Consider the following 52,255-nt stretch of genomic DNA (forward strand, 5'->3'; position numbering starts at 1 on the left):
TACCCGGAGGAAACCCACGCATGCATGGGGAGAACACGCAACTCTACGCAGAAAGGCCGCAGCCGACTTTCGAACCTGCAACCTTCGTGCCGCGAGGCAACAGTGCTAAAAACCGCGCCACCATGCAGCCCATCATGCATTTTCACGCTAACATCAGTGCTATATTCAGTTCATGTGCAATGTCCAGATGCGCATTTGTGTATCTGTATCCCTGATGCAGTTTCTTCTTAGAAATTCAATTTTCAGTTTTTATTAATTTTTAATCGCTGAAGATTACAATAATAGCCTACTGCCTTTGTGTAATTACCCGTGTTAGTTGTTTTTCCTATTCTACAAGTGTATGTGCTGCTTTAACAAGTGAATTTCCCCACTGTGGGATTAGTAAATTCTATTCTATTCTATTCTATTGTTTATTAATTTAGCAATTTACTGTTATCCAACATTGATTAGTTATATTAGATGTGTCATTATGTGTTTCCTTTTACTTTTTGGGATATTTGGGTGGCTGATACATCCACTGTGAAGAGGATGAATTGAATCATTAAAGCTGGATGTTTTGGAGTCTCTTTCTCGGTTTTAAACGATCACTTGGCTTGCTATAAACAAACAGAGGGGAGGGGAAAGCGAAGCACAAACGAAAGAAGGTTATCCAGCAGCGAGCGAAGAAAATGGCGATCACGCAGGATGTATGCCTCCCCTCGTAGATGCTGCAAACGCGTTGAATTTCTTTAGCCTTACGACCGGCTTTCCTTTCCACTCTGTTGCACTTTATTCTTCAATGAGGTGAGGTTGCTTTTTGGTGTTTGCTGCTGTGTTTCTGTCGAAATAAAGCACACAAGGATAGCAAGGCAGCAATGAGATTGGGGGTCGCTGTTGTTTAGTTAGCTATGCTAGCTACGGTGTGAACACTTGACACAGCGGCTCAGATGCGCGGCAGCTTACAGACGCATCAGTAAAAAATAAACACGATTGTGTACTAAAATCTAATCATTTATCATGTCTAGCTGGTGAACACGTATGCTTGGAGACTGTTTATGCTTACACTGACCACCTAGCAGTAAGACCTAACTGCTTGTAGCTATGCGCACCAGTGTAAATTATTTTATTTATAGGAATGTATAAATAATTGTGAAACTTCTTTACAAATATTTTATTGATTTAAGTATTAGGAAATATTTGCTTTAGTTTTAAAACCGGACTAGCCAGCAAGCTGCTTCGTAGAACTAGCAAGTAGCATTAGCTGGCATGCTAATTTGACGACGCATATTCCTCGATGGCCACAGCGGTCTTTTGTTTGATATTTAAGGAGTTGGACGTAACAAACTTTTGTGTAAGTGTCGATAATCCCTTCTAATTCATCTTTTCACCTTTTCAAAAGTTTTTATTTGGGGATTTTAAGCTGCAGAGGGGTTTTATTTGAGCGATTAACGCCCCCTATCGTTGGTTATAGTGTTAGCATCGGAGCAGTGAAGCACTAGATCCGCTTATGTGCATTTGCATTCTCAGTATCCTCTCACTGAACTAACACTGTCAACGCTACGCAGCTACATTTTAATTTAATTGGCCCGGAGCTAAAAATGTCGCGCGAAGGCCACGTTTGTTTTATTTTGCACGAAAAACCTCGAGCTCGAGAGAAGCCATGTTGGTTCAGCTGTAAGCCTGGCAACAGCTGAGATAATGGCCGATCAGGACCCGATCTGTAACTTTGACCTACACAAACACACACTAAAGCGTTTTATTTCTCTCTCTCTCACACACACGCACTCGTCCTTCACTTTGTACATTTATGAAGCGTGGTTATGCGTTTAGTCGTCAATCAGTTCAACCTGTATTTCCACTACTTGTAACATTTCTCACGCAAAATTAACTCAGTGGATTTGTATTCACGTTTTTCTGCAGCACATGTTCTAGGTTTGACTCATTTCTGGGTAATCTGCTGGTCCAAGTGACATTTACCTACAGTAAATACGTAAATGTTTGCCCATTCAAACATTATAGACTTGGTGATTAATGTGTAAGATTTGCTTTCTGATGGTTTCCGTCACATTCATTTGCACTTTGTTTCTTTCTTTCAGAGATTTGGAATTGAAAGCTGTTGCCACCAAAGAAACTGAAGCATCTTAACAGGTTAGTGCGCTACCATAAACAAATACACACAGTTGCACACTCTATTATCAAATCACAAGTGTATTAACCTAAAACCTGCTTAGTAAAATGCAGCTAATTATTTCTTCATGCATTTTAATAAATACAAGAATTAAAATGTTTCATTGGACCAGCTTTAGCTTTGATTACCGCGCACATTCGCTGCAGCATTGTTTTGAAAAGCTTCTGCAATCTCACAAGATTTATTTCCATCCAGTGTTGCATTAATGTTTCACCTAGATCTTGCATTGATGATGGTAGAGTCTGACTGCTGCATAAAGCCTTCTCCAGCACATCCCATTCCAACATCCTGTTGCTGAACCTAGACCTGACCAACTGCAGCAACCCCAGATCATAGCACTGTCTCCACAGGCTTGCACAGTGGCATTAGGCATCACTTCATCTGCCTCTCTTCTTACCCTGATACACCCATCACTAGGGTTGGGCATCGTTTTATTTTGAACGAGTCCGATTCCAATTCCTTGTTTCGATTCCGATTCCTATCGATTCCGATTCTTTCAAGACATGATATGTTTTAAATGAGCCAGCTAACCACAGGTCCTACTTGAATAATCTTAACTTCAACGTGAATTTTAACTCTATGAACAACAACATCACCTTCATTTAGACAAAAACATGTTTTGGAGGAAAAAAGAAAAAGACTTGCAGCACAACCAGTGTGTTTGTTTCTGACCACAACCAAAGTCTGGAAGAAGCCTCTGGGATGAGAGGCTAAATGTCTCCAACATATCCAGGAACGTCCAGCTGTTTTCAGCTAAAACTCTCAGGATGATCATGTCCAGGATGACTGAGAACTACACCTCCATGCTGCAGCAGCATTCAGTCAGAACAGGAAGTGAAACTTAAACGTAGCTGGCTGCGTCTGACTGCTGACGCTCCGTGTGTTTTTATTTCTGCAGTGAGACAAACTCACCTCACACCGTCCAGAGTTTGTTCTTTAAGCTTCTATTAAATCCGCCGTGTTGACGTATTTTAGCAAGTTTCCTCTACAGGAGTTAACGTTTACATTACGGAGTAAAAGTTCGGCAGACGCGTTTGTTTATATTTGGCTGCTACGCGCCGGTGGGGGGAGGGGGGGCTCGGTGCTGCACACAGACAGCTGGTGTGAGCAGCTCTGAAAAGCGTTGATCACAATTTGCAGATCAGGTTTATTTTTCACGGAGATCGGCCGCGGATTCCTCTTCCGTTGGAATTCTAGGAATCAAAACTAGCAATCGAAATAAAAAACTTTGAACGATTCCGGGGAAAATGAACAGTTGGAACCGGTTCCAATCGATGCTCGATGCCCAACCCTACGGCCATCACTCTAGAACAGGGTCCATCTGGACTCATCGGACCAGTTTTAATAATGCGTTGGACATTTCTGAACCCAGTTTTAGTTGTTTCTGCATCTCCTTGGATGCTTTCTCTGCTTGATGCATGTCGATGATCTGACCCTTCTCAAACAGACTTGACATCTTTTCCAAGACCACCAGATGGGTCTTTACACATGGTTGTTTAAGAAATGAAAAGCAACTCATTGCTCCAGTCGGGGTTAAATAACTTGTTGCAGCTGAAAGATGCAATAGGAGGCTCCTACCTATTTGCTTATAAAATCCAGGTGGTGACCTGTTTTTTGGGGCTGGACAGTGTATGTAGTTAATCTTCATCACACTTTTGATGTACAGGGTATTGGTAATACAAAAGAATGCTAGGATTGCACAAACTGAGGTGCTAGGTTTGTAGTACTGTCAAAGTATTTTTTTTCCTCACTAGGCTAGATGTACATGTTGTGTTCGGATGATGGTATTTGAGATGCTAAAGTGTGTTGTGAGCTTAACATAATGAGATGACCGTCGTTGTGAGGTCATTAGCATAGCAAATTTTTCTAATATCGGACAACCTGAAATTTATTTATTTATTTTTACTTGGGCAGCTTCAGTGGTGCTTAACTAGAACATTAGTTTGCGGAAATATTTATATGAAGAGTAGAATTTTCAAATTAATTTTTATTTTCACATTTCTTTTGATTATCGTGAGATTTTCTTTTATCAAAATCTACATCAGGTTTGGGGTTAACTAGGAGGTCAAGATGGCGTAAGAGCAAGTTTGTCTGCTTTCTGGCTGTTTCCCTTCACATGAAACGAGGCGTGTGTGTGTGTGTGTGTGTGTGTGTGTGTGTGTGTGTGTGTGTGTGTGTGTGTGTGTGTGTGTGTGTGTGTGTGTGTGTGTGTGTGTGTGTGTGTGTGTGTGTGTGTGTGTGTGTGTGTTGGAGGGGGTGGGGGGTCAGCAGCTCCAGCTTATGCTAGCACATGCAGTTCTGTTTGAATTGAATTGGGGGGGGGGGGGGGGGTCGAGCGCGCATTGTGCTGAGTAGGCTTTGCTGTTTTAAAATCTCTAAATGAGAAGCCAGAATCCTGACGTTTTTCGTGTGTGTGTGTGTGTGTGAGAGAGAGAGAGGGGGCTGTGCAGCTCATTGTGTTCATACAGTCGGTCTACATGCAGGCACACAATGCCATTTGTTCAAAAGGGCAAAGCGTAGCTTTTATAACCCAGCTTTGATTATGAATCTGCCCGGTGCCGTGATTGTGTTTGATCTAAAAACTCGACTCATTCAGGGTTTAAAATTCGTTTTTGTGGTTTAGAGAGATTTCTGTTGTTCTGGTTTGCTCAGTTGTCAGGCTGGTTTACCAGCGCTGGGGCTTGTTTTCCGCTTCATTGAGAATGCATGTTACTGTGGGTGATGTAGCGCGAGTCAAAGGTTTAATAAAAGAGAAATAGTTGATACCAATGTTTGGATCCTGTTTTCATGAGGTGCTGCTTAAGGTGCCGTTGTTTTGCTCCCTCTCAAAAACACAGTTTGACCTAAAGTTTACGGCTTGTGTTTAGCGGAGGTGCTGGCAGACGCTCAGAGATGTTGCTTTTATTACACTCTCCAGGGCACAACATTGAATGTTAGGCATTCCTCCTCTGAAGGGGCTCGTATGAGCAAAGTTTCACTTTGAGTCACTCCTCGAAACAAACACGACGAGTTCCTTTCATTACTTGTGATCACATTGCATTCACAACCTTTAAAAAATCTGTAGTTTCTTTGTAGAATTACACACTTTCTTGTTTCATCTTTAATTACAAGGTTTTTTTTTTCAGATGCAAGTTTTTACATTGGATTTCAAATTTGACAAATTTTCATTAGAAGTGTTGAAGCAACAGCACCTGACACCAAGCTGAGGTTGTTTAGCGTTTAATACTGCAATGCCATAAATTCCTGAGATAAGGCAGCTTTGCTTCGTGATTGCTGCTTTTGTTGGGGATCAGGCAGTTGACCTTTGCCCCTTTGAGCAATGAAACCACACCTGCAGATTATAATGAGATCAAAACATGTCTGGTCCACAAATGTAGAATTTGATGTAGTTGATCCGAGCAAGCTCAGACAGGATGTGAGCCACACAAAGCCAGTTTTGCATAAACGTGCCTTGCTGTGTGACTTTGAGATAAAGGCTTTGGAATTTGAAATATGGTGGTGTAAACACTCTAGTGAGCTTTCAGGAAGAGGCTGGCGTTTTCTGAAAACTGCAGCGCAGAACAGAAATATTTTGTTGACTTTTAAAATGTTCTTGGCTTTTAAATGTGGTTTTAAACAAGTTAATGCCGAATTTCATCCTGTACAACAATAACTCATAATTAAAATCTACCATTTTTAGCATGGGGCAGTTAACAACAACCATTTCCTGTTGCTCTCCTTGAATATGACACCTGTCTTTAGTCAGGAATATCACATTGCCCGTCTTTGGTTACCTTGACCTGAAGTGAACTGGCCTCATTTTGACTGCTGCGCCACACAGATGCAGTGCAGCTAAGCTGTAAAATGTCACGTTTCTATCTGAAGCCATAAAGTTTTGTTGCTGGGCTGTTTTGGTCACGATGTATTTGTCATCCCTCAGCAGAGAGAGGGCTTTGCTGCTCCAGGGACCTTAAGTGAAGGACCCGTGAGAAGATCCTAATTCAGATTAATGCAAATGAGCACATCCAGATGTATTTGATCATCAGTGGCAGACACTCCTGCATGTGTCATAATGTCATAACAAAACATATGTTTAATATGTCTGTAAATACTTCTACTGTGGTATAAACATTTAATCTTATAAACTCCCATCCATCCTAGAGTGCTTCTAGATTACGCCCAACATAAATGATGACCTTTTTTCTAATCAAAACAATGTGGTTTGAATGTGAGCCTGTTAACTTGCAAAGGTTTCAAAAATTGATCTGTGAGCTCCACTCCATCTTTGTTTCTTTTCATTGGGCTCAAATGATCAAGACTTGACACATATGTGCAGTTTGTCTGACAACAGGGGTGTGTTTTAGCAAGATTCTAGAGATACGATCTTTATCTCAATGCGGGAGAGACCGTACGATCTCCGAACTGGCCCAGGAACGCCCTGGGGTCCTGCCGGAGGAGCCAGTGGAAGTGGCCGGGGAGAGGACGGTCTGGAACTCCTTAGTTGGAATGCTGCCCCCGCGACCCGGACCTGGTTTGGCGGAAGAAGATGAGACGAGACGATATACTAAAAGCCAGACTATATCTTTTTTTTAACACTGAATTTAATTGGGAAGCTCAGGTCAGAGTCTTCCAAGACACGTCCAGTGTCACGAGGTCTCGTTCCGTCAGAAGAAAATGTGCTGCCACCTTACTGTTAGAGTTTGAATTACACCACACAAAAGAAATACAGTAAATGTCTGCATGTAAATTCTCAAAAAAAAAGTCTAACTACAGTATTGACCTGAATATTTAATGATGTTTTTTTATTGAAAAATAATTTTAAAATGTGGGGTCGTCTTATAATTGGGATCTAAGCATTCACGCATGCTGTTTGTCTGGGGTCATTACACGCCCGTAACAGCAGAGGGCGCCTGGCTGAGCGTTCTTAACAAGAGAAAAACATGGAGGTGAGGTTCGCAGCAGAGTGGGGCAAGTTAAGATGCTACGGCAGAGTTATGCAAATTTTAAGATGATGGTGGACAATTCAGCAGAGGCGTCAAACTTTGCATGCATGGACGCGTTTGCAGTGAGGATGACGTTCAATGGGTGGAGCCAACAGGTGTAGCGGTCTGATGGTTCACCGGGATCGCAGCAGCATGAGAGTGCACAGCGAAGCAGAGGACGTCTGTGAATAAGAGCCTCGTTTGGCTTTTATTTCACATGTGAGTTTAAGATTTTTGGCATCTGTCTGACCAATCCCAGTGGCTGCCTGGTGGGGTCTGGGTCCCTGGGCTCTGCTGGGTCCCCAGTGGGGGCGGTCGCCCCTTGGTCCCGGGTCATTGGGTCCCGGGCTCTGCCAGCTAGGGGGTGGGAGGCGGCGGGCCTGTGGGCTTGCTGCCAATATCTCCCGGGACTCTGCCGGCTGCTGGTTGTGGCCCCCCGGGGCGATCTTCTGCGCCTCTCGAGGGGGGCGGGGGCTTTTCTGGTTGCAGTCTCCCTGGAGTTCCTGTGCTCTGGTAGCCTAGTGAACTAGACCAAATTCTTGCTTTGCAAAGTTTGGTCTAGGCATGCTCCATTGGAACCTCAGCAGCTCCTACCAGGACTCTGGCTAGCCACTCAGTGCGTTTACATGCAGCCAGTAACCCTTTAAAAACCCGAATATTCACAATAACCCGGTTCCGCAGGTCCGTGTAAACACCGCCAGAAACCCAGATATGCTCATAACCGGGTTTTTAAAAACCCGGTTACTACACCTGGGGTAACCCTTTTCTAACCCGAATGTTTGGTCGTATAAACGCATATCGGGATATCCCCATCAAAGCGTGTGTTCTGCGCATGCTCTGTTCGCAAGGAATCTTGGTCTTTTGAGTAGCGAGACGTCTTGTATGCGCCAGAACACCGGAAGTAAACAACAAGTTGGGAGCAACATGGCAAGTCGCAGCACAGCACCACACTTTTGGAGTGACGAGGAAACTAAAGCGCAAACAAACACGGTTGCTATCTCTTCCGAACTGGGAAAAATGTTGTTTTCACGGATACCGGAACGAGAAGAACCGGAAATGACGCAGTCTGGACGTAGTCCACACGTCCTGACGCTACCCCAACATCCGCATTTACATCGGGTTATGCAAGTTAGAGGTAACTCTTTCTATTTATGCTTGTAAACGGGTTATTCTGATCAACTCAGAAACCCGAATACCGACCTTAACCCGATCATAACCCGGATATTGGCTGCATTTAAACGTACTGAATCACAGCTCTCTAGAGGGGTTTCAAACACATAAAGAGCTGTGATTGGTCCATAATGGTGGGCCAATCATAGTGCTCTATCTGCTTAGTGAACAAATCACAGAGCTTTATCCGCTTTGTGGGCCAATCAGGGCACTCTATATGCCTGGTGGGTGGGATGATGCAACAGAGTGAAACAAGAGTATGTCACATTCATTGTCCAGTGGAATGCGGAGATCATTTGAAAGACAACGGTAGAACCCGCCCCACAACCGAGAGCCGATTGGAGCATGGCCAGACTAAATAATACATTTATTTAGTCTGGCTTGCCAGGCTAGTGCTCTGGGGCAACTCCTGGATCTCTGGGACTTGGAGCTCCCTCCGTCTCCTGCACATCTTTGGGGGGCGGATCTGTGGTCCCTCACACTCTCTGTTGGACGCTCCTATAGAGAAACCTTACATAAACAAGCGCGTGTACACACACAGGTGCTCACATGGTGCTGTCATAAGTATGGACTTGGGCACGTTCAACACATGTCTTAAGGCTGTGGTGGGCACTTAATGCACTGTGATTTATTATCGGGTGATTGTTCAGTTAAACAATGTAGATTATATATTCCTTCATCAAGTGATAGCTTGATCTTGTTGTATTGTTGTTGTGTCCCATTGTTTTTCTTTTTTTTCTTCTCTTTCTGCAGGTCTAGAAGCAGATTCTTGTTCATTATTGTTTATTTTTGTGGACCCCCCCCCCCACACACACACACACACCTTTTGTCTCTTCCTTTCTCTTTCACCTCTGACTCCGTGTCTGGTCAGAATTAAAAAGCATTCAAAAACAATAGCAATAAAGTTTTAAGTATCAGGCGTGACATTAAAAGCAGACGCTTTTCCACCTGAGAGTAAATCTGTAAGGCTTGTCACCAGCATTCCGACATCAATTCTGCTTGCTTCACTGCCAGACAGCACACACACACACACACACACACACACACACACACACCACACACACACACAAAATTCACATGTGAACAAAGTTCTGATAGTTTGCATAGTTTATTTAAAAAGTGATTTTTTTGTTTTGCTGAAGATTAGTCTTGGAAAGTGTTATAATCAGGGTCTTCCTATATTCAGGTCAATACGGTAATTTGAAAAATTGAATGAGTCTCATAACACCAAAAAAATGGTATCAGTGTATCAATATTTTCTTACATTTCCTATCTGAAAGTATATTCTGTTGGCCAATAACAGAGAATACAGAATCTAATAAATGATAATCTGCTTTGTCAAATTATAGAGTTCTGCAAAGCCGTCCCCGTCATTTATTTCCCTCCTATGTTGTGATTCGCTTTCTTTATTTTGCTTTTTCCATCTTTGGTTTGCTTGTTTAATTCCTTTCCCCCTCTCTTTAGCTGGAGTTAATGGGTGGCCCTTTCATAAAGAGACTCCCATCATGCTCTGCTGTGTGACCCAAGTCTATCAGCATGGAGAACTTTTGATGTTAATTATGTGATAATAATGGCTCAGCAGCTGGCGCATGGGTTCAGCACTATATCTGCATCCTTCATTATGGGTCTTTCCTTCCACATTATTCACATTCTCACGTAACACACGCTGATCTCCAGAAAGTGATGAAAGTTAGAAGTTAATGCATTGGCACAAAAAAAAACGTGATTCAGTTAGATGGTTTAAGAATGAACACCTTTCCATGCTCACTACGTCATAGCTTCCTTTGATCGTGATAAATGGATAGTTAGGGAAATGGTACCTGTCTGAAAAAGAGTTGTGTAAACAGGAAAAGCCTCAGACATGGCTACAGCTGAGCTATTCCAGCTACAGGGGTAGGAAGTGCATCAATACATTGATTTGATACTTGGGTTTTTATTGTGGAAAGTTAAAATTAGTGGTGCAGTAGGGCAGTTAATGTTTTTTAGCATATAAACACATAACGCTGCAACTGGAAGGTATAAAATAGCTATTTAATGGTAACATGGAAGTGCCATTATAAAATCATACCGATCATGACACAAATTTAAAATTTAACATAGTAAAGTTTGTGTTTTTCTGTGTGTGCATGGGTGTTTGTGTGCAAAGCTAAGATAAATGCTGTGCAGTAATCTCATTATTGGATTAGACTGCAGCTTTCTCCCGCAGGCTAAATGGCACGCCCACCAGAGCCACAGCAGCTAAACTTTATCACCCACAGAGGGCGAGGCAGCAGCCTCGTGCTGCACTAGTTGGAAGGTGTCATTTGAGGTAGTTAAGCGTCAGTGGGCATCATCTTTACTCACATAGTTTTAATGTTTCTTTTATGGGAATGTGTAATTTACTGTTTGTTGACAAATGGATTCTAAACACACTGATTTGTTTACGTAAACGTGTCGTGTGATAAGAGAGTAGTCACAATCTTTGGTCCTTTGGCAATTTCCTTTGCCAGCAAACATGTAAATCTAGTGTAAGTTGTAACTAATCAGTTCTGGTTATTTGGCTTTACAAAAGATTGGTGATTAGCCTAACTTCTAAACAGAATACAGCCCGTGTTAATACGGTTTTAAGTCATCCTTAAGAGGCCTGGTGCATCAAAAACACTTAAACCCAGTTTGCCTGAAAAATCTGAATGTAATACATTTTAATTATGGATGTGAAGTAAATTTTAAAAGAAACTGGATGACAATCCCACCAAATTTCTATCCACCTAGTTGTCAGCTGGGATCATCGCGTACACCCTCTTGACTCTTGCTCTCACAGGTCTCACTAATGAAGACCTTTAGGTCCTCACTGTTGTCGATTTTGGCATCCGACTTTACATCTTTGTTTTACTATTTTTTTAATAGTTTTTGTGGAATTATCAGAATCACCAAAACAATTCATCTACTTAAATAGTCAATAAAACATGATTGAAAACAAGAGTGTGTGTTGGCAGGAATCTGGCAATATGATATAGGGAGCCTAAGTCTCCTCCCTTTCCGCTCGACTCCTGGGTCCCCTGAAAAACGAAATAATGAATGCAAGTCGACGGTGTTGATGCTATTTTCTAATTCGCTTTGCCTTACGCCCTGGATCGCACATGTGTTGTACTGCAATTTAAATGAAAAGTAATGATGGGTGTTTCGACCACGCCAGTCTCGTACTTTAAGATTTATCAGCGTATAAAAGTTCGTAATAAGCGTGACTACAAAATAGAAATCGGCACATTGCATAATCTCCTCTCCCGTAACGTAGCTGCTACTTACCACATGACCAGATTTATGGTGTTTCTTTCCTCTTGTGGGAAGTTTGCCGAACTTACAGCCATTTTCCCTCAGTTTTCTCCGTGTCTGGTTCGATGACGTCACTTCCATGATGCACATTTGTAGTCCTGGACTTATTTTCACTCAAAACCTAAAATAGCGTTTCCTCCTGTTCAGAAATAAGCGCGTTCTTGGTATCAAAATGTGTCTTTAAAATTCACGGACATCATTTGCGAAATCCATGGCACAAAACAAGCGGAATTAGAAAATAGCGTTTTTAGCCCCGTTGACTTGCGTTCATTTTTTCATTCTTCCGGGGACCCGTGGTCCGGAAGGAGATGGGCGTGACTTGGGCTCCCTATACACCACAATACTGGGGAGACGATATGAAATATTTGCGATATTAAAAGCCAGATGGTTTTTTGCCATTTTTAACATTGAATTTAGTTGGAAAACACTTCCAAGACACATCCAGTGTTATCGTAAAGTCTCGTTGTTCCATCAGATAGAAGGCGGTGAAAACCGCTGGCAACTAGCTGTGGGAGAATGAATCGTAGCACACAAAAGAAATGCAGTAAATTTTTGTGAGTGACTTCTTGATTTAAAAAATGATACTGTGCCTTTTAAATATCTATTGAGATTCATAACGCTATTTGTTTTCTTGCATCCCTAATTACAAAGTACAACCGTGTTGTGTTTTTTTACCACAGGGAACGCACCCACAGAGGGAAGAGCTGTGGATGGAAGAGAGAGAGAGAGACGGCGAGTGTAACAAGGAAGGAGTATAGAATAATACTGGACTGAAAAAAAGGTGAGATGATCGTATGCGTTTCTGTTCTGGTAGAAACTGTGGTGTACCGTTTAGGTCATTTCATTTAGCTTTTGGAAGTCATTCAGAGTACAGACTTTTGTTATCAGTGGCATATGTTTATTAAGGTCTTGTCTACCTGAGTTATGTCTCTTTGTCTACATGGACATAAACACAGAGTGAATCTTAGCATTTACGAGACTCACCTGGCCAAACCAAGTTTCAGACATACGCAACAAATTAGAATATTAACATTGCAAATATTCACAAATCTAGATAATTAAATAGCATGCCATGTTTTCAGAATACCAAAGGAGAATGGATGAGTATAAATTAATTATTAAGTTACACTTCCAACTGCCCCTTCTCCTCAGCAGTTGTTTGTTCTGTCGCGGTATTTCTAACCCAGTGGTGCCGTTTGCGTCTCCCTGGCTGGGCTGGTGTGTGTTGCCATGTGACGTGGTGGTGTTTTCCGTTTCCACTGAGTCCTGTTAGCAGGGCCTACTACTGTTACAAGGCCTTCGTGGTTAAAACCAGGTGGGAAAACTAGCTCTGACCTTGAGGGTCCATTTTCTTATAGAGGCTGTTTATTCTTTGTTTTTTTTTATTGCCTTCCTGTGTCTATTCTCTTATCCACGTTGTTTTCTGCTGATATTGTAACAAAGTTATGATTTCTGTTTGTCACTGTGATCTGAAACAGCCTTGTAGTGTCCTGAAACCTCTTTGTAGATAAAAGGTTATAAAGTGTAATTATTCTGCTTCTGAATGGCTCTTTCTTTGTTTTAGCTGAACGTGACTTACTAGAAAATTCCAGTGTAGACATGTTTGAAATGCAGCGATTTCTTCAGGGAACAACGTCTTTTTGTGTGGCCTGCATTTATTCTTATTGTGTTGTCATGGTAAGCAAGTTTCACAGTTGACACACTGCAAATACATTTTTGTGTAATGTAGTCCAAAACCTTTGGTGTTTCTTCCCCTAATTGCTCATAATTTTAGGTTGTTTATGGTTTGGATATTTGTTTGTAAACAACAGCAGAAACTGGTAAAATGATGCTGAAATTGCATCCTGACTGAGATTGTAGTCGGTGGACAAAAATGTAAACAGAGCAGGCGCTCTGCACTAGATCTGTTGGCTAGATTACTCCTGGCTTTTGAGGCATTTATGGCTGAGTTGCTTGATTTTGCTCTAGAAATTACTGATAAAGCAGACGGTGATGCAACATTAACATGTGAGCTGGTTGTTGAAAATTCACTTGCTGCAAGGCTCGAAATTTCATCTTGACAGGAAAAACAAACACCCCGCTGACATGTTTGAACCTCTAGCAGCTGAACAAAGTAGAGATGTGGGTGATCAGGTTATTGTAAAATCAAATGGGCGACTGTTTAATGGACAAACCAGCAGATTAGTCACGAGACCCCGTTCTGTGCACAATGGTCCGGTTTTAACTTCAACATCCTCCTAGGGGCCTCTTAAAGTGTTCTTATCACCTCCTGCACACAGTCACTCTGCACTTCATGCTGGCTTGATAGGGCTGCAGACGTAACACTTTTGCACCCGTAGATCAACTTTTACTCTAAACTTCCTCTTGCTGTTCAGTGTTCAATGCTCATGATGATGTGGATGATTTACTTTCACAAAATTAGATGATCTCGACACTTCTTATGGAGGGAGGTGTTTTTGTTGGGATACACTGGTATGTGCTCAACACTGATGTCATCTTGCTTGGACAAGTCTAAAGGAATGAGGAGTGCTTTAGAAAATTACCTCAACCACTGGGTCTTCCCTGACGAGAGCTAATTCAGCTGTAGTAACTGCATTTAGGATGGTTTTCTACGTTTTCCAATCAAATGTTTGAATTATTTGTAGCATATTGAGCACTTGGTTTGCTTTATGTACATTAGTTAGTTCTTCTGATTAGCCCTTTTTACAAGACACGCCGTGCCGGCAAATCAGCATATGACAGCAGCGGTGTGTCTTATAAATGCACCATGCCGGCATGGCGATGCGCGAATTTTGCATTCGCTTGGTAGTAATTTGCTCTAATTGTCTATCGGACCCCTTGTACATGACCCAAGGCTCCCTGATGCTGCTTCAGCATTGCACGAAATTGACAACATTGTTATGTAAAAATGGCTATTAATGCCAAAAAATAACCTGCCTTTCCACTGATGCGTAAGCGGCATGCTTTACTTATGAGCTTCCCTTACATAGGCGTAGCCGTGGCGACCCACCCCGGCTGAAATCCCAGCACCACACCTACAAGATCTCGTTTTATAGATTTTTTTAAAAAGTTTTTTTTGAGCTGTTTCCCGAAGAAGCAGCGGGAACTACTCTGTTGTTGCTTGTGATCACAGCCGGCAGGCAGCAAGGAGGAGGAGGAGGCAGGGCAGGGTGGTTACAGCAAGGGATGAGCCGGATACTTGTTTCAGACCAGTATCTGGTACGGATAAAGCATTTTTGACGAATACGAGCATGAAACGAGTATAACCCGTCAGTATCTGTAATCGTGCTGAAGGAAAATCCTCATTGGGTAATTGACTGCCTTCACGCTCTGTGATTGGCCAGTCACATAGAGCGCCCGCCCCTCTCTACACACAAAACTCTGCAGCAGTCCCTTTGAATGGGAAGACCGTATCAAAGAGGCCAACGAGCGAAAGCGAAAGCTCAGTTCGGCCCACGCACACACACACACAGACGGTAAAGACGGGCGTACACTGTGCGACTTTTTCACTCGTAGCACTCAGCTTCAGCTCAAACTGTACGACTTCCTCGCAGAGCAGATCTCACGAGTCATGTGCTCACACTGTACGACCCAGTTCTCGTATGCGACCTGACTGCTCCCACTGTACGTCTGGTAGCAACACGCCGGCCCTAAAAATGTGCTAAAAATAGCAGTTTTTACACAACACGTCAGACTTTTTTGTCTTGTCTTGCCTGTTGTCCTTCGGGAGTGCTGCAGGAGGACACACAGGGATTTATGGGGGTTGGATGAGGAAAATGAAATAAAGAAAGTGAATCTGTGTTTTGTGATCAGTTTAATTTGACATGAACACGACAAACACGCTTTCTTGACAATCTTTGTGAGTAAAAAAAACGTGTAGAAACAAAAACAAACAACGTGTGTTATTAGGGAAATAGCGAGCGACCGGCATTGATGCAGGATTGCGCGCGCATGCGCCGTGAGCGGTTCTGATACTTTTTGGGTCGCAGCTGCTCGCAGCGCCGCTTCAACAGTGCGATACCCTCACGAGGGACGAGCGAAATATTAAACACACCAGAAGTCCGTGCGACCTCACGACTGCTGATCGGCGGCTGGTCACGTGGTGTTAATCGCCTCTCGTAACCCCCTGTACACTACACGACCGCTCGGCGCAAAACTCGCCCCGATGTCGTGGATTCTCGCACGACTGGAAAATCGGCTCAAAAAAGTGAAAAAGTCGCACAGTGTACGCCCGGCTTAACGGATCTCTCTGTGCTTCACTGTTGCTCACGTTTCTTCAGTACTCCCTAGGTTTTCTTCAGCTCGCCTCTTTTTCGGTTTAATATTTAAAGTCACTTTTTTCGTAACGTACGTGGTGCATTTGACAAGACAGAGCTGAAAGCAGCTCGTGCTGCGTCGGTCACTGCCTCCGCTTCGGTCGGGTTTTTAAAAATTATTTTCTCTCTCTCTCACACTCACTCACACACACACACACACACACACACACACACACACACACACACACACACACACACACACACACACACACACACACACCTTAATGGACATTGTTTTGTTTAACTGTGTGTGGGAAAAATGCCAACAACATTAGGAAAAAATCAGTTTTATCAAATTAAAATAAAATGGTTCTAGTATTTCATATTTCCTAGTTCCTACTGCATGAGTTCAGATGCATTAATTCATGCACTTAAACATTAATGTTCTGATTTTAGTGAAAAACTTGTTCTGTAATAGTTCCTTTGCTATTGTGATCAAAAATATTTCATCTCAATTCTGAGGCTGCTCTGTAAATATTTTTCTAATAAACAACACACATAGCAACTTCTGATCAATCCTTATCAGCTTCAGATTTAAAATAATGTATTGATGTAAACCACACCCATTAATTTCCAAATAATAAATAAGAGGTGCATTCATCTGTGTATCTCCTTTGATCCGCATTAGTGATATTTTCAGCACCAGAACAATGAAGCAAAGAAACAGATTCCTGAGTATGTTAGTAATTTTATTTATTAGGTGTATCTGACCTGTTCTGTTTTTCTCTGAAATGAGATCAAATCAGTGCTTCTGTGTGTTGTCTCCACTCTGCACTAGAAAATTTTACTTAATGTAATGTTCACTGTAATGCATCTTGATGTTCTTAACAAATAAATTAAACCAAAGATATTGGTCAATAATGCCAAACATGTAAATTTGTGTTTCAGTCATTTTTATACTGACCTAAAAATACTTCATTAAGTCTACTAAGCAGGGGTGTAGAACATGTTTAATAGGGCCAGCCCAGTAATGATCTTGGACCAAAATAAAGAAGGCAGAAAGTCAAAGAAGGGCAAAAGGAGATGTTTGTCCAACCCCCCCCCCCCCCCCCCCCCCCCCCCCAAAAAAAAAAAAAACACCAACACTGCTAGACTGTCCAAATTCAGAGCCGCTGGGTTCCGGTCTTAGCGGTCTAGCAGGGACCCAACCTTGCTAGACCGGCGAGGACCCGTACTCATAAGCATCCTACCCGTGGATTCGGACACACCCTTTGTGCAAAAGCAGGACAAAGTCCGTTTGTAAAACAGCGTTTACTTAATGACTGTTTACAGAAACGTCAAGACAAACACAAAACTGACGGGTTCTAAATTATATTTATGTTTTATTATAAATCATTTATGGAAAATGTCAAGCCCTTGTCAGAATCAGATGAGCCATTTATTCTTTTACTTCTCCTGTGTTCTTTTATCAGGTATATATTTGTTTGTTTTTGGGTCTTTTTTCATCGCTAAATTATTCCCCTTCATCCCCAACCTTCTGTGGCTGTAAGATGATAGCCGAAGACAAACTGGTGCCAACGCTGGGGCCCGCGTGAAAGCAGGGTGAAAATGGAACAAACTGTACTCTGTGTGCTCTGCCTCAAATAACAGTTATATTTATTCTTTTTGGCACATTTTAACATTTGAAGAGCAAAAATGACTGTGAAATCAGCTCCCTGTTAGTTTTGAGGTGTTACAGAAAAAATAAAATGTTCCAATGATTGTTTAGTTTTTTATAATATGGTCACATTTACTGGTTGGAAAAGAAAAAAAAGAAAGAAAGCTCACTGGTACTGTTGAGGAGGGGCCTATCTAACTTAATAGGTGCTTTTGGACCACAAACATTTTCATTTTTTCTTAAGGGGTCTTCTTAATCTTTATACTCTTCTTTTTATTTTGCTCAATCGAAACACAATCGTCAGGGTTGGTTCCATCGTAATATAAATATTGGACAATGGGTTTCCATAAGCTCCAATAACACATTTTTGAAGAAAAATGGGAGGTGGCCACCACCGCCATTTTGACCGTGTCACAGGTTCCGTCAAGCCCAGACAATTCCACAAAAGGGAAGAGAGGTGGAGCTGAGGGTGGGGCTGTAAGGCTGGGATCAACTGACGACACCCGGTCAAACTAGCTACAAGCTAACCTGAAGCTAACCCAAAGCTAACACAGAGGTGGGAGCTAAGCTTACGGAGGTAGCAACCTAGCTACTATCGGGGAGGGGAGAACCGGGTGGAAAACATCGGTCTCCCGAGACCTCCACAAGCCGATAGTGGGAACCCAGCTCCACCAACATGTTATATTTCAACCCATTTTCTAAAGTGCAGCATTATGTTAAATGCACTGGGTTTTACCCTATTACATTTAAATTTCGTGGTTAAACAGTACATGTTCAAATCTAAGCTCAGCTCGGCAGTGACCTAAAATACATAAATATAAATTTACTTACCGAAAAAAATGAAGTGGAGACTCCTTGGACGCTCTGTTAGTGCAATTAATGCCACAACAAGTCATTTTGTCCAACAATTGCACAAATAATATCCATAACAGAATACACAAACGCTACAACTAAGAGACTGAAAATGACCGAACAATTTTCAGGCGAGGCCGAGGCTCAGGCTGAGGCCTTTCCATGGAGCTAGCTCTGTGGTTACGTGGGTCTGATGCTCATTAATTATACAGAATTTTAGGCTTTTAATACACTTAAACAGAAGAGTGAGAAAAAAATTCACCCCCCTCAGAGTTGTCATGAGTGTAAACTAGATCATTTAAACCAAAAACATGTTTTGGTACCAGGCTGTAAACATGTTTATTTCTGCTGTGAAATTGGTATTTTTAACTTGGGAGTCGATGAGGATTTGCTCGCTTCTGACACCAGCCCCTAGTGGATGAGGGTGGAACTGCAATTTATTTCACTTCCGGGATTGCTTCAATTTTTCACCCGCATTGTGGGGGCTTGGTTGGTTCATTAAAGGTTGAATGTGGAACACAAACACTATAGTGACATCCAGTGTTTAGAGGTGGTAGTGCAACAGAACACATTTTCCAGTTGTTGGGGTGTTGGTTTACTACTGTCGCGTGAGATGACGAGACATAACCAATGTCCAGTGACGAATCATACAGTGTAAGAGGACTAATTTCTACTAATACATTTATTTTACAACAGTAATTACCATTCGAACATAATCTGGGCTCAGAATCAGCTGCTTGACTTAACGAGTCCGCCATTTTACACTGTCCCAGCCTCGCCTTGTCGAGCAGACTTTTTGGTGCAACAATGCCCCCTATTGGCTTGTGGATGTCAAGCATAAACCCAGTGTTGTTCCCGTCAAAATAAAAGTGATTATTATTTTTTTAAATATACATTCATTCTGACCACCTCTAAATGCCCTGTGGAGGTATTATTTTTTAAAAAGAAAGCTTTTGGTTAAAATTTTCCACATTCCACCTTTAAATTGCTCAGTTCATGTTTAACTGATTCGAAGCTTCATTAATGTGTGCATCACATTGTCCACGTTGTGGACGTCTGCAGTGGTGTGGGGCAGGGCCGCTGCAGCTACCCGGGGTTTGGGTCCGCTCCACACAACGCAGCAGGGATATGACAAGCCGTTGTAGCATGTAATTCACAAACACCTCTAAATTTGAATACAATTTATACTGGATTATGTTGCCAGCCTCATATAAAATAGATATGCTACCATTACATTGTTACCAGTAGAAATTACATGTTTTTAGAATTTCCAGTAGCTTATTACTGAACATGTTAATGAAATAATTCCTTTCTACTGATCATATGTGTGATATTTTGACTAGGATGAGCGATATTGTTACAAACCTAAAATGTTAATGAATTCTAAGTAGGACTTTGTTCCATAAAACATTTACCTATAAATATCAGCTGGGAAAGAGAACTAGACAACACCAGTTTAATACATATTATTGAGCCTTTTATAATTTTGTTGTTTTATTTTCATATTTTCAGCAGCAGACCACAGTCTCATTTCACATAAAACGTTGTGAAATGGAATATTCGATGGAGGATTCGATAGAATATTCAAATACTTAAATATTCAATAGCTGCAGCCCTAATATGTAAACGATGCAGGTGAAACGAATCATGCTGGACTGCAAATACAAATCAAAGTGCATTCACAATGAAGTGAATAGGACAATACGTGGTATAGGGCTATAACAAACGATTATTTGGGTCATCGATGAATCGGATAGGGTCTCGACTCGATTAATCGGATTAAACAGGAACATTTAAATCAAATCAAACTATTTATAAAGCGCTTTTCATACGAAAAATGTATCTCAAAGTGCTTTACAGATAAAAAAGATGCCACATATCCCACAAATGTTGTTAACTAAATTACTTAATTAAAAACTGCTACAGAAACATTTTTTCTCTCCTTTCTTTACTTTATTTAACTACAAAACATAAGAAAACAGTTCAATAGCATGCAAAACAACATGCTAAATATATCCATAATTAAACTATGATCAGTAAAGCTTAATGTATTTAATTTACTTGTTCAGTAGTAAGCTTCTGGAAATGCGAATAACATTTAATTTCTACTGCAAAAAATTTATGGTGACATGTTTATTATGTACGATTAGCAGTAATCCAGTTTAAATTATGTTCACGCATTTATGATTACATGTTACAGCGGCTTGCCATAATCTGCTGCGGTGTTTAGCAGAGCAGACTCAAACTTGACAGCAGTTCTGCTCCATAGAGCTGCAGTCGGCTAAGAATAAACAGGATGGCGAGGACTTTTCTTCTGCTTGTAGAGTTTAGATGTTCTTCGTTTCACAACCATCGTGTTTTTTCAGAACCCCAATTGATCGTGAGCCTGCTACCCACTAGCATTAGCTAATCTGCCTGTAGTTGCCCATTTGATCCCAAACCGTTTCTGCCTTTGTGTCTTTGCTGGTTTCTCTTGTTTTCCTCCACAGCACCTAGATTAGCTCATTGTTCGTCAGTAAGCAACTTGCTGTTCTAAGTGTCATTCCTCATCAAACACCAGCCCTTAAAATGATGTGGTCTAAAAACACCAAATGACTTATTAATGCGTTTTTTGCTAAAATGGTGTTTTGTTTTTTCCCCCCCCTTCATTTCAAGTAGAAACCAAAGCACACTTCAAACCCAGAACCCAGGATGTGGAGGTTTAGACGACAGAAATTTGTGATGAGCAACTCTTAAAATATCATGTCAAATATTTTCTACACGAATGTGGCTTCAGTTTCCTTGTAAGGATAAAATAAACTACAGAGCAAATCAGTCGAATGATTTCATTAGAACTCGTTTTTCCATACATGAAGGTTGTGTCAAGATCCAAGGCATGAAGTAAATAACGTCTTTATAGTGCTCACTGTTTTACTGCTGTGTCTAGTCTGTCCAATAGTAAGAAAAAATCACAATCTCCACTTTTCCTTTCCATTTCTAGTGTTTCACATATTAAGCTGGAAAAGCTTGTAGTGTTTGTAGTGATTAATCATTGATGAGTTGGTTTCTTAATGTTTTTCTAGAGTGGCTTATGTGTCAGGGTGGGGCTAGCTGTTAAGAAGTGACTCAGTTTTGAATATAAAATCCCAACACAGCACCTCATAGCAATCTGTTTCTTTTGAAAGGCATAATGGGCCAAATGAGGCTGGTCCATGATGGGAGATCATTAGGATGTCCTCATCTACCTTTTTAGCTGTAACTTTATCTCTAACAGTGTTGTGTCACATCATACCATACGCCGTCAACAGCTTTTTTATGAATAAGAAGTGTTATTGCTGCAATATATAAATCATCAAATACAAAAATTGTTGGAACTAAATCGCTTTTTCAAATGTAGACCTAAGATTTGATGTGGTAGAAGTCCATCACAACAGGTACTTGACACGTCTCACCTTTATGTTAATGTTGTTTTATTAGACGCACTCCACTTTGAACTGCACCAATCCAGCAACTGCTGCATTGTAATAACTAGTATTAAAGGTGAACACACCAATATTTGCACAAGAATAATTTTTGTTTTAAACTCTCAGTGACACACTTTGCAGGGGGGATTTGGCATTTATTTTTTCTTGGCGTCTGGAAAAACATCTCCTTCTGCCCCCCTTTGAATTTCTGCCCCCTTTATTTTGGTCCAAGATCATTACTGGGCTGGCCCTACCCTGCTTAGTAGACTTAATGAAGTATTTTTAAGCCAGTATAAAAACAACTGAAACACAAATTTACATATTTGGCATTACTGACCAATATCTTTGGTTTAATTTATTTAAGAAAATCAAGATGAACATTATAAAGTAAAATTTTCTAGTGCAGAGAGGAGACAACCCATAGAAGCACTGATTTGATCTCATTTCAGAGAAAAATAGAACAGGTCCGATACACCTAATAAATAAAATTACTAACAAACTCAGGAATCTTTCTTTGCTTCATTGTTCTGGTGCTGAAAACATCACTAATGCAGATCAAAGGAGATACACCAGGGTGTCCGCGGGGTTTTAAAAAGTATTAAAAAGTGATAAATAAAAATAGTCAAATTTAAGGCCATTAAAAGTGTTAAATTTGGTCTCAGAGGTATTATTTTTTCCAAGTTAGGTATTATTTTTTTCAGACTATCAGGTGTCGTATTCTGAACATCGACATAGAAATATATTCCGAATGAAATGTTTTGAACGATTATAAAAATAAAACAAGCCGATTATTTGCTCCTCCCACTTGAGCTGCCCTGAGTTACAAATGAAGCGCTCCGTTGCCAACTTAGCGACTTTGATGCTATTTCCAACAGCTTTTCAGACCCCCTTCTTGACTTTTTAAATCTTAAAAGTACCTGGCGAACACCTCAGAAACATCTCTGGTAACCCTTAGCTACTTTCTGGATAACTATCGTCGACATTTCCTGCTGCAGGTTAGCTAAACACTCCGCCTGCGCTCCGGACCGTTCTTCAGGACATTAGGAAAGGGAATGATGTAATGATGTGTCGGTCGCTAAAGAAACAGCTCAGAGCCGGCTCCCTGTTGGAGTAACCAGAGTGAGTGACACACACCGTACCTGCGGACTCCTGAGCCACTAAAAACGGCTAAGTGTGCGTGTGCGGCGCGCTAAACACACGTGCAGCTTGCCCCTGATTGCTGTGAGACCGGGTTGGGGGGTGGGGGGTGCAGCTGTGGTTGGGACAATTATTACATTAACTGATGGACTTGTTAATAAATAGTTTATAAATAAGGTAGAAATAAGTTCCTCACGCTAATAAATAATAACTAATCTCTCTGAGGACACGGTGCTAGTGCACTCTCCTACAGCTCCTTGACACAACTCAATAAATGTTATGCAATATTTTGTGAACATCAATTTATTTGCATGTATTTGTTATAAATGCCACTGTATAATTCTTGCTGTCAGTATTTGCAAGATATTGGTATTTGGGTCTGCACTGGTTAGACTTAAATGAGTTAAACCAAGGTCTATTGCCCTTGGGTCATAAACTATGAGCTATAAGTATATTGGTCTTTTTATACTGGGAATCAGGAGTTCTTTTAGTGATCATCTTGTTTCTTGTTTATTTTTGCCCTGATTGTGCCCTGAGCAGTTTTATGACTGAATAAAAATAAATTAAAAAAATCTACATAAATTGAAAAATCGTCTTAAATAATCGAGATCTCAATTTCAGTCACAATAATCGTGATTATTGTTTTTGCCATAATTGAGCAACCCTACTTTAGCATATCCGGTCACATTATGATGACGTCATATTCAGTGGTCGTTCTGCATCATTTCAGGCCCCGTGGTCAACTGTCTGAACCGCTGAAAAGAAGTGCCTGGCATATTTTCTAAGTAAAATAAATATGCGCAATACGTTGTCAACATCAGTGAGTCTCTAAGTCTATGCTTTTTGTATGTTATATATGTTAAAATATGTGTAAATAGGTCGCTGATTAACACTTGCAATTTAGTGTTGTGATGGTTTTAAAAAAATTCTGAAGGTAGTAAAAAAAAGTATTAAAAAGTAGTAAATTTTACTTAAGGATTGCTGTATATACCCTGTACACAGATGAATGCACCTCTTATTTATTATTTGGAAATTAGTGGGTGTGGTTTACATCAATACATTATTTTAAATCTGAAGCTGATAAAGATTGATCAGAAGTTGCTATGTGTGTTGTTTATTAGAAAAATATTTACAGAGCAGCCTCAGAATTGAGATGAAATGTTTTTGATCACAATAGCAAAGGAACTATTACAGAACAAGTTTTTCACTAAAATCAGAACATTAATGTTTAAGTGCATGAATTAATGCATCTGAACTCATGCATTAGGAACTAGGAAATATGAAATACTAGAACCATTTTATTTTAATTTGATTAAACTGATTTTTTTTCCTAATGTTGTTGGCATTTTCCCCACACACAATTGAACAAACCAATGTTGATTACCAAGCTGCTACATCCTTCTCATTCTTGTCAGGTTTCTAGTCTGGGTTGTTGCAGAAATCGAAAGCAAGTTAGAGATCCATTTACCCTCGGTTGTTTTGCCGAGTTGCCATCTAACCTTTTGCTTTAACCAGTGAGTAGTCAACATGTTGAATAATAATTTATTAGCATTCATTGACTCTGGTAGGAATTGTTTTATTATGCTGAAAAAGGTCAGAAAACTAAATGTTTTGTTTTGAGAAACCACGTAGTGTTTTATGAACATTTAGCTCCTTTTTATCCATCACGTCTTTCTGTGAGCATGTGGATTGTTTCTAAAGCACAAGATTGTGACAGCTGTTTGAAATACTTCAGGATTGCTTCGGAAGCTGATGAATGTGATGGCTAACGTTGTGAACAATTATTTTACAGATGTTTTGAATCTAAAATTACAAAGAAAGAGTATTAAAATAAACTAATAATGGCTTCTTTCCTTTCCTTTATTTTTTTATTTTTTTGTGCAGCAGTGCCGAAGCATACTACATCAAGACGGTCCTTAATCATAACCACGCCTCCATCCTTCCCCGTCCCTATTTACAAACAATCACAAACACCAGTCTTCAGCGATGCCAAGGGAGGCTAATCAGCCTGTCTCCTGCTCTGACAAGCCCCGCCTCCTCACCTCACACCCTTGAAGCTGTGCTCACTAAGTGTTGACCTTTGACCTCCCCTGTGCCGAGCTGGGAACCAAAGGCCACCTGTTCTCTTCTGAAACCGGGGACACCCTCCTGTCCAGCCAGGAGCTGCAGCCACCAGTGGCACTCAGAGGTAAGCAGTGGGGGTGGGGGGGTGGGGGGGGGGCAGGCATTTGCATTCCCAACTGACTCCTCCTTTATGAAGGACTGAAGGCAGCTGTGCATTTAAACGGCTACAGATGTGAGCGGGTGTTTAACCCTCAGGTCTGAGGGACCTACTACATAGTTTTTATGAAATCAGATGAAGCAATAAAGTTACTTGCACAGACCCTCCACTGCTTCATAGTCAGAAAACCAAACTATTGCCTTAAAGGGACGTAGTTTTTTTTTATGCATGTAAACGCATTAGTCTGGCTAAAGCACCCACATAATGCGGTAGAAACTCAACTTCATCTGCATGTAAATGACTCAGTCGAGCTGATGCCACGAGACCGTGGAAGTAGTCTTCTGATAATTCCATTGTTACAAAGTAACATGCGTTACACCATCAAACAGTACAGTATCAGCTGTGCTGCCGCGCCGTTGTCCATTGCTTCACAGCCATCGTTCATATCCTGTTTTAACTCTGTCTGGCTCACTCCCGCCAGCATTGGTTTACTATTTGGGCAGCAGTCGCTCAGGAGGTAGACCGGTAATCAGAAGGTTGCAGGTTAGATCCCGGCTCCCATCAGACAATGCTGCTGTTGTGTCCTTGGGCAAGACGCTTAAGCCTCAGGCTTCACTTTATTTTACTATACACTTGAGTCTTTAGAGGACAAAACGTCCGCTGGTAAAAATGGCTATAAAAATGTATACAATAATATTTTTCTTCTGCTTTTTTTTCATCCTTCTGTTAAACTACTTCAGCCCTCCATCATTTTTAACACTTCAAATGCCAGTTTGATTACTCAGTCATTTCTGGAATTTATGGAGGAAAAAACACAAAAATGACTTATTTTCCCCCAAAAACAACTGTTTCTTCCTGGGGCATTTATTATAAATCAGGCTTAGTCATGTTATGAAATAACTGAAAAATAAAAAAATTTGCATCCGTAGTTTTTGTGTAGCAACAGATTGATCTTGGCGGACAAAAATGTCCCATTGACTTCCATTCAAACCACAGTTTTTCATCCTGTAACATCTGGAAAAAGTAATCATGCTTTCTGTGATATTAGTGTTTCATTTTTCACTAGTGAAATTTGTGATTTTTACTGTTCTTCACCAAATTCAGTTATTTCTCCATACGTGGCCCAGGTGAGAAAGTCTACACATTTCTTTAGATCTTCTGTTGTTTGTATTGAAGTCAAAAGGTCAACCTGACCTCTGATAAGTAGATAAAACACAGTTTGACTCTCTTACTGAACTTCAAAGTGTAGAAAGCAAAAACAATTGGTATGTTTATGCACGTGTCTGGAGCTCCAGCCAGGTGCATAAACATACTAAACTGTGGTTTGAATGGAAGTCAATGGGACGTTTTTGTCCGCTAGACTCAAGTGTATGGTGTTTTTTGTTTTTTTCTTCATAGTGTTCACTTGGTTTATTTTCAAAATTCCAAATTGAATTTCGAAATTTGTCCAGGGAGGTGTTTTGCAACAAAGATTTGTACCGTATGGTACGGCTGAACGATCTATCGTTTTTGGACCGAAATTCCGATTTCAAACAGCACGCTCATGTGACCGTCAACGCTATGGTTTTGGAGGTTTTGACTGATCCCGGATCAGTTTTGTAACTTTTTATTTTTTATTTTTTACATCCGGGGTTGTCGCCCTGTGTTATGTCGGCGGCAAAATCCAGCGCGGGGGAGGGGAGTGGGGTGTGCCATCCAGAGCAGAGCCCAACTCCAAAGCTGCCAGAGCTGCATGTTCAGGTTATTGTTCCTGTTTTACGTTCCCACACACAGCGCTGCTAGAGCCTATAATAATGGGACCGAAGGTGAGCCTGGGACAGAGAGAGAGAGAGAGAGGACGTAGGGGGTAAGGGAGAGAGACTCCTCCCACATCGGAGCAGGTTCAGGCTTATTTCTAAAGCTTGGTTTATGCTTCATCAGCGCGAGTGCGGAGCCGCGCACTTTAGTTGACTTGAAAGCTCAACTTATCTTTTAAAAATGGTTTGAATGTTTCTGATGGCACACGTTAGCTCAAACAAGCTAAGGTGTCAGAATGCTTGTGTCTCTCACGGAGTTGACATTTTAGTGAGGAAAATCAGACGACTTTGAAAAACGTGCAGCCAGCCTGCCGCGGTAATGCAGGGAAAACTGTGTGCATTTTTTTATTTAATACATTTAAAATCTATGTTTACTTACAGATTTCCTCCATGCATTTTTGGATAGAACATGTTTTGTAAAGCTCCTCTCTAGATATAAACTACAAGCACAAGTTGCTTCACAAACACATAAAAAAATGTAAAAAAAAAAAAAGATAATGGGAGAATATAATGGCTAACTGTTTTTATTGTATGATTAAATAAATAGTAAATATTAATGTGAATGATTTGTTGTACTAGATTAGAATCTAGACCATCTTTTCACCTAATCTACAGGGTGGCTTGGCAGGCTAATGCTGGATCTTTGTTTGCAGAAAATCGTGAATTGAACCGAAATCGCAATTTCTGCTAGAAAAATTGCAATTCAGTCTTTTCCTAAAATCGTTCAGGCCTACCATATGCACAAACAATGGTGAAATGGCATCCAAAAGAAAAGCAAAAAACTGCCCAAATGGACAAAAATGTCCCTAATGAAGCCTGAGGGTTAAACCCACCTTTTCTGCTGGTGGTGGTCGGAGACTGGTGGCGCCAGTGTTTGGCAGTCTTGTGTCTATTATTGAACCTCAGGGCAGCTGTGGCTACATTGTAGCTCATCACCACCAGCGTGTGAATGGGTAGATGACTGATTGTGTTGTGAAGCGCCTGGGGGGTAGAAAGAACCCTAAGAAGGTGCTTTACAAATGCAGGCCATTTACCGTTTTGGTGTTGCTAACCGGAAGAATACCGACACAAAAGGGCGCATGTTGCCTCGGAGTGGAGCGAACTTCATTTGAGAGTTCGGTTTTCTAATGTACAAATAAACTAGGATAATGGCTCCCGGTTAGTTGACTTTGATAGACCTAGCTTGAGTTAGTAGTGCATCTCTCTGTGATGGCTGCTATTGTGTTTATACTCGTAACCAGAAGTCTAAAATAAATGTTTGTGTCGTAAAATATTTTTATTGGGGTGTCAGTCATTTATTACAAACTATGGTATGGTACATAATTCTCAGAAATTATCAATCAATGAAGTCTTTAAATTCTTATATTATCTAAGAAATAACTAGAGATTTAGTAACAGAAAATACTAGTCCTGCTTTCCTTTAAAGCTGTTTTTCTAAACTCTTCTGACTTTAAACCTTTTTTATTACTGTATATTTATTCCAGCTGTTTCTAACATCTTCTCACATTGTTTTCCATCTCTGCTTCCCTTCGAACCTTGACAGTCTCCCGCTTTCTTTTTCCAGGCATGGCTCCCATTCGGGATTCCGTCAGCCACTCTCCTAACCAAACAGGTGACAACATATTGTCTTCTTTTAAAAAATACTCCTCCTTTGCATTTACTGCTCTGTCAAAGTGCTTTACTTTTGCTTTCTGCATAGAAAAGATCCAACCTGGACTTGACCTTGTCCAGTGGTGTGTTGTACTCCCCTCTCGTCAGTGAGACTGAAATGAATTCATGAAAAAGTGTGTGTTGAAGGGTGCATAAGAAGACCTGGTGCAGGCATGAAGTAGTGGATAGTGACTGAAAAATAACAAAGGCAAAGCTAAAAACACCATTATTATGGGCCTGTGTCCTTTTAGTTCTGTGGCTCATAAATAAATAAGTTATTAATACACTCAAACACCTGAGTGTGATTTATACTTCTGCGTCGATCCTGAGACATTCAACGCCATTATACGTTGGCGCAAGGGCTCTCCAACGGGCTTACAGATTGAGACATGCCCAAAATATTAAACATCTGTTAGAAGTGAGAGACCGCAAGCTTGTGATTGGTCAATTCAATTCAATTGTATTTATATAGCGCCAAATCCCGACAAGAGTCATCTCAAGACACTTCACATAATAAACATTCCAATTCAGGTCAGTTCATTAAGCCAGTCAGGAAAAATGTTTCCTATATAAGGAACCCAGCAAGTTGCATCAAGTCACTGACTAGTGTCAGTGACTATACAGCAATCCTCATACTAAGCAAGCATGCAGCGACAGTGGAGAGGAAAACTCCCTTTTAACAGGAAGAAACCTCCAGAGGATCCTGGCTCAGTATAAGCAGCCATCCTCCACGACTCACTGGGGATCGAGAAGACGGAACACACACACAGACACACACACACACACACACACACACACACACACACCAAGCAATGTGTCCATGGTTACACCGTGATTGCTTAGTAAATATTCTATTTGGCGAGAGATAAACTTTCTTGTATTTATCCTAGTGAATCTATTGTTAAACGGGTAAACTAGTAGTAGCACACCAACGTCAAGGAAAGCAAAAAGTTATTATCAGGAGAGGGAGAATGTTTAAGTGTTTAGCAGCAGTGTGCTAGACGATGGTCCCCTCCATGAGGCCACCACAGCTCAGCAGAGCATCGTTGTAGCTTCTTCTGGGGAGAAAAACACTTAGAGAGAAAAAATAGTTAACAGCTGAAATTGCAGAAAATAATACAGTTAAAGAGCAGATTGTAGAAGAAAGTAGTAGAGTGTGAAAAGTGGTCAGTGTGTCCTCTAGCAGTCTAAGCCTATAGCAGCATAACTACAGAGATAACTCTGGATAATCTATCCTATTTAGATGGAGGCATGTTGGAGGCAGGACAAGGGAGAGCCGTCTTTACCGACTCTACACTCCACCTCCCTGTACTCTCCCACTTGTCCAGATCTAGGCTAACATCAGATTTTAACCATAAGCCCTATACAAGAAAAATGTTTTAAGCCTAGTCTTTAAAGTAGACAAGGTGTCTGCCTCACAGACTAAGGCTGGGAGTTGGTTCCACAGGAGAGGAGCCTGATAACTAAAAGATCTGCCTCCCATCCTAATTTTAGATATTCTGGGAACCACCAGTAGACCTGCAGTCTGAGAGCAAAGTGCTCGGTTAGGAACGTATGGAACAATCAGATCACTGATGTATGATGGACCTTGATTATTAAGAGCTTTATATGCGAGAAGAAGGATCTTAAAATCTATTCTGAATTTAACAGGCAGCCAATGAAGGGAAGCTAAGACAGGAGAGATATGATCTCTCTTTTTGATTGTCATCAGAACTCTAGCTTCCTGTAAATTTGTCAACAGCTCCATTAAAAAGTGAAAAGACATACAGGTGCTGGCCAGTAAATTAGAATATCATCAAAAGGTTGAAAATATTTCAGTAATTCCATTCAAAACGTGAAACTTGTACATTATATTCATGCAATGCACACAGACCAATGTATTTCCAATGTTCATTACATTTAAATTTGATATTCATAAGTGACAACTAATGAAAACTCCAAATTTGGTATCTCAAAAAATTAGAATATTCTGAAAAGGCTGAATATAGAAGACACCTGCTGCCACTCTAATCAGCTGATTTACTCAAAACACCTGCAAAGGCCTTTAAAAGGTCCCTCAGTCTTGTTTTGAAGGCACCACAATCATGGGGAAGACTTCTGACTTAACAGCTGTCCAAAAGACAATCATTGACACCTTGCACAAGGAGGGCAAGACACAAAAGGTGATTGCTAAAGAAGCTGGCTGTTCGCAGAGCTCTGTGTCCAAGCACATTAACAGACAGGCGAAGGGACGGAAAAAATGTGGTAGAAAAAAGTGTACAAGCTCTAGGGATAACCGCACCCTGCAGAGAATTGTGACGACAAACCCATTCAAAAATGTGGGGGAGATCCACAAAGAGTGGACTGCAGCTGGAGTCAGCGCTTCAAGAACCACCACGAGGAGACTCATGAAAGACATGGGATTCAGGTGTCGCATTCCGTGTGTCAAGCCACTCTTGAACATGAAACAGCGCAAGAAGCGTCTCGCCTGGGCCAAGGACAAAAAGGACTGGACTGATGCTGAGTGGTCCAAAGTTATGTTTTCTGATGAAAGCAAGTTCTGCATTTCCTTTGGAAATCAAGGACCCAGAGTCTGGAGGAAGAGCGGAGAAGCACAGAATCCACGTTGCATGAGGTCCAGTGTAAAGTTTCCACCGTCAGTGATGGTGTGGGGTGCCATGTCATCTGCCGGTGTTGGCCCACTCTGTTTCCTGAGGTCCAGGGTCAATGCAGCCGTCTACCAGGAAGTTTTAGAGCACTTCATGCTTCCTGCTGCTGACCAACTTTATGGGGATGCAGACTTCACCTTTCAACAGGACTTGGCACCTGCACACAGTGCCAAAACCACCAGCACCTGGTTCAAGGACCATGGTATCCCTGTCCTTGATTGGCCAGCAAACTCGCCTGACCTTAACCCCATAGAAAATCTATGGGGTATTGTGAAGCGGAGGATGCAATACGCTAGACCCAACAATGCAGAGGAGCTGAAGACGACTATCAGAGCAACCTGGGCTCTCATAACACCTGAGCAGTGCCACAGACTGATCGAGTCCATGCCACGCCGCATTACTGCAGTTATTGAGGCAAAAGGAGCCCCGACTAAGTATTGAGTGCTATACATGCACATTCTTTTCATGTTCATTCTTTTCAGTTGGCCAACATTAGAGAAACAAACATTTTTTCATTGGCCTTTAGAATATTCTAATTTTCTGAGATACCAGATTTGATGTTTTCATTGGTTGTCACCTATAAATATCAAAATTAAACGTAATAAACATCGGAAATACATTGGTCTGTGTGCATTGCATGAATATAATGTACAAGTTTCACGTTTTGAATGGAATTACTGAAATATTTTCAACCTTTTGATGATATTCTAATTTACTGGCCAGCACCTGTATAGCGGTAGACCCAGAACAGATTGTAATGAAAATGAAGGACAAATTTGGCCGTGTTGTAAAGTCTCTGAAATATATAAACACATTAGTAATCGTGGACTGGATACATGAGTGTTAATGTGGCAGGATACCACAGAACAGCACTACGCCGTCAATTGTCCTGGCGGGGATTTGCTTTGCAACGCTTCGCTGCCTGAGCAGAAGTTTGCATGTGAAAAACTTTCCGACACTCCGTGTACGTCTCTCTGTTGCGGAGTTGGCGGTCAGGTGTACATCAGGCTTTACCTGAAAATCACTATCACTAACCTCGCGCAAAGTTTACTTTCTAGAATCAACTGAATTGTTGCTGTGAAGTTGCTTTTTAGTAAATATGGCGTAGTTGAGAGTAAAACCTGGTTTTCTACTGTGAAGATGTTGTTTTGGTGCCAGACCCTGAGAGTGGAGGAATACTATAGCGCTTAAGATCTCTGTGGCAGAATGAGTGTGTTTAAAAAAGGAAATCATTATTTTGTGGAGTCTGTAAAGTCTAAATTTAGAAACATGTCAGGTCTGAATACTGATGATCTCATTCAGTTAACATACTGGATGCCTCTACCTGCTCGTCTTTGCCAACGACTGCCGTCACTTCCTTCATCCTCCCTCTTTTCTGATTCTGTAACCATCCGTCTCAAGCCCTCCAAGCTCCCTTCCTGCTGACAGTCGTCATCCGCCTCATTGAATCTTAGTTAATAGCTTTGGCAGACATCAGAGTCCTCCAGTGTTGACAAAATGGTGACAGCTGTGTCCGGACTTAGGCCTGGCAGTAACAACACACGTAGCATTTGGCTGGAGTGAAAAGCCTAAATGCAAAAGAAAAGCGTGAATGTGGGGTTTAACGTAGAATATACGTTTACGGTATGTAAATGGAATTTTGCTTGATGTAGGACCTTTAAGTGCAGCTGTTTCTTCTGGTTCTGGGGACATGATGAAATTTTTATGCTAATTTGTTGTACTAGAGATGTAACCGATCTTATTTAAAAACGGCATGTTTCTGTTAATTTAACCGCTGGGTCTACCTATTCTCAGGTTTGGAGCATCCTGGCTTGGACTCGCAGTATGAACCTTCTCCCTGGTCCTCCGGCTCCCCGTGCAGCAGTGACACGAACAGCAATTGGGGCAAAGTCTTAGTGGACGGAAGTACAGACAAATCCCGTAACGCTTGTTCAACCAGCTCCTGTGTCTGGCCTCCTTCCTCTTCTTCGTTTTCCTGCTCTTCCTCTTCGTCATCTGGCTGTGGTTCAGGATCAGATCCTGAGTTGGCGTCAGAATGCATGGATGCAGATTCTAACTCTTCAGTTGGCTCAGAGAAGAACCTCAGCACGGTTGCCACAGCAACAGTAATGATGATGTCGGCAAATGCCTCTTCCTCTGTGTCTTCTACAGCTTCGTCCCCCTCTTTCTCTCTGGTGACTCCTCCCATGATGGTTGGCGTTACTGTGAATGGAGATGGCAACAATCATCTGGGTGGAGGTGTGGGAACCATCAGCAGTGCAAATAATGGAAATATTATATCTGGATCCTCACACTACTCCATGGCTGGGCCCAACAGTATTGGCAGCAATAATATGAGTAACCACAACAACAAACTGGTCACCACCAGTGGTGTCTGGGGCTCCCAGCCAGGCAGCAACATGAATACCACGGGCAGCAGTAACACCTATATCAATGGTGGGTCAAACCCAAATGCCAATCATGGTTCCTGGCCTCAGAATCCAAGTCCAGTGAGCCAGAGGCAGGCTCAGGGGATGAGCTCCAAACTGGGTGTGGTTCCTCAGCAGGGGTCCTTGCTGGGCTGGGGTGGCATGGCAGCCCCAGACAGCAGTATGATAGAAGACACTGAGATGGATAATGGTACATTTAGCAGCAAGGTGTTGGGAGGCAGCAACAGTGGAAGTGGTGGTCTGCAGCCTACCAACCTCAACACTGAATCCAATGGACCAAATAACACTATCATGATGAATACTACTACTACTAACACCACAGTGACCTCTAGTCCACTGGACTCTACCACCTCACCCCAACTAAGCGGGGATTGTTCCTGGGGTTCCATTGGAGGAGGAAATGGGGGGCCGTTGGCCAATGGAAACTGTTCATTAGCTCCCCAGCACCCCCAAGGAGATACTGGGGCCTTTGGTAGACCTTGGGGCGCAGCTGCTTACCCTGTAGACAAGGGTCCCCTGAATGCAGACACTGTGAACCCCCAAATCTCCTCTACTGCTGCTTTCAAGAGTAATAATAACCACAATAACACTGGGGCCGTACAGTGGGACCAAGGACCCACCAGTAACCCAAACCAGCCTCAGAGTAACTTGTCCTGGTGCGTTGGCTCTAATCAAACACCGGGCTCTACGGGACAAACACCAGGAAACGGAAACCCAACTACAATGGGTCCTCCAGCAGGGATACCTCGACCCTGGGGGAGCAGCGCGTCCTCTTCCTCCTCCTCTTCATCATCTTCCACATCTAACAGCAAGATGTCAAATGGAGAGTGGGGATCAACAGCTCCTTGTAACAGCAATTCGGATGTGGGAAGTCAAAAAGGAAGTTCAGCCAATAACGGCTGGAAGAGCCTTGAGGATGACGCTATAGGCATGGGTGGAGCAGGGGGTTCTGGGGGAGGCCAAGGCCCGGGAAGCGTCATTGGAGGCTGGGGTCGCTCTGGAGGAAGTGAAGGCAGCGCAGAGAGCTCTGGGGGTCGGTCCAGCTCAGACAGAGACAACAGCCAGTCTAAAGGAGGAAACCGCAGGAAAGTTATCCATACCACACCAATACCACCACCTCTGACCCACGCCGAAGTGGACCCAAGGGTTCTGTCCAATACCGGATGGGGACAGACGCCCATACGGCAGAACACCGCCTGGGATGTTAACACTCCTGCAAAAATCCAGGATCTCAGGAAGCAAAGTGGCGTAGGCTCTGGCTGGAGCACCGCAGCCCCGGCAGCTCCATCCCAGAACTCTGGAGGTAGGAACGTCACGTTATTGTCTTAAAAGCAAAAGCTTAAATTAAAAAGCCAGCAAGAAAATAATCTGTCTTGTGTTTGATTTGCTTGTAGGTTGGGGGGTTGGGCCCAGCAGCTCAGGCCCAGGTAACGGAGGTTCTGGCTGGGGAGAACAGAGACAAACATCTGGGTGGGACACTAAAGGTCCCTCTAATGGAGGAGGTGGAAGCAGTAGCTGGGAGGATGAGTCCAGTTACAAGAATAACAACAGTAACACCTGGAACAACAACATGAAAGATGAGAGGTAACTAATGTTTTAGTAATGATAACAAATCCAACTTTAAATGATTTTCAGGTTCTCTGATCACTGTGGTTCTTTGTTTAGGTCCAATACATGGACCAATACTCCTAAGGTGCAGCAGGGCTGGGGTTCCGGGAGTGAGTCCTGGGGCGGGAATGTCGACGGTCCCAGATCGGGGTCCAGCAAACACTGGGGAGAACCTCAGAAAGGTGGAGGTTCAGTGGGCTTGGACAGTGACAGTGACCGGTCCGGCTCTGGCTGCTGGAGTGAGCCAAGCAGAACCAACACCAGCAGCAGCAACGCCTGGGCTGGCAGTGGAGGGTCAAATGCTCCCGACCAGAGCACTCCAAACCCGGGCTCCAACTGGGGAGACTCGGCCACCAAACCCAATCCTCAGAATAACAGTAAAGGCTGGGGCGAGCACGATAAGAACAACCACGGAGCTCAGAACTGGAGCGAATCCGGTTCTAAACCTTCCAACGAGTGGGGGAAAGACCCTGAGCCCAGGATGTCCAGAGCCAACCAGGGTTCTAACAAGCCCACGGGTACCTGTAATTTAACAAATACTATCTTAAACAACAGTTTTAGATAAGATGATCTAATGTTTTCCATTTGGTCTTTATTAGGCTGGTTGGGAGGTCCGATGCCCACAGTGGGTCCCAAGGAAGAAGTTTCAACTGGATGGGAGGAACCTTCTCCGGAGTCGATTCGTCGGAGAATGGAAATCGATGATGGAACTGCAGCTTGGGGTGACCCTGGTAAACTCCACCATGATCCTTAAGAAGAGCCTCGCTATTGCTAGATGAAAAGAATAATCAGGTCATCAGCTTTTATCAGATGACGTTATGGTTGCATTACTTGGTGTTTAGGTAAATACGGCGGTGGATCTGTCAACATGTGGAACAAGACCTCTCGCTCCGAGCAGGAAACCACGGGCCCGCCCCAACAAAATCAGCCCCACTCTGCACACAACTCCGTTCAGCCCATGCAACATCTCAACCAGGACAAGAGCTCCGGTTCGGGTAGGCTGCAACTACTGCAGATACTAAACCCGGTCCATGTAATCAGCTCTCATGCCTATGATGTCATAACTCCAACTTCAGGGGCCAGATTTATAAACCTGACACAAAACAAAGCTAATTATTAGGTCATTTTACTAAATGAGTCACACCTCTTGTGTTGGTGTATTCTTCAAAGCAACACTAAATGAGTTTCCTTCTTCTCTGCTCTACTGGTTGAAAGAGGAATTGAACCTGTCATAAATAACCCTGCTGCAACTAGCGCAAAAAAAAAATACAAATGCTAACACGAGCCAACTGGTAGTAAAGTAAGACACACAGTAAAAAGATTCACACAGTTGAACAAAAAATGTTATTACTTTCAAGTCCAATAGCAACAAAGCCAGGTCGCAATCGGCCTATTATTTTATTACCACATCCTGCTCCCTAAAACTAGCGGAGGCAGCGTCACAGTTCACTCTGGTTTTAGCTCTTTGCAGGTTTAAAACATTAGTGTTAAAAACTAGGGCTGAAGGATTCTGGAAAATAATCTAATTGTGTTTTTTTTTCCTTCAATATTGCAATTGCAATTTAATTCACGATTATTTTATTTTTCAACTAACAGAAGCAAAAAAAATCTATGTAACTTGTACTGAATATAAACAAGTTTATGAATCTACATATTTATCTACCTATCATATCAACAAGTATATTTGTCTACATATACATAAACACTCACAAGTAAAAACTAAATTTTGTATTTGAAGGTGCAATGCTTTGCAGCCAGGAGCACATCCCTTGAAGGAGCATAGGTATTGGCGTCAACTGTGAACATTTATTTTCAGGAAAGAAGTGTGTCCCGTTTATTGAAGTCTTTTGTGTTTAGAGTTTTTGACGTCTTGTCCATACAGAGCTTCCGTAGTTCAGTTACGTCCATAGCTGCTAGCCAAAACTCTGTGTAGTTAAAGTCTCTTACGGTTTTCTAGTTACTGAAATATCTGTCTGTACTTATTTGATTGATGGCAGTTTTTACTTTTTATTAAGACTCCAAATGTAATCATTTGACACGTAATCTGCGATATTAGCATTAGCATCCCTATGGGTTTTTCCATGTATATTAGCATTGTGCTAACCACTCGCTGCCAGTCAAATCGCAGCCTTTGCAATTAGAAAATCTCCTTTTGTCACATCTCAATTTAATTGCATATGCAATAATCGTTCAACCCTTTTAAAACCCCTTTAGTGCTGCTGTAACACCCAAACTAGAGGCAGACTGATATGTTTTTTTAAGGCCGATGACGATTTTTAAAGGATTTTGTTGCCAATGGCCGATATATATATATATATATATATACATATACATATATATATATATATATATATATATATATTTGGCACAGCGCGTTGCCCCCCCGAGCGCAGGAGCTTGTCACCTGCTGACAGCAGGCTGCTGTCTTTTCCGAGGACTGCATCTTGCCGGTCATTATCACGTGACAGCGACTAGTCGATGACAGGCATAAAAAGTCACTATAGTGAAGTCGACTAGTTCATACAACCCCTATATGGTCCCCAGTGTTCTGCAGCGCACGTTCTCTTTGAACTTGATATCAAATTTTCACCTCCTCTTCGTCTCCGCACGGTTAAAGTTACCCTCGCGGTCTATCACTGGCAAATCAAAAGTGAGACGATGACACAACCGCCCCCCGTACTTGCTTGTTACCACATTCCACCCGGCCACAATAAGAGACCGCCCATTATTCACCTCCGCCGACTCCGACACTGGCCAAAATATGAGACCCGGCCGTTAATTGAATACAGGCCTGTATTAGAGGATTCACGGTATACATATATATGTATGTATATATATATCAGCCTCTGTATATCGGTCGGCTTCTAATGCAAACAAAATTATTGGATTATAATAAAAACCAACCATTTGGTGTTTTAGTGTGTATTTTTCATAAACCAGACAGCTGTCTAGAAGACGTTGCATGTGCAACTAAAGCATTAATGCCAGGACCACCTGGTATTTTCTTGGTTGTATCTAAAAACCTTCAATCTGACAAACCTTTAGTCCCTTTGTTTTTTCTTGTTGCTTTTGTGTACCAGATGCAATTTTCCTTTCATCCTCCTATCTTTATTTATTTTGTACTTTTTTTGTTGTTGTGACAGTTTAATTATTTCAAAATATATTTAAGTCTTGACATGCACATATTTCATTGACATAAGGTGTAATTAAAGCGGTTTAGTAATTCAAGCACATGTCTGCTGTTTGAAGAGTTTGAGCCTTGAAGGAATCTTCTGTTTCTACAAGGATACATTTGGAATCAGGCAGCAATGTACACAATGCTGTGCAGAGTTTTCACAGGATAAAACCGATCCCCGCCTCGGGGCTCGTTGAAAGCCTGATGAGTCATTCCTTTGGTATGCTAACAGCATCAAGTTTTCCTTCTCTCTCCTTGATCGTTTTTTCTGGTTCACTCGCCACTTGTAAGAGAATCGCACACACTTTTGTTGAGTTTCAGTTGAATTGAGGAAGAGAGGCCATGAGGGGCAACGGGGGATGTTATTGGGTGTTCAGTTAAGGTTGAAAACAGGAGGCGGCTCTAGTGTGGAAAGAGATGTAGGCATGGAGGAGTTGTTGGTGCTCACGGGGGAAGTAGTGTTTGGATGTGTTGAACTGAAGTCTTCTGTGTTTTTGTTGATTCTATTTGAAGTTATTAAAGCCATACGATGAAACTTTTTCATATATTTATAACATTTACTTGAGCCAGTATGTGCTAAAATTACAAGGTTAACGAAAGGACACTCAGACCCCCCCGGCTCTCTGTGGCCAGAATACCACACTTGCAATATCCGAGTTGCCAGTCCAGTCCCTGTTGGATTTAGTAAAGTGGAGCTGACATGCCTTGTGCTGCAGTCTGGTTCCAGCATGTTTCCTGCATGTGTTTCATTTAGTGATGAACCTGTTGACACTAATGAAGGCTGTGGAGACATTTCAGCTGTTACATTAACTCATTCACTGCCAGCCGTTTCCTGATCAGAAAAGCCCTTCGCTGCCAGCGTTTTTCAGCGTTTTCACAATTTGTTTTTTTTTTTTTAGAGCCACAGAACGTTGCGTTCTATGATGATGTCAACGCCAAAACTAGCAAGACAAAAAGTAGACTCACCCCTTACATCAGGAAGTATCCGCACGTTTCAAGCGTTATCCGTTTTTTTCATAATCCGTCTTCGAATTGCGATCGGCAGAAGCTTTTCCGGTTCGCGCCTCAATTTTTTTTACAGCAGAGTTGAGGTGTTAAGGAGATAAGTTTCACTTTTGCTTTCACTAATGGACACTAGGGGGTAGGGCTGGGCAATATATTAACATTTTTAAAACATCGATTTAATTTCAAACCAGAAACCAGATGACTTTATATCGATATAACTTGACTAGCCACTATGCTAGCAACTAGCTTTCTCGGTCTCTAAGCGGCCATTACCTGTATTGTCACAAGTCTGCTCAATCAGAAAATCTCTGGGTCAATGTTCTGCCCAAAACTTTGCATTTAGCTTTGTGGCTTTTAGTATTTTGGAGACGATCGTGTGTGTTTTAGTGAGCCTTTTCGCCGTGGCTGCCAACCTGAGCTTTGTCTTTGCCAAAGCCCTCCCTCTGACCAATCAGGATACAGCTACGGAGAGCAGTGAGGTGCAAGTTGAGAGCGTAATAAGGAGTGTAATCCTGACTAGAGGGTGCATGAGATAAGGACGCATCATGAATTTAGCTTAACACGATAGATATTTTTATCACGACAAGAAATAGCCAGAGAGTCCGAGTCATTACAATCTGATCGCTGATATGAATCAATACTGTCAGATTCCAGCCACGTTTGCCCCAATAACTAAAAACTGCACGCTGCATGACCCCACGAGTGTAACCCTCAGTAGATGCAATCACGTCATCAATTTAGCGCAACGTGATTGATTTTTTTTCTCTGTACAAGAAATAATTTCTTGTAATATTTTGAATATGAAATGGGTCACCTCTAGATATACTTTTAATTATTCTACATTAATTATAAATATATAATAAGTGCCTTGAGACATCTCAACTGAGATGGATGGGTAGATACTTTATTGCAGACTCATGGTCCAGTTTATGTTGAAAACAGTTAGAAATCCCGTATAAAAGTGAACCATGCAAGACACATAAAGATATGAACCAATGTGTGTGTGTTAACAGACAGCTGTACCAGTGTTTCTAAAGCTCAGACTGATGGAGAATGGGCACTAGGGCTGGGCAATAAGTCGAAAGTTTAGCGTTATCAACATTTCTGACATATCAAGGTCATTTTTCCCATGTCAATAAACCTGATAATAAAAAAATGAAAAGATGTATGTAGGTTGGCTACGTTCATGTCCCTTTAAGAAGCTGTACCACCTGTGACTCGACGTAATTCATGTGACAGCCCCATCTAGTGGACAACTTTTGTTTCTGCGCACACCTGTAGTTATCGTCCATTTATCGTTATCGAGGCAAAGTCATCAATATATCATGATATTGATTTTAGGCCGTGTCACCCAGCCCTAATGGGCACTAAGGTTAATGTGTGACAAGAATAAATAAATTTCTATGCATTTAACCTGCAGATTAATTTATGGGTATATTTTCTCAAGACCGAGTGAAGGAAGTTGACTCGTAAATATTTTACGTGAGGAAAAATGTTGAATGCATCTCTTTGTGCTGCGTGGTGTTTTGGGCACGAACTTGCCCACGAGTGTGTGCAGACCGACAGAAGGAACTTTAGAGCCCGTGGCTGCCCTATGATCGGTCCTATTTTTACACAAGTATCTGCAGCACCTCCCCCAACTCCTCCTGTAGAGAGTAAACACAGTGGGTTCGGGTGGTCGGCTGTAACCGGAGCCTTCTGGACCCAAACGGGACACGCGTGTGCTCACATGCGCTCTTAAGTGAACACTTATGTAACCAAACTAACGCGAGGTTTCTCAGGAACGGGGGGGGGGGGGGTTATCGTTGAAATAAAATCAGCTTCAAGTCCTGAAGTTTTATGTATTTATTTCTACCAGAGATGTAAAAATAATGCCACAACTGAAATGAGTGCCTCTCACCAACAGGTTGGGGTGAAGACTACAGCCAGCATAAGGACTCGTCCTCGTGGAGGGAGCCAGCAGCTGGGCCTCCTGTGACGTTGGACAACGGGACGTCTGCTTGGGGAAAGCCCACGGACAGCAGCGCTGCCTGGGAGGAACCCAGCAGGAAGAGCCGGGAGTCCGTGTGGGACAGCCAGCACAAATCTGGTAACGGCTCTGAGTAGAATCCTGGGGCTGCACGGTGGCGCAGTGGTTAGCACTGTTGCCTCGCGGCACGAAGGTTGCGGGTTCGAAACTCGGCTGCGGCCTTTCTGCGTGGAGTTGCGTCTTCTCCCCTTGCATGCGTGGGTTTCCCCCACAGATCACAGCATGCCCTATAGGTTATAAGTTGTAAGTCACTTTGGATAAAAGCGTCTGCTAAATTAATAAACATAAAATAAAAGGATAGTCATTTTTTATTTCCAGTCATGCATACTGCAGAGTGTTGATGTTCACCTTCTCCATGTCTGCTTTCTTCAGGGCCCAAGCCCATGGAGACGTGGTGCAGCGATGTGTCCATGAGCAACAGCTGGGATCAGGAAGAGGAGGTGGAGATCGGAATGTGGAGCAACAACCAGCAGGACAACCGGTCCCACGACCAGAACACCTGGAACTACAAGCATAAGACCTCCAACAAGGTTCGTCTCATCAACCCGCACATTTCTGTACCTCAGATGTTTATTTATTTTTTTTTTTTACCTGGTGATGAACGTTTGTGCTTTCCAGATGAGCAAACCCGTCACCAAACAGGATGACTGGAGCAAACCTTTAATCAGCCAGTTCAACAACATGAACTTCACAGTACGTATACACTTAACTCCCGAGCAGAGGCTCTTCTCTCTGAACGAGAGTGAAGGGGAAACACCTGGAGCCAGAGCAGGTGTCTGAGCGTTGACTCGTGTTCTGTGTAAACATTCGTTAAGGTTTCGGCTCGGTCAGAGTTCTCATTAGCATATCAGGGAGTTCCTACTATTTGACCTCCTCTGTTTTATCTTTGACCTTGCAGAGGGACTCTCCTGACGAGTCCATGAAGCTGGTGTCAGGGATGGCAGCAGACAAGCGCATGGACACGAGCAGCATGGACTTCAACGGCGGCGTGGGGAAGAACCCCGGGTCCCGACACCAGTTCCACAAGGAGTCTGCTGTGGATCGTAGTCCTTACTTTGACAAGGTAGCCGGCACCTTCAGGGCCTTCTGGGTCGTTCTCTGTCTTGTTGTGCCCTCTGGTGGTTGTTCTAACAAACTGCAGGAGTTCTGTTTTTAAATGACTGCGTCTGGACTAGTAGCTGCTGTTTTAGTGATGCGAGGTGGTGAGACGGTGTTAGTCATGCTTGTTTGGCTTTGCTGCTTTTGCTGTGACACAACTGCTGCTTGGTGATTCCTTTGTTTCCACTCTTGCACCATAAATGTTCTCTTCTCACCCACTGTCCCAGTCTTTCTCCTCGTCACTTTCCTCCTCTTGCTGTCACTTCACTTTTATAGTCATTTTTTGTTTCCCCTCCCCGTCTTTCTATGAAGCATTAATTGTTTTCTCGTTTCTCCTTTCCTCTCTGTCATCTGTCTGGCTGCTGATGTGCTTCCTGTCCCTCTGTGCTTGCCGTCCATCTGCCACGCACCCGACCTTTGCTTCTGCAGCTTTCTACCTATGATAGCCCAGCTCCTGACGAGCTCTCCTCCAGTCAGAGCATGGGCGTGTCCCCTAGCCGCTCCGCTCAGCCTGTCCCCCATCTCGGTTCTGGGCCTTACCCGTCCCGCTCTAATTCTGGGCCTTCTCAGCAGGTGAGGATGGAAGGACAAGGAGGTGTTCTTCTTTAGGTCCTGAGCCGGTTGCCAGACCCAAAAGCAAAATGTTTTATTTCAACTCTTTCTGGCCTTTTTGGTTTTAAATGTTTTGTGACTTATTTTCTCGGGTTTGTCTTTTTCAGAATGTAAACCCCTTGTTGGGAAGCAGCAGTGTAGCACAGGGCCGAGTCGGCCCCCAGGCACAGCCCCCACCTCAACCCAGTCTTCGCAACCAAGTGCCTCCACCCATCCTGCCCTCTCAGGTAGCGCACGCACACACACACACACACACAAACACACACTTCTTAGATCAGGAAGAATCGGCGTGTTTCTAGCGTTATCCGTTCTTTCACAATCCGTCGTCGAAGTGTGAGCTGCAGAAGCTTTTCCGGTTACTCCCAATTGATGGATTTTCTGCTTCCTGATCACGTGATGTGTGACACACACGGGTGAAAATCAGCGTTAGAGACGTGATGTTTATTTTCACGATGCAGAGGCTCGTTCCGACACCCCGCCCCTTTAAAAAAAATGCAATTGACAACTTTAGTCTCACACACACACACACACTTACGAGGCATTCATTCCTACTAGAGACCAGTGCAAATGTACTGGGGGGGTTGGGCTGGTGATCCATTTGATATGAATCACACCTTTAATGTTGTCGAACGTCGTATCCGATTCCTGAGCTGTAGTGGAGGTTGAACTAAACCCTGAGTCTTGTTTTCGTGCAGGTCCCCCCATCCCTGCTGAAGTACCCCGGAGCCAACAGTTGTCTGAACCCGCTGTTGGCTCCTCAGCAGATGGCGATGATCAACCAACTCTCCCAGCTCAACCAGCTAAACCAGATCAACCAGTTGCAGGTACAGAAATGAAGAAAACTAACAGTGATGGACTTAAAATGTGTTTTATTTTTCTGTAATTGTTTTTTTATTATTTCCACGTGCAGCGTCTTCTCCTTCAGCATCAGCAGCAGCAGAAGGCTCACACCCAGAGAGCCATGCCGGTGGGTCGTGAACAGGTGTCTACAACACTCGTTAGGCAGCAGTGAAGTGTGTCTGGGTTTCGTTTGGTTTCCCTAGACTTCCATTTTCTGCTTCCAGATGCGTCCAATGGACTCATCACCTTCACTGATGCAGCCTCCGCGACACCTGGACCCCTCGCTGCCAAAGCAGGGTCTGCCACTCAAAGCTTACCCTGAAAACTACCTGTCCCAGAATCCCTCTGACATGCAGAAGGACGCTGCCGCCATCGGACCCTTCAACAACTTCCCTTTAAGTACGTCGGCTTTTAACACTCAGTCCTATTATGGTCGTTGGCACGAAACCGACTTCCTGTCTCCTCCATCCCTTCAGGCTTGACCTCTAACCTGAATGTACCCCTGGACATGGGCGTAGGTGGTGGAGCCGTGAACTACAAAGAACCACCCCAGTCCAGACTGAAGAAACTTTGGGCTGCTGACCCTCTGGAGCAGAACAGCAAAACCGGTACAACCAAACAGAATTATACCTTTAGAAGCCTAATTAGACCATTTAAATCAGCGTTACCATGGTAACTGAAGTGGCGGGCTCTGTGTGCGACTGTCCTTTTATGTTTGTGCGTTTGTCCCACAGGTGCTATGTCTACTGGGCTGCGTCTGGAGGACTCTCCCTTCTATGACTTCCTGTCTCCTGGCCCATCCCCCCTGAGTCCTCCTGGCCAATCAATTGGCTCTGTGGGTGATTGCTGGCCACCCCGTGCCAACTCCCCCCCACCCCATGGAAACACTGTCACATGGCCCCCAGGTACATAAGCTCTCGCTGTCACACACACACACACAGACACACACACAGACACGTAACATGTTTTCTCTGAAAGCTGCTAACCGCTTTGGGGGCTGGTTTGCAGAGTTCCGGCCCGGCGAGCCCTGGAAAGGTTACCCCAACATCGACCCTGAGACTGACCCTTACGTGACCCCTGGCAGTGTCATCAACACCCTCTCCATCAATACCGTCCGTGACACAGACCACCTCAGGGACAGGAACAACGGTGAGTCACTGAGACGGTCTGCTGAGGCGACCCCGACCTTAACCGCGGAGGTGACGTGAGACTCTGCTCTTCCTCAGGGCCATCCTCATCACTGAACACCACGATGCCTTCCAACAGTGCCTGGTCATCCATTCGTGCCTCTGGCCACAGCGGCTCTCTCACCAGTACAGCACAAAGCACTTCAGGTGTGTTACGCGTGTGGAGAGCTCACGGTGACCAGAGAGAGTTTAAAACTAGAATCTGATCTGTAACCGACCTTTCTTTGTGTTCTGACCTGTTGTAGCTCGACCCAGTGAGTCAAAGTGGTCTCCTGGTGGTGGTTCTGTATCCAACTCCTCTCTAGCCCACGAGCTTTGGAAGGTCCCCCTGTCTCCCAAGCCGCTGCCAGTGCCAGCGCCCTCCAGACCACCGCCGGGCCTCACCAGCCAGAAGCCCAACCCTGCCTCCTCTGGCTGGGACGGCTCTACCCTGAGGCTGGGGGGCTGGGGCTCCACAGAGTCCAGATACACACCTGGTGGGGAAACACAAGATTTTCTCTTTGTAATGGATACATGTAGACACTTTTAGTGTAGGTAATCATCCACATGCCTCATTGCTGCTTCATTTAGGAAAACACATCTAGATGACTGAGGTCTGTTATTCCTGTCACTCCTGATGGACTGGAGGCTTTTTGCAAATGTGCAAAAACTGCTTCAGTTTAGTCATAAAAATTTCAATTTGTTTGCATTTTGTTCAGATTTTATATTTAAATAGTTCGATTTTTTTATTCTGTTTTATAAGCCTCTGACCCCTCTCAATATGACATCACTTCTGACTGTAAAGCCTCGTTTATAAAAAGCTGAGCGGCGTGAGGTAGCGTTAAGCCTGCCGCACACGAGAGCAATCGGCAGAGCTAACGGCCTCGAACGACCGCGTGCTCAGCAGATCGCTCACCGCGTGCGCCTGATTTTCACTGAGTTTTCTGCCTCAAGAGACGCTGAGCCGAATATCTGACCAGCCAGATTTTTTCGCCTCACGGGGGGTAGAAACTCGCCTACCGAGCTGCCGGCTGAGCTGAAATATTCTAGTGGCCAATCAAAGTGCATTCTCCGCTCACATGACCCCAAGATGTATTCTGATGCAGCCCCTCTGTCTGCGTGTCAGAAAAATAAACAAAACGGCACCTTGCGGAATGATGGGCCCACTGTCGAAGGATCCGGGCGGCGTTACTGTCGGAAGGATTCTGGGTCTTATTGGCATACTTTCCTAACCTTGAAATGCCGGTGGCGGCAGCGCTTCATCAACAAAAAAAAAGTAGAGGCATTTCCTCCGTTTCCAGCTTTCCAGTTTATTTTCCGGCATACAGGCAGGGGGCTGCCATCTTGGAATCATGTGATCAGAGAACTTGCTTTGATTGGCCACTAGAATAGTTCAGCTCAGCCGGCAGCTCATGTAGTGCGCACACGGCGAGTTTCAACCCCCCGTGAGGCGAAAAATATCTGACTGGTCAGATATTCGGCTCGGCGTCTCGCGAGGCGGAAAACTCGGTGAAAATCAGGCGTACACGGTCATTCGAGGCCGTTTGCTCTGCAGATTGCTCTCGTGTGCGGCAGGCTTGGTTGTTTTCCAAGTGGTCAGACCGTGGTGGTGATCGTGTCCTTTTTACTAAAGAATGGCGGTAAAAGGGGGTATGGGAGCGGCCTCTGCACTGATACAAGCTTCAGTCTGTTGTCTGTCCTCCACAGTGTGATCTGAGCTCCAGCTCTAACGTAGAGCAGCTCCTGGGGCTCTACGTTGCTCCAGTTTATCGTTCGTCTCAGCTGGTTCTGTTTACAAAAGCAAAACTTACACTGGTGCTTACTTTCATTTTCAATGTTGTAGCCTTCTGGAGCTCAGCAGTACCTCCCCACGTCGCTGCAAGGCGTTATCATTCACAGGTCGGGCGTAGTGGTAATATTACTACCAAGCCTGTCGGAACGAATGCCGTAACATTCCTGCATCGCCATGTTGCCACTGCGCGTTCATAAGACACTGTGGCTGCAGTGTTATGCTGATTGTTTATGATGCTCCACGGTGTGTTTTCTAAAAATGGCTTAAGAAAATAAATGTAGACTGGTTCCTGGCACCTGCAACAACTCAGGCTGTTTTCAAGGGATTTTATCACACAAACTTCTTAAAAATGTCTCAACTTTCAGCGAGCTAGAGCCCACAACTCTGTAGGAAATGGAAAACATTTATCTCCTGTTAGAATGTAGTTATCAGGTATAAACATGAGGTTATCAATCAAATCAAAGATACTTTATTAATCCCAGAGGGAAATTAGAGTTTCAGTACACACAATTCAGAGATCAGACATACATGGGCAAGACACATGACAAGAAATGGTGACTGTGGTCATTCGCAACCCTGAGTTGCGCTACCTTAATAGAGATAAGACGGTAACATGAGGATTGGTTCAGGTGGAGGGAAAAAAAGGCACTTCAGAGTTACCCTCCACCAGTGTGTGTGTGTGTGTGTGTGTGTGTGTGTGTGTAACGTTTCTCCTTTTGCAGATTTCTGATCCCATCACTTTGTGTCGGCAGGTTCCAGTTGGGGTGAAAGCAGCAGCTCAGGGAGAACCCAGTGGCTTGTTCTGAAGAATCTCACACCTCAGGTACCCGCTGCAGTGAAACGAGCACGTTCCTGGGTTTTTCCCCTGTTGGGTTACGATGTGACATGTGACGTTCTGCTGCTTTGTTTCTCAGATCGACGGCTCTACCCTGAGGACCCTGTGCATGCAGCACGGCCCTCTGATCACATTCCACCTCAACCTGCCACATGGTAACGCTGTGGTTTGCTACAGCTCAAAGGATGAGGCTGCCAAGGCCCAGAAGAGCCTGCACATGTAAGAGCGTCCAGCTGTAGACTTTGCTCAAATGTAGCTTAAAGAGCAAGTCACCCCCTACCAGAGTATTACCCCACTTCTACTTCATGTTTGAAAAATGCAACAAATGCTGTTGCCTAGCAGACCGAGAGGGCGGAGCCACTAACTCATACACACACAGGCTCACAATGGCATTGTGACATCATATGGTACCAGCTAACATTCTAGGGTACCTCTCAGCCAATAGCGATGGCAGATTTAAATTCAACTGCAGTGCAGAGTTTTTACCTGACAACAGTAAAACACCGACAGTTTTAGGCAGAACATAAAAATTTTAACTAAAATGCACTAAAGTGCATAAAATATTAACTACACGTGTCTGCAGCATGATCAGACATGCGTTTATATAGTTTATCAGCAAAAAGGTTGATTTGGGGGTGACTTGCTCTGTAAGAGTTTCACTAAAAAACAGATTTTTTCTTGTTTGTTTTTAAATCTGATCAGTCACTCTGCGTTTAACGTGAAAATAGTCTTCTGCCCATATCTCCTGCATCTGCCACCGATGGAAAGTAGACGGGGAAGCCCTCGGGTTAAAAAAGCCTGTCAGATCAACGTCACGCCTAAAATGGGCATTTATGGACTCGCCCATCTTGGTTCGTGACGGGGAAGGCTGTTGGTTTAGCATCCAGGAAAGAGTGTCTAAGCTAGTAGAAGCTAACCGTTAGCGTTAGCAATTCCACAAGGTTTGTGTGGAGATGAAACCTCAACGCTGCAGAGCAAACGGTCTGTGGTCGAGTCGGTAGCCAATCCGAGGTGAGATCTCTGAATATCAGGAAGTAAGACTCCTGTCCTCTCCTGCTACCCCACTCCTCTGGCTACCATCTACTTCCTGAAACAGGAGCACCAGAGCTTTTTTCCCCAGAGGTGGGCTCAGGAGCCATTCGTTTTTACTAGACCACTGCTAGTGTGTTGAACAAATGAGTGAGAGCTTCAGACATTGCGTCTTCTTTCTGATGCTGTTTTAACTAGTGTGGTCAGTAAAATGTGATTAACTGTCAGGTTGTTGCTAACACGGTGAATACTGATGTTTCTGGCCTCTGGTCCTTACAGGTGTGTTTTGGGGAACACTACTATTCTGGCTGAGTTTGCCAGCGAAGAGGAAATCAACCGTTTCTTTGCACAAGGGCAGTCTTTGGCCACTCCCTCCTCTGGCTGGCAGGCCATCGGCTCTTCTCAGAGCAGGATGGATCAGTCTCACCCCTTCCCCAGCCGTACTTCCGAACCGAACCAGTGGGGCAGCGGCTTTGTGCACAGATCCTCCCTCTGGGGCGGCTCCAACTATTCCAGTAGCCTGTGGGGGAGCCCCAGTGGCACCGAGCCAGGGGGGATCAGCAGCCCCTCTCCAATCAGCTCCTTCCTCCCAGTGGATCACCTGACTGGGGGCGGAGACTCCATGTGAGAGAAGGGTCAGTAGAGAATCGTTAATCGTCAGAAGAAAAATGAGAAAAAGGAAGAAAAAAAAGTAGTTGTAAATGCAAAAGGCACTAGTTGGACTCTTTCTCACTTACAAGATATTCAACAAGACGGGGTTTCCCCTGTGGAATACAAGTTACGTTTCTCTTTCTGCACATATGTCCACTTTGTTTTAGCCCAAAAACATATCAGTCGGAATACTTGAATCATGCAGGCCAATTCTATAATGTGAACGGATGGATTTTTGCTTCCAGGTAGTGCTCTTTCAGACCGAAAAAAAGCTTCAGTCAATTCATTATTATTATTATTACTATATATATATTTTTGTTTCATTCGTCATGTTTATTTGAATTCCAATTCCTTTTTATTTTTAACGTTTTCATTTTATTTTTGCGTTTGTTTGCTGACGATGTTGGAGTATGAGCTTTTTAAACTTTGCACTGAATGTGTTTTTCTCAGTATATAATCTGCAATATAGAGGGAGCAGCCAGTTTTTCCAGTGTAGCTGTTTACTCATGGAGGTCCTTATCGTGCGCGTGTGTGTGTGCGTGTGCGCGCGCATCGTGAAAGAGTATGTGTGTGCTCCTCTCTGCCTTGGCACGCCTACCTTACTGCGTTGTTGTGGAGTTCAAGATCAACAAATAGTTAAAGAATAAAAATCTGACGTAGGATGATTATCGGGTGGAAGAAAAAAAAGTACATTAAGAAGTATTGCACCGATTTATTTTGTTTTAAAACTAAAGAAAGTTGAGCTCTGCAGTGCAAAGGACTGTAGCCACAGCTGGGACTAGCAAGCCCCGCCCGTTCTAATTTTAGGGGGCGGGGCCTATCTAGCAAGCCCTCCCGTTGGCCCCCTAGTGGGCCGGGAGGGGACAGCACTTTCAGAATAGGCTTTCAATGTTTTGGAGGTGCCACACTGCAACCTCTTGTTTACAAGACTTAGGAGGCAGAACGTGTGTTCATTCTTCGTTTTAAAAAGAAGATGGAATAAAATAAAAAAGAAGAAAAAAAAATTAAAAAGCTTTAAAAATATATATATTAAAAAAAATTGTAAAACCCACAAAAAAGTGAACTCTTGTCGAGGATGAAGACGACGCGATGTAACTCTGGGAATTCGGATCAGTGTTTTTTTTTTTGGCCATGGCGTTGGTTATTTAAACGTTTCCTCTTGTCTGCTAAATAACCAGCAATGGTTCTCAGGAAATTAAGCCAGTTTCCCCCCTTGTAGTTGAATTATTAAAAAAGAAAACTACTACTACTCCTTGTAGGAAAGGAAAATCCAACATCTAGCACTGAAAACTATGTATAGGTCTTTATTTAGTTTTATTTTTTCCTCTGCCAAATAACTGCTTTAAGCTGGAGAAGCTCACACACTGCTTTTAATATGCTGTCTGTAGAGGGAGGAGGAGGGCACCCCCCCTCACCCCTCCACTCCACTGTTATCTAAATGTGGGGAGTGTGTGAAATAATCTGTTATAAACCAAGAGAAAGGCTAATCTGTATCTATGCATACTGTACCCTCTCGCGTTCACCGAGAGGACATTTATTATCATCATTTCCCCCCTTTTGTGTCTCGGCTGTTTGATGTTTCATTAAGTACAACAAATGCTTTTTTTTTTTTTTGTTTGTTTTGTTTTTTAAATCATTGCCACAGACGGTGTTTTGAGAAAAACAGAAGAAAATCTTAAATTCTGCTAAAGGATGTTTTGAGCGTGCAAAAGTCATCCACATTTCATTGCCTTGATCCCAATTGTGTCCGAAGATGCAACAAGTCAAGTGGCTTCTACCTGTTTACAACTAGAAATGATTGTATTGTTGTTGTTTGTCTTTACATTTTCGGTTTTTCTCCCTTCCCCTCCTTCGGTTTGGGGGAGAGGGTGGGGGGGTACTCATCTGAAGTTTCTGACGTGTGTGTGTGTGTGTGTGAGAGAGAGGGGGAGAGAGAGAGAGAACGGCGTGAATGTAAGTCCACCAGTGGTGTGTGTTGACAAACAATACTAGCGTGAAAAATAATGACCTATATACAAGTGATTGTTGAGTTACGATGATGCACAAAGTTATTACGACTAAACAAAAAGCTTCGGAGTGTGTTGATCAGCATTAGTGAAGCCATGGACCTTAATTTCTTGTGTTTTGGTTTGTTTTTTTCCCCCTCGTTGGGCCTGTTGTGTGTCGTTTGCATGCATTTGACCCCTAACCGAGTGTAGGTTTTATTTCATAAGTACGAGAAGCGTTGGCTTTGTTTTTAATCCACCAACTTTAAGCAAATGTAGTGAAACCGACCTTTGAGTATTAGCCAGACCTGACGGCGGTGTGTGCCAGTATTGAACGCTCTTTACCAAATACTTCAATCATACAAAAATTAGTTTACTTTATTCCACATCTGTCTGCTTAAGCTGTGTACAAATAAGTTTTTTAGTTTTGTCTCATTATCAAATGGAACATCTGAACCGTGTTGTGTGATTTTGCGTTAAGTTGAACTGAGGAGCCTTGGATTTTTGCACTTGAACCAATCAGAGGCGACCGCCGAGCGAGGGAACGGGAGCCGAGTGGGGGGGTGCGGTTGGTGTTTCCAGACGGCGTTCCGGTGGCGTTGTGTGAAGGTGTGTCTGATGGTGCTGCTTTGGTCCCAGTGAAGGAACAGTCTAAAGTCCCAATGGGATTACGTTGACCGCCCCCTTAAGCCCAATCCCACCAGGCTGAGACCGTTGGTGACGAGAAGATG

At 43.1% G+C, this 52,255-nt stretch overlaps 1 protein-coding gene across 2 annotated transcripts; it reads left to right on the forward strand.

Moving 5' to 3' along the window:
- Positions 1-24,908: 24,908 nt before the first annotated feature.
- LOC107376402 (trinucleotide repeat containing adaptor 6A) lies at positions 24,909-49,557 on the forward strand. Of its 2 annotated transcripts, XM_070542814.1 has the most exons (24): positions 24,909-25,143; positions 28,537-28,584; positions 33,065-35,002; positions 35,094-35,283; positions 35,365-35,825; positions 35,907-36,038; positions 36,150-36,302; positions 41,394-41,576; positions 41,889-42,046; positions 42,135-42,209; positions 42,415-42,579; positions 43,044-43,187; positions 43,334-43,453; positions 43,922-44,050; positions 44,137-44,208; positions 44,291-44,465; positions 44,543-44,674; positions 44,801-44,971; positions 45,075-45,215; positions 45,293-45,400; positions 45,499-45,729; positions 47,777-47,847; positions 47,939-48,078; positions 49,168-49,557. In XM_070542814.1, exons 2-24 carry the CDS (start codon positions 28,539-28,541, stop codon positions 49,514-49,516), a joined length of 5,484 nt encoding a protein of 1,827 aa, XP_070398915.1. In that variant the 5' UTR covers positions 24,909-25,143; positions 28,537-28,538; the 3' UTR covers positions 49,517-49,557. The 2 variants fall into 2 exon arrangements, with proteins under 2 accessions (XP_070398915.1, XP_070398916.1); XM_070542815.1 differs by lacking the exon at positions 43,044-43,187.
- Positions 49,558-52,255: the final 2,698 nt, after the last annotated feature.

This window comes from Nothobranchius furzeri, chromosome 12, assembly GCF_043380555.1.
Source record: "Nothobranchius furzeri strain GRZ-AD chromosome 12, NfurGRZ-RIMD1, whole genome shotgun sequence".
Classification (NCBI taxonomy): Eukaryota; Metazoa; Chordata; class Actinopteri; order Cyprinodontiformes; family Nothobranchiidae; genus Nothobranchius; species Nothobranchius furzeri.

Excerpts from the sequence above, each read along its gene's own strand:
- LOC107376402 (XM_070542814.1), top strand. The coding sequence starts at position 28,539 with ATGGCTCCCATTCGGGATTCCGTCAGCCACTCTCCTAACCAAACAG. Across the intron at positions 44,466-44,542 it reads CTTCAACAACTTCCCTTTAA|GCTTGACCTCTAACCTGAAT; the intron begins GTACGTCGGCTT and ends CCATCCCTTCAG. Across the intron at positions 48,079-49,167 it reads GCCCAGAAGAGCCTGCACAT|GTGTGTTTTGGGGAACACTA; the intron begins GTAAGAGCGTCC and ends TGGTCCTTACAG.